At 51.5% G+C, this 69,549-nt stretch overlaps 2 protein-coding genes across 5 annotated transcripts; one reads left to right on the forward strand and one right to left on the reverse strand.

Moving 5' to 3' along the window:
• The first annotated feature begins 328 nt into the window (after positions 1 to 328).
• LOC101392576 (cytokine receptor common subunit beta) lies at positions 329 to 30,237 on the forward strand. 3 transcript variants are annotated; one of them, XM_087448952.1, is made up of 14 exons: positions 329 to 390; positions 8,832 to 9,036; positions 9,996 to 10,119; positions 12,006 to 12,196; positions 15,446 to 15,597; positions 15,683 to 15,851; positions 16,398 to 16,533; positions 16,694 to 16,851; positions 20,992 to 21,131; positions 22,042 to 22,204; positions 23,495 to 23,585; positions 23,814 to 23,871; positions 24,743 to 24,840; positions 25,527 to 30,237. In XM_087448952.1, the coding sequence occupies exons 2-14, from the start codon at positions 8,961 to 8,963 to the stop codon at positions 26,539 to 26,541; spliced, it is 2,571 nt and encodes an 856-aa protein (XP_087305078.1). In that variant the 5' UTR covers positions 329 to 390; positions 8,832 to 8,960; the 3' UTR covers positions 26,542 to 30,237. The 3 variants fall into 3 exon arrangements, with proteins under 3 accessions (XP_087305078.1, XP_087305080.1, XP_087305079.1); XM_087448954.1 differs by lacking the exons at positions 329 to 390; positions 8,832 to 9,036 and adding an exon at positions 10,357 to 10,464 and having other exon boundaries at positions 10,049 to 10,119; XM_087448953.1 differs by lacking the exons at positions 329 to 390; positions 8,832 to 9,036; positions 9,996 to 10,119 and adding an exon at positions 10,140 to 10,464.
• Positions 30,238 to 30,496: 259 nt separating this feature from the next.
• On the reverse strand, positions 30,497 to 55,086 carry LOC106800473 (cytokine receptor common subunit beta-like). 2 transcript variants are annotated; one of them, XM_087448955.1, is made up of 14 exons: positions 54,985 to 55,086; positions 47,627 to 47,874; positions 46,540 to 46,663; positions 43,895 to 44,085; positions 40,490 to 40,641; positions 40,236 to 40,404; positions 39,553 to 39,688; positions 39,236 to 39,393; positions 37,950 to 38,089; positions 36,830 to 36,992; positions 35,651 to 35,741; positions 35,364 to 35,421; positions 34,388 to 34,491; positions 30,497 to 33,700 (listed from the first exon to the last, which is right to left on the reverse strand). In XM_087448955.1, the coding sequence occupies exons 2-14, from the start codon at positions 47,700 to 47,702 to the stop codon at positions 32,560 to 32,562; spliced, it is 2,703 nt and encodes a 900-aa protein (XP_087305081.1). In that variant the 5' UTR covers positions 47,703 to 47,874; positions 54,985 to 55,086; the 3' UTR covers positions 30,497 to 32,559. The 2 variants fall into 2 exon arrangements, with proteins under 2 accessions (XP_087305081.1, XP_087305082.1); XM_087448956.1 differs by lacking the exon at positions 54,985 to 55,086 and adding an exon at positions 48,210 to 48,848.
• Between the last annotated feature and the right edge of the window lie 14,463 nt (positions 55,087 to 69,549).

Raw genomic sequence — 69,549 nt, forward strand, 5'->3', positions numbered from 1 at the left:
GGCTCTCACCTGCTCTGGTTAGTGCAGCCCCCTCCCCCTGCAGCCTCCTGGGGGCGTCAGGGAAGGGTGCATGGAGGAACTTTGCATTGAGCTGGCAGTTAGATGATGCGTAGGAGTTTACAGGGAGATAGTGTAGGTAGAAGTACTTCTGGCAGCAGGAACATTTGCAAAGTTAGTAAGGCTTAGAAAAAAGTCAATATCTTGGTCTATGATTCTAAGAAGCCAGGAAATCTTGTGAAGAGTCGCTTGTGCAGAAACAGGCCTGGACCAGCATTGCTTCCTCTTTCTGCCTCTCCGTTTCCTAACGACGTCAGCATAAATAGGAAGCGTGAGAGGTTCTCTGCCGCCTGGAGACTCCAGCAGAAGGCTGGGCTGTCTCACCACAGAGAGGTATGGCCAGGCTCTCGGGGGCAGGCTGAAGGGTGGGGTGGGGAGCAGGGGATGCGTGGGGAGCCTGGGATGGAAAGGACAGGGAGAGCCTGGGGGTGTTGGGTGAGCAGGTGTGCTCTGGGGATGGGGGAGGTTAGGGCTTGGCCACTCAGTCGGGCACTGGAATGAAGGGTTGGAGGAGAGAGCTCTGGAGTCAGATATCTATTCTGTCCCTTGCTTTGCCACTAAGGTGTTGGTGGCAGTGAGAACATTCCCTCTGTCTCCCCATCTTTAGAATAGGGGTATTGGAGCCGACAATCCCTGAGATCTCTTCCAGCTCTGACATATAGATTTAAAAGTGTTCGTGTGTGTGGAGGTGTGTGAGTACACACGAGGGGTGTGGAGGCAGAGGAAGAGGGATACAGAGGGTGGAACCTGGAGGTCTGCTCTATTCAGGCTCGAAGCTCAGTGTGGCTTGGCGAGCTCAATTTAGGAGCTGAGAAGGGTCGTCCTTTGCCCAGAGTTGCATAAGGACATTGACTGTCCTTGAGCACCAATCATTCCTTTCCCCCAGATGCTGTGTATTGACCTTGTACTCTGTAACTTTGCTAAATTCACTTGGTTCTAATAGGCTTTTTTGGTACTTTCCTTAAGATTATCTGTGGACGAGTATCATCTGTGAATAAAGACAGCTTTATTTCTTCCTCACCGATATGTATGCATTTTACTTCTTTTTCTTGACTGATTGCATTGGCTAAGACCTCCAGCAAAACGTTGAATAGCAGTGGTGAGAGTGGACATTCTTGTCTTGTTACTGATCTGGGGGGGTGGGAAGCAGTTGCAGCTTTTTCATAGATGCCCTTCATCAGGCTGAAGAAACGTCTTCATGTTCCCACTTGACTGGCAGGTGTTTCGTTTTTCTTATTGTATCATAGATGGGTGTTGAATTTTCTCAAATGCTGTTTCTGTGTGTATTGAGATAATCGTTTGATTTTTCTCCTTTAGTCTGTTAATGTGCGAAATCACATTGACTGATTTTCAAGTGTCAAACCAACTTTGCATATGTAGTATAAACCCCACATTATCAAAGTGTGTTATCTTCCTTATATATTGTTGGATTCAACTTGATAATATTTTGTTAAGGATTTTTCTGTCTATGTTCATGAGAAATATTGGTCTATAATTTTTTTATCTTGTAGTGTCTTTGCTATAAGGGTATTAATGACTTTATAAAATGAGTTGGGAATTATTCTCTCCCCCAAGTTTGTATAGAATTGATGTTATTCATTAGAACTCATCAGTGAAGCCATCTGGCCCTGGCATTTTCTTTGTGAGGAGGTTTTTAATTATAAATTTGACATTTTAATAGATACAGGCTTATCCAAAATTTCTAGTACTTCTTGAGTTAGTTTTGACAATTTGTGTCTTTTAGGATTTTTTTCCATTTTATCTAAGTTGACAAAAATATTAGCATAAAGTTGCTCATAATATTTTCTTATTATCTTTTTAATGTCTGTAGAATGTGTAGTGATGCCTGTTTCTTTCCTGATACTGGTAATTTGTGTCTTCTCTCTCTCTATCTTTTTTTTTTTGATTAGCCTGGCCAGAGGTTGATAAATTGTATTGATTGAAAAAAGAAAACAGTATTTGAGTTTTCTTTAATTATTCTTGTTTTCTATTTCATTGATTTTTACTCTTATTTTAACTATTTCCTCCTTTTACTTGTTTGTGTTTAATTTATTCTTTTTTTTCTTTCTTCTTAAGTTAGAAGTTTAGATCATTGATTTTATACTTTTCTTCTCCTCTGAGATAATCATTTAAAGCATAAAATTATCCTCTAAATACTGTTTCAGCCGCATCCCACATATTTTGATATATTGCCTTTTCACTTTTTTCAGTTCAAAATATTTCTGATGTTTCTTGTGATTCTTTCTTTGATCCAAGGGTTATTTAGAAAAATCTATTTTCCAAATATTTGACAATTTTCCAGGTATTTATCTGTAGTTATTATTGACTTCTAATTTGATCAGAAGACACTATATATGATTTCAACTCTTTTAAATCTATTTAGTCTTGTTTCATGGCATAGAATATAATATAGCTTTGTGAATGACCACGTACACTTGAGAAGAATGTTTATTCTGTTGTTGTTGGGTGGAGTATTCCATAAATGTCGATTAGATCCAGTTGGTCGATAGTATTGTTTTAGTCTTCTATATTCTTACTAACTGTTTTATCAATTACTGAGGGAGGACTGTTGAAATCTCCAACTATAATTCTAGATTTGTCTATTTCTCATTTCAGTTTTGTCAATTTTTTTTATTGATGTTTTAATGGTTTCTAACATTGTGAAATTTTGGGTTGTACATTTTTGTTTGTCCATCACCATATATATGACTCCCTTCACCCCTTGTGCCCACCCCCCACCCCCACTGCCCCTGGTAACCACAGTCCAGTTTTCTCTGTCCATGTGTTGGTTTATATTCCACATATGAGTGAGATCATACAGTGTTTGTCTTTCTCTTTCTGGCTTATTTCACTTAACATAATACGCTCCAGACCCATCCATGTTGTTGCAAATGGGACGATTTTGTCTTTTTTTATGGCTGAGTAGTATTCCATTGTATATATATACCACATTTTCTTAATCCAATCGTCAGTCGAGGGACACTTAGGTTGCTTCCACTTCTTGGCTATGGTGAATAATGCTGCAATGAACATAGGGGTGCATAAGCCTCTTTGGATTGTTGATTTCAAGTGCATTGGATAGATTCCCAGTAATGGGATGGCTGGATCATAGGGCATCTCTATTTTTAATTCTTTGAGGAATCTCCATACCGTTTTCCATAGAGGCTGCACCAATTTGCGTTCCCACCAGCTGTGTATGAGGGTTCCTGTTTCTCCACATCCTCTCCAACATTTGTTGTTTTTTGTCTTGGTGATTATAGCCATTCTAACAGGCGTGAGGTGGTATCTTAGTGTTGTTTTGATTTGCATTTCCCTGATGATTAGTGATGTTGAGCATCTTTTCATGTGCCTATTGGCCATCTGTATATCTTCCTTGGAGAAGTGTCTGTTCATTTCCTCTGCCCATTTTTTGATCGGGTTGTTTGTTTTTTTGTTGTGCAATTGTGTGAGTTCTTTATATATTATGGAGATCAACCCCTTGTCAGATGTATGTTTTGCAAATATTCTCTCCCAGCTGGTTGGTTGTCTGTTCATCTTGATTCTGGTTTCATTTGTCTTATAAAAGCTCTTTAATCTGATAAAGTCCCACTTGTTTATTTTTTCTTTAGTTTCCCTAGTCTGGGTAGGCATGTCATCTGAAAAGATTCCTTTAAAACCAATGTCAAATAGTGTGTTGCCAATATTTTCTTCTATGAGTTTTATAGTTTCAGGTCTCACCTTCAGGTCTCTGATCCATTTTGAGTTAATTTTTGTGAATGGCGATAGCACATGGTCCACTTTCATTCTTTTGCATGTGGCTGTCCAGTTTTCCCAACACCATTTATTGAAGAGACTTTCCTTTCTCCATTGCATGTTCTTAGCACCTTTGTCGAAAATTAGCTGTCCGTGTATGTGTGGTTTTATTTCTGGGCTTTCAATTCTGTTCCATTGATCTGTGTGTCTGTTTTTGTACCAGTACCATGCTGTTTTGATTACTATTGCTTTGTAGTATGTTTTGAAGTCAGGGATTGTGATGCCTCCTGCTTTGTTCTTTTTCTTTAGGATTTCTTTAGCTATTCGGGGTCTTTTGTTGCCCCATATAAATTTTAGTATTCTTTTTTCTATTTCTGTGAAGAATGTCATTGGGATTCTGATTGGGATTGCATTGAATCTGTAGATTGCTTTAGGTAATATAGACATTTTAACTATGTTTATTCTTCCAATCCACGTGCATGGGATATCTTTCCATTTCTTTATGTCATCATTGATTTCTTTCAATAATGTCTTGTAGTTCTCATTGTATAGGTCCTTCACCTCCTTGGTAAGATTTATTCCTAGGTATTTTATTCTTTTGGATGCAATTGTAAATGGTATTATCTTTTTGAGCTCTCTTTCTGTTAGTTCATTATTAGCATAGAGAAATGCATCAGTTTTGTCAATTTTTGCTTCATGTGTTTGAAGCTCTCTAGTGAACTGCACACTTATTTTAGTTTGTTATGTTTTCTTGATGAATTGACCCCTTTTGCATTATGAAATGTCCTTCTCTATCCCTGTAATAATCTTTGTTCTGGTCTACCTTGATAGTGATATAGCCACTCCAGCTCCCTTCTAATCAGTATTTGCATAGTATCTTGATATCTCTTTTCCTATCACTTTACTTTCAACCTTTCTGTGACTTTGAAGTGGTTTCTTACAGACATCGTTTTGTCAGGTCTTGTTTTTTAGATCTATATATCCAGTCTCATAATCTCTGCCTTTTAGTTGTAGTGTTTACACTGCTTACACTTATAATCACTCTAGCTATGGTTGCTTTTAAGTCTATCATCTTGCTATTTTTCTCCTACTTGTCCCATGTGTTTTTTATTCTTTTCTTCCTCTTTTCTCACATTCTTTTGCTTTAATTGAGCATTTTTTTAGGATTACATTTTATCTCCTTTATTGACTTGCTTTATTTAAAAGAAAATTTTTTAGCGGCTGGCCCCATGGCTGAATCTATAAACATGTAAACCCCGCTGTACATGTTCAATGGGTATCTTTAATTTATCACAGTTTAGCTTCAAATTATATTTTACCATTTCACATATAATGTAAGAACTTTATATCAGTATATTTCCATTTTCCACTTTTGCCTTTGAGCTATTGCAGTCATGTTTTTACTTCCATATATATTATAAACCCCGTGATGCATTGTTATTGTTTTTATTTTAAATAAAGTTCCATAGGCTCCACTTCAGTGGCCCAGGTTTGCGGGTTCAGATCCTGGGTGTGGACCTACTCCACTCATCAGCCATGCTGTGGAGGAGTCCCACATATGAAAAATAGAGGAAGATCGGCACAGATGTTAGCTCAGGGTGAATCTTCCTCACACACACAAAATTTTTTTTTAGTGGCTACTCTAAAATATTATCTCTCAACTGGGGTGATTTTGCCCCTCAAGGGACATTTAGTGATGTCTGGACACAACTGGCAGGAGAAGGGAATGCTACTGGCATCCAATGGATAGAGGTCAGGGATGCTACTAAGCATCCTGCAATGCACAGGACAGCCCTCCATGATAAAGAATTATCCAGCAGAAAATACAACATTGTCAAGGCTGAGAAACCCTGCTTTACATGTTCAATGGGCATTTTTAATTTATCGCAGTTTAGCTTCATATTATATTTTACCATTACATGTGTAATGCAAGAACTTTACATCAGTATATTTTCATTTCCTCCTTTTGCCTTTGAGCTATTGTTATCATATTTTTACTTCCATATATATTATAAACTCCATGACGCATTGGTATCATTTTTGCTTTAAATAATCAATTATCTTTTAAATTAAAAAGGAGAAAAAATAGTTTATATTTACCCATGTTTATCACTTTGACACTCTATTCCTTCAGATTTGCATCTAGAATCATTTTGCTTCATCCTAAAGAGCTTCCTCTAACATTTCTCATAGTGCAGTTCTGCTGGCAGTGATTCCCTCGGCTTTGGTTTGTTTGAAATGTCTTCATTTCACCTTTGTTGTCGAAAGACATTTTACCTTTGTCGTCAAAAGACATTTTCACTGGATATAGAATTCTAAATTGGCAGGGTTATTTTTCATTAGATCCTTTAATATTCCTTCCATTATCTCCTGGCTTTCATAGTTTTTGATAAGTCCGCTATCAGCCTTATTTTTGCTACTAAGTATGTAATGTCTTTTTTCTCTGGCTTCTTTGCAGATTTTCCTTTTATCACTGATTTTCAACAGTTTACTTACTATTGTTAGTTAGCAAGTTCTTTCATTTTTTTTTCTAATTTTTTTAAGTTATACATCTTATTTTGTACATACAGAAGAGTACAAAAACTTACAGGTGCAGTTTAAGAAAAATAATAAAATGAACACCTGGCTACTCATCACTCATATTAAGAAATTTATTCATCCCACAAATATGTATTGAGCATTATTCTAGGTACTTGAGATGCATCAGTGAAAAGAGAAGACAAAAACATTGCCCTTACAGAACCTGTGGGGAGAGAAAGACGATGGAAAGAAATGGAGCTAGTGGGGAGGGAGAAATAAAAAACACAAAAAGATAAGTACATTGTATAGTGTGTTAGAAAATAATATGTGTTCTACAGGGTAAGGGACATCAGGGATGGGAGGATGGAGGAAGTGGTTCAAGACGTGCCTTTTTGAGCAGAGACTTGAAAGAGATGAGGCAATTAGGCATGTGGATGTTGAAGGGAAGAATGTTCCAGTCAGAGGGAACAGCCAGTGCAAAGGCTCCAAGGGAAGAGCATGCCTGGAGTGTTTGAGGAACACCCAGGAGATCGGTGGGACTGGAGCACAGTGACCTAGGAGGGGAGCAGGAGGAAAGGAGACATAGAAGCAGCAAGGGGGCAGATTCTGTAAGCCACTGGAAGGACTCTGCTTGTATGCTCACTATAATGGGATAATCATGGGCTAGATTTTATCACAAGGTTGACATCTGCTTGTGGCTTCCATATTGTGAATAGATGATGAGGGGAGGTGAGGATGGAAACAGGAAAGTCTGTTAGGATGCTTTCCCACAACTCCAGATGAGATATGAGGATGACTTGGGCCACCATGCTGGCAGTGGGGTGGTAGGAAGTGGTTGCTCACATGCACAAGATCCTGATTAGAGCAAAGACAGATGGGGGAAGAGGGATTGGGGATGCTGAATGCAGACAACTCTGAGGGAGTTTACTGCAAAGAAGAGAAGAGAAATAAGGTGTAAGATAGTGGGGGAAAGCAGGACCAAGAAAAAGTGTTTTTGTAAGGATGGAAGAAATTACAGCATTGGTGTAAGCTGATGGGGGTAATCCAGTAGAGAGGCCCAAACTGATGCTATAGGAGAGAGAAGGAGAGGAAATTTCTGGAGCCATGTCCTGGAGCAGGCAAGTGTGGATGGGTCCTGCGCACTGGTTGGGCGGTTGGCTTTGGACAGGAGCACGGAGAGTCCATTGGTGGCAATAGGCATGGGCACAGAGTGTGTGGGGGAAGAGATGACTGCAGATGTTGTGATGAGACCTGTGGGGGAGAGGGTTCTATTAGATCAATTTTCCCAGGGACGGAAAAAGCAGGTGGAGGCTGAGTATGGGAATGGGTGCAGTGGAACTGGAGGTGTAAGGGAAGTAGAGAAGGTGTGAAATAACCTCCTAGGAGACAGGAAGAGCAAATGGACTGGGGCAGCATCATATGGCGGTCTGGCAGCACTTCTGGATCATAGTTAAGAATTTAAAGTGAGACCAGCTGGTGTGGTTTATTTCCGCTGCACAGAGGCAGCTAGGTGAGGAGTTAGAGTCAGCCAAGACTGTGGTTTGCCGGGACGTAGAGGAAGAGGGGGAAAGAGTTGAGGCTGGATGCTGATGGTGTATAAAACACAATCATTTTCTGTACCTAGAAACACCACTGCCTCCTTGCAAACTCCATCTCAATCATGTCCTCCTACCTGCCCCCTTCCTCAGGTAGGAGATAAATTTTACACTGAATTCTATGTTAACCTTTCCTGGTTTTTCCTTAAAGAGTTGCCATGTATTGCTAAACAAGGTATTATTAATCTAATTCTGGAAAACTGGAAAGCAATCACAAACCTGGCTGGTGGGGGAAGGGCAGTACTGCCATGTTGGACAGACACTCCCAGGAGAAGGAGGCGAGACAGAGTCTCTTGGGCAAGGGACCAGCTCCAGCTTCCCCAGAGTCTGTAAGAGCCCTCCTGGGGCAGTTGGTTCCTATGTGGTCATCTGAGCGCCTGTGTGCAGATGTGTGTTTTGTAGCTTTCAGAAATTTTGAGGAAGAAGAGAAGCCAAGACACCTGACTCTCCTTGTAACAGATCAGGGAAGGCGAACGGCTCAGCATCCTGCAGAGGAAAGGGAGCAGCCAGGAACCACGTGGGAAGGGGAGGAAGCACACTCTAGAACGTGGTCCAGAGTGTGTCTGTTCATCCTCAAGACCTAGGAGATGAAAGGCTCCATGTGTAGGAGGTGGATCCCTGAAACTTATCCACCAAAAATACGTAAAGAGCTTTACACAAACACACACGTGTCAACCCCATAGCAGACGCACCGAATACACGGAATCCCCACTAACACTGTGGTGACTGGTGGAAAGCTGCAGGTGAGCGGACCACCCAGGTCCAGAGGAGAGGGGCCTGATCCAGCGTCCCAGGAGGGGCAGCAACAGGGACTGGAGCCCAGGCCTGCTGCCCCTCCCATCACGCCCTTGCCCCCTCATCCCTGGTCATATTCATGCGGGCAGAGGGAAGGTGGGCGGCCTGACCCTGCCCCATGTCTCTTTCTAGGCCCTGGGGGAGGAACAGCAGGAGCTGGTGAGGCAGGCCTGGCCTCCCGGGCAGTGAGGACCGTCAAACCGACCCACAGCCAGAACCCACCAGTGCCGGACCCCTGCTCATCCAGAGTTGACCGCGAAGATGACGCTGACCCGGGGGCTGCTCCCCATCGCTCTCCTGGCTCTGTGCTGGGGGCTCAGCGTGGCAGGGGCCCAAGGTGAGCCGGATTGCTCCCTCCCCTTCCCTGTCCCCCTCCTCACAGCTGGTCCCATCCTGAGGAAGCCCCAGACCCTAGCAGCTCCAGCCTCCCTTCCCTCTCTTTTCTCTTTTCTTCTCTCTCCCTGATCTTCCCTGGCGCCTCCCTCTTCTTCCTCCCACACTCCTGCTCCTTCCTCCCTGGCCTCCTGTAAAGTCCCTCTCCACTTGTGGTCTTGCTCCGCCCACGTTTCTCAGTGTGGCGTTCGAGGCCTCTAACCTCCAGGCCCGTCATTCCAGCCTTGTCTCTGCCTCTCCTTCCCCACCAGACACTCTGCTCCTCTGACGGCCTCAACTGGCTCCCACCTCCCCACCTTCGCTCCTGGGGGGCCCTCAGCCTGGGGGTCTCTCCCTGCTTCAGCCCCAGCATCTTCCTCGTGCTTGGAGGCCCGACTGGGATGTTCCTCAGGCTCCTGAGGCCCATGAACCCCCCTCCCAAGGGCTCCCATGGGAACCGCAGTCTCTTTTCCCACCATCAGGCCTGGCCACTGACCAGGAGACCAAGGTGGGGAGGTCCAGGGTAGGGCTTTGCTTCTTAGGGTGTGTTTGTGCCTCTCCTCCCAGGCTGCCCCGCAGGGTCCGGGGGCAGGGCCTGTGCCTGATGGGCGTCCCCATCCTGGCGTGGGAGGGAGACCCTGGCCCAGGAGCAGGACACAGCAGGGGCTCAGGAGATGTGCTGTGAATCAGCTAGAATATTCTGTTTCTATCCAGACAGGAGGGTCTACCACCAGGACGCTCACACCCACAGAGCCCCCAGCCCCACGTAGGGCCCCTAGGGACCTCTGCCTGGTAGCCAGGAGCCTCTACAAGACTCCAAGAGACCCCTCTTCAGTGCCACGTGCCCCAGAGGGGCTGGGAGGGGCGGTGAGAAGGGACCCCTGGGGGGAGAGGTGTGACCCCTTCCTGCCTCTCCCCGGTCAGGGACCATCCCGCTGCAGACCCTGAGCTGCCATAACGACTACACCAGCCGCATCGTCTGCAGCTGGGTGGACACCCGGGACGCCCAGCGGCTCATCAACGTGACTCTCCACCGCAGGCTGAACGAGTGAGTGACGCGGGGCCCGGGGGCCGGAGGGCAGGGAGGGTGCTGCTGTGAGGGGCTGTGCCACGTGGGGGTGGACGGAGGACAGAGAGGGAGGCCCCTGCCCCGGAGCCCCTGCTCCGTCGGGCGGCCTGCCAGGCCCGGGCGCTGGTGTCTGATGTCAGTGTTTCTGAGAAGGGCCGTCTATGTAATATTGTGCTTGATGATGGTCCTGATGATAATTTTCTTATTTTACCACAGTTTAACAAAATCACCCCACAGAGTGGGTCTCAATCCATCCTCACTGTGAGGCAGGCCAGGAGGGGACGTGTTGCCCAGTTCACAGATGAGGAGACTGAGGCCGTGGAGGTGAGGTCCCTCCTCCGGCCACATGGTGGGTGAGCGGCCGAGTGGGACCAGCGTCCTGTGTCCAGCCTGTGGGGTGGGCTCCGTGTCTCCCCGAGGCCCGGCCTCCTCCAGAGTGTGGGGCTGCTCCTTTCTCCCCACGTGGTCTCCTGGGCACACGCCACGTGGGAGGATTCCTCACACCATGCTAGGGTGTTGGTGAGAGTAACTCACCATAACAGACATAATTAAACAGCCGGCCTCACCGGGTCTGGGGAGAGCCCCTGGAGGCCGCCCCGTGGAGGAGCCGGCCCTTCACACGCCACAGCATGGCCCTCTCTCCCGCTCTCCCTGGAGCCTCCATCCTCCTCTCTCCACTCTCCTCGACTCCCCCTCCACCTCGCCCCTCTGCTGTGACCCCTCCTCCTGCACTGAGACCACAGACGCCCCCAGAGGAGACGCTCCTCAGCCCCCTTCCTGCTCACACTGCCCGCCCTGCCTCTGCCTGCCTCCGTGGATCCCCCTGCAGTGATTTCCTGTCCCAGTCCCCTCTGAGGCCGCAGCTGGGGGTCCCATCTGCTCTTGCTGCTCAGGGACATTGCTGCCACCACGGTCCCCACTCTCCCTGTGCCGTGCATGGGCCCTCTCCCGGGATCTTCCCCAATCACTGAGCCAATGTGCCCCAACCCCCACTTACAGATGCCACCCAGGGCTGCAGCTCCAGGCACCTCCAGACGTGGCCCATTCTCTGCTTCCCTTTGCATCAACACTCCACTACCTTCTCCCACGTACCTCCCTTGAGCGCACTCTGATTAAGGATTTCACCCCCACCACGGCAGCCAATTTCTCTGTCAAGGTCACCTGTGACCTCGTGTAGCTGAGCCTAAAGGTCTATTCTCAGTCTCTTTTTTTTTTTTGCTGAGGAAGATTCACTCTGGGCTAACATCTGTTGCCAATATTCCTCTATTTTATATGTGGGTCGCCACCCCATCGTGGCCACGAGTGGTGTAGGTCTGTGCCCGGGAACTGAACCCAGGCGGCCAAAAGAGACCATGCCAAATTTACCCACTAGGCTACCGGTGCTGGCCCCGCAGTCTTCTTTATGTGATGCATCAGCATCACGTGGCACAGATGACCCCAGTGTTCTCCACTCGACCTCCAGGACAGTCCTGTCCCAGGTGTGCCTCATGCCACTCTGGCCTCCGGATCTCTTTTGCTGGCTCACCCTTGTACCCCACACTCTGCGTGGCGGGATGCTCCAGGGCTAATGTCACCTGTTCACACCGCCTTCCCTGACCACCCATTTCAAGTTCACCTTCCTCCCCCTCCCTGCTGTACCATCTATGTCAGGTTTTCTCCATTTGACACATGACAAATTTACTGAGTTGTGTCCCGTGTGTCTCCTCCACCAGGATGTGGCTCCGTGGGCAGCGATTTCTGTGTGTTTGGTTCACTGCCAGATCCCCTGGCCCTGGACAAAGCCCCGCATGTGGTAACCACACAGCTATGTTTGTGAATGAGTGATTCTTCTTCACTCTCAGCTAACCTGTGTCCTCTCCTGGCAGGCACCCCCCGCAGCCAGTGGCTTGCCATCTCAGTGATGACACATCCTGGTCAGATGGCACTTGTCCTGGCTGTGTGCCCAGAATATGCATCATCCCCTGCAAGCTTTTCCTCCTTCATGACAGAGACTACTTCTCATTCCGACCAGACAGGCCTCTGGGCGCCGAGCTCACCGTCACTCTGACCCAGCACGGTGAGGCCTGGGGGCCCTGGCCGGGGGTGCTCCCTATGTGGACAGTGGGCCCTATGGGTGGCCAGACTGCAGGAGAAGGGCCAGGGAGTGAGACCCTTGAAGGGTGGAGACCCTGCTTGGGGTGGGTTTGGTCTCCTGAGGGAGGAGGATGTGGTCTCCTCACGATGGGGCCTTGGAGCAGGTGCAGCGTGATGAGCCCTGGCCAAAGGCGCCTCCCCTGCACCTGGCGGCTTCCCCTCCTGCCAGGACACTGCCACCCGGCACTAGAGGCGTCCCTTCTAGAAGAACTGTTCTTAGGATTCACATAAAAGCTTATCTGTTTAGAAAACTCTATCATCTTTGTGGTCTCATGCGATGTCTGCAACCACCCACGTATAGATGAGGCTCTTGTGACCCCGAGAGATGACGTAATGTTTCCAAGGTGCCCCCACAGAGCAGTCATGACAGTGACGGGTCAGACATGCCGAGTGCTCCCTGCACGCTAGAGGGGAGGTCACCCCGATGGCCCTCGCTGAGTCGCCCCAATGTGTGCACTCTGTGCCAATGGCAGCCCAAGAAAGTCAGTGGTGCTGGGTGGGGGCCGATGATCATTTTGTATAAATAGTTAGGCTTTATTGGACTGTATATTAGACAGAAATATAACCAACTTTTCAAACTCTGCATTCAAGGCAATTGTTTCTTAGAATGAGGCTAAATTAAGAAGAGGAGTCATACTATAAGAGTTTACGTAGACATGGCAAAAACCACATATGTCCTGGGCTTCCAGGAGACACTGCCGATTATTTAACCCTCAAAACAACACCAGATTAGCAGTAACACTATTGTTATTGCTGTTTGACTGGTGAGGAAACAGGCGGAGGGAGCTGGATGCTCACAGCCTCTCAGCGGCTGGTGGCGGAGCTGAGATTCAAACCCAGGAAGGTCTGACTTCAGCATCCTGGGTCTCCAACCCTGGGCCACCCTGCTGTCCCTGCAGGTGTCAGATGGGGAGGGGGCTCCGGCCTTTGCTTCCTGCCTCTTTTCATCCCAGGCAGCACAAAGCTGTGGCCTGGGAGAGGGGGTGGGTTAGTTCGTGGTGAATTCATTTCAAACAATGTCTCAGAACACGTGTTTGGTGGACGAGAGAGAGTCTGTCCCGGGGGGAGCTCAGAGTACCAGCTGGAGAGGCCAGGAGACAGCAAGTGTGTCCGGTGTGAACACTCACTGAAGGCAAGTGTGTGCCACGTGCCAAGGGCAGGGGACAAGGAGCCCATGGGAGGTCAGCCAGGCTTCCCAGAAGAAGAGCTTTGCAGAGAGATCTGAAGGGTGGGGGGAGGAGAGTGCGGCAAGAGCATTCCTGGCAGAGGAAACAGAGTGTGCAGAGCCTGGGAGACCCGGGAGGGAGAGGCAGGTTGGGAAAAGCGCTAAAATTGTGTCCTGGGAGCACCAGCTTCAAGGCGGCTGGACAGCGGGAGGAAGGAGAGGGGCAGCGCAGGCAGGGCCTGACTGGGGGGCTTCTGTGCCCTGCAAAGGAGGTTACAGGTCAACGTCTAGGCGATGGGGAGCCATTGAAGGGGCATGACATGACCAGATGTGGGTGTGAGGATGTCGGAGGTGGGTGATGTACAGGCTAGATGTCAGTGATGGGAGGGGGCAGGAGGCTGGAGCCCAGAAAGTGACCGAAGGCGCTCACCCCGGGGAGAAATGATGAGGACTCAGCTGGAGTGTGGCCAGGGGATGGGAACGCGGGGGCATGCGAATCAAAGTTAGAATATACACGCAGTTCATTCATCAACCTGTTCGCTCGTGGAGCACCAGCATGACCAGGAGAGCCCCGAACACACCAAGCAGTCTCCCTGCCCTGTGAAGCTATGGCGTGGAGCAGGGAAGGGTCATGCTGGAGACGGGGACAGCTCAGAAATGGGAGGGCAGTGTGACATCTGCCTCCTGGAGCATATGCTGAGTAGGGAGGTCAGTTCCAGCCCAAACCATTTTGGCAACGAATCAGGGAAGTCGCGGGGTGCTGGGGAGGGGACAGGCGTGCATCTCATCTGCTCTGAGGATATTTCGCTTCCTCTATCAGTTTCTCCAGCTGTGAAAGGAGCTGGTGGACTAACCTCCCTCAGGTTGGATGAATGGGTTTTGTTGGGCACCCAGGGTTCAGTTGGCAGCAGCTTCCCAGAGCTCTGGGCTGAGAAGGGCCCCCTCCATGCCAGGCTCATGGGCTAGCTGTGCAATGACTGACTGGTGATGCCCGCATGGCTGTGGGTGGGAAGCGGTGCCGAGTATCTGCCATGCTGGGCTGAAGATTTTCTGAAGGCTCCAGCTCTGCCAGGCTCTCACACGCTACGTTCACGTCCAGCACAGAACTTTTACATCTTGTTGGGGCTCTTATCGAGGTCTTTGTTTGAAAGTCATCTCTCAGCGTTTAGACACAGGAGCTTCAGGAAGGCAGGAGCCGTGCCATTCACTACTGCATCTGCTCGCCCAACCCTGTAGCTCCCAGCAGATGTTTGCTTCTGTTGGTCGATGGAATGATTTCATGAAAAGCCTCTGAAGGTTGCCTACATGTATTTATTCATTTACTTACTCAATCATTCATTCACTTTGTCCCCAAACTCCCAGAACCACGACATCTCACGCGCTGGGGGTAGGGAAGGGGTCAAGACCCAACCTCTGCCACCCACAAGCTCCTGGACTCCCTGGGGACGCAGACCCGGAAACACACAAATCCACCAGGGTTGTAAGGACCACACAACCGTCTATGGGGGGACAAGAAAAAGAGCGATTCTGCCTGGGGGATGGGGACCAAGAAGGCTCTGGAGGAGATGTTTCTGCTGGGCACTGAGAGGTGCGGGACACTGGACAGGGGGACAGGGGAAGGAGGGTGGACAGCAGGAGAGGGCGCAAGGTGAGCCACAGCAGCCTTTGCTGGAAGGAGGCCACATAGGCCACATTCTGGGCAGTGGGGTCCCAGGGGCAGAAGGAGGCTCCACTTAGAGTTTCATCGCCAGCACCGTCGACGGAGCTCATGTTGTATGTGCACGGCAACCTGCACAGCTCTCACTCAAGATCACACTGAATCCCACGATTCTGCAGATGAAGGGCCTGAGGCCCACAGAGGGGAGGGGTCTTGTCCAAGGTCCTCCAGCTGGTGGGGGGGCAGTGCTCCACCTGGAATCCAGGTCTCTCCACACAAAGGCCAGCAGGCCCTTGACCGCCGCACAGGCGTCCAACCCCTCATGGGCCCTTTACTTCCTCTCCCTCCAGTGCAGCCCCCCGCCCCTGAAGACCTCCAGGTCACTGCTGCCGGGAACCATTTCCTGCTGACCTGGAGAGTGGCCCTTGTGGCGTCCCAGAGCCACTGGCTGTCCAACCTGGAGTTCGAGGTGGTCTACAGGCAGCTTCAGGACTCCTGGGAGGTAGGGACCACGGCCAGCTCTGCCCCCAGCCAACAGGGATGCGGCCCAGCCAGCACCCGCTCCAGCAGCCCCTCTCTCCCAACAGGACGCCCCCACCCTCCTCTCCAACTCCTCCCAGGCTGTCCTGGGGCCAGAGCACCTCCTGCCCAGCAGCACCTATGTGGCCCGAGTGCGCACCCGGTTGGCCCCGGGCTCGGGGCTCTCGGGACGGCCCAGCCAGTGGAGCCCGGAGGTGCGCTGGGACTCCCAGCCAGGTAACGCAGTGGGGTTGGGGCGATGCCCTCTGCGGGGAGGGGGCTCATTACAGCTCCGGGACAGAAGGAGTCCAGGAGGCCACACTGCGGGATTCCACGGATCTTCTGTGCCCCGTGTTTGGAGTCTCTCCCCTGGGCCCACCCCACCCCCTCTGTGACCCTGCAGAGGCAGCAGCTGCATCTTGCTCACGTCTTGGCCCCAGTTTGCTGCACAGTTTCTGACTGGGGACAATTACAATGAGAGTCACGATGGCACCGTGAGCGGCTCTGTGGTCCTGAGAGCTCTGCCGTGTGCAGACACACCAGCGTCATTGTGTACACCCCAGCACTGAGACGTGCATGCTCTCCCCGCTTACACAGGGGTGAGAAGGTGCACAGACTCGCTCTGCTCTGTGCTCACACAGCCGGCGGGTTCAGGCTGACGTTTAACCCCTGGTCTTTCTGGCCCCAAGGCCCATGATCTCTCTGCGATGAGTCTCATGGTGGCCCCTCAGGGCTATGGGATGACTGAAGGAGGGAATTACTGAGGGACTGTCTCCCTCCCAGGGGATGAGGCTCAGCCCCGGAACCTCCAGTGCTCCTTCGACGGGGCCACTGTGCTCAGCTGCTCCTGGGAGGTGAGGTCCGAGGTGACCAGCTCAGTCTCCTTCACCCTCTTCTACAAGTCCAGCCCCAGTGCAGGGTGAGTGTCCCCTTCCTCTGTCCCCTCCCCTCCTCTGGGCCTTGCCCTCTCCAGGCCTCCTCCTGTCTCTGGGCCCCTGCAGCAGCCACAGCTCCTCCCTGATGTCTCATCCCCTCCGTGGTTCCTGCCTCCCCTGCCCTCACCTCCACGTCATCCCCAGGGAGGAAGAGTGCTCCCCGGTGCTGCAGGAGAAGTGCGGCGGCCCCTACATCCTGCACCGCTGCCGGATCCCCGTGCCCGACCCCAGCAACCACAGCCAGTACATCGTCTCTGTGCGGCCAAGGGAGGAAGAGAAATTTATAAAGAGCTCAGAGAACAGTGAGTGTGCCCCCAGCCTTCTGTGTGGGGGTCTTGGGACAGCACTGTTTAGTTGTGTAAGCCGTAGAAACTCAGGGTTCCTCAGGGCCCGGTCTTCCCGTGTGTCCCTTTCAACGCAAGGCAGTCCAGTGAGCAAAATCAACAAAACTAATTCTAATCTTTAATTGTAGTTCTCAAAAATATGTTAGTGATGCAGTTGATAACATGCCAGAGTCATTCTGAAAATACTCCCCCCATTCTTTCTGCTCTGTGTTCACATCTCAATCTGCTGTGTCCAGACCTCCGAGCTCCAGCACTCGGGCCCAGTTCCCCTCTCCACACCACCACTCAGACGGCCCTGGTCATTCCACACCTCACGTGCTCCAAGGTGAATGCTCACTTGTCCCTCTTACTCTGCTTTTCCGCTTTCCCTGCCATCTCTCTAAATGACACGTCTGTTTTTCAGTTGTCCAAGCAAGAAACTTTGGGATTATCCTTGTCACAGCTTTCTTTCAAATGCCACATCCAGGCCACCAGCAAATTCTGCCACCTCTATCTTTGAAATATGCCTAGAATCGGGCCATCTGTCTACCGCCTTGCCTTGGTGCACGCCACCACGTCTCTCTGGATCCCGGATCCTCACCACTGTCTCCTCCCAGTCTCCCTCCTCCATCCTAGCTGTCCCTCAGTGTCTTCCCAATCCAGCAGCCTGTGGGATTCCCTTAACACATAACTGAATCATGCCCTTCCTCTACCAAAACCACCCAAGAGCTTCCATCCTGCACAGAGTAACAGCCGAAGTATCCACGACAGCCCACAAGGCCCATGGCCTCTCTGACCTTCTCTCCAGTCCTGGTCTCAGGGCCTCCTCCGTGTTGGTGACCCTCTCTGGGCACACTCTTGTCTCAGAGCCTCCTCCGTGTTGGTGACCCTCTCTGGGCACAGACTTGTCTCAGAACCTCCTCCGTGTTGGTGACACTCTCGGGGCACACTCCCGTCTCAAGGCCTCCTCCGTGTTGGTGACACTCTCTGGGCACACTCCCACCTCAGGGCCTCCTCTGTGTTGGTGACACTCTTGGGGCACACTCTTGTCTCAGAGCCTCCTCCGTGTTGGTGACACTCTCGGGGCACACTCTTGTCTCAGGGCCTCCTCCGTGTTGGTGACACTCTCGGGGCACACTCTTGTCTCAGGGTCTCCTCTGTGTTGGTGACACTCTCGGGGCACAGTCCCGTCTCAGGGCCTCCTCTGTGTTGGTGACACTCTCAGGGCACATTCTTGTCTCAGGGCCTCCTCTGTGTTGGTGACACTCTCTGGTCACACTCCTGCCTCAGGGCCTTTGCAACACTTGTTTCCTCTTCTGGGAACATTTGTTCTCTCAAGTCACTGGGACTTCCTTCCTCATTTCCTTCAGACCTTCGTTCAATGTCATGACCTCTGTGAAGCCTTCTCTGAAAATCTTATTTACAATAGCTCCCCAACCCAGAAATCATGATGCTACCCCTCGTCCCACTTCATTTTCCGACACTACCTTCCACCACCTGACATGTAATATATTTATCCATCATGTCAGCTTCCTGAGGGTGGGGACTTGCTTTGCTTACTGCTCTGTTCCTGTGCCCAGAGCAGCACCTGGCACACAGTAGGCCCTTGAAATGTGTTGACTCAGTGTCCGAACATTCTGACGGTACAGGCCTCTCCCCCATCTCCTGTCTGCTCTCTGTCCTCCATCCCCCTCTTCCTCTAGGGTCCTCCCTCCCTCATATGCCCCCCATGGATTTTCCTGGGATGGGGATGGGGAGGAGAGGAGGTGAGGCTGGTGTGGAAGAGGGGGATAGAAGGCAGGAGTTTCTTCTTCTTGAGGCTTTGAAGCAAAATAGGAATAAAAAATAACAATGTAGGTAAATACGATATTATTATTATCGTTATTATTGTCCTTGCTATCCCTTGAAGACCCCAAAGAGAAGACAGCTCTTACATCTGCCTAGCACTTTAATCTTCCAGAGTGTTCCTTGCTGTGTCCTCTTAATTGTGAGGGACTCGGCCTTTAGGGTACGAGGTAAGGGCAGCGGGGTTGCCAGACAGACCCAGGCTGGAGTCTCTGGCTTCCCCGCAGATTGGCGGCCCCGCTAACGCCTAGTCTATCCCTGTAGAGAGAGGCCCCAGTCCCACAATAGAAAGATCAGCAGTTCCAGCCCAGGTCTGACTCTGGAGGCTGCCTTCTTCTCCATTCTGAGACCCTGCCTCGCCACCCCTTCCGCTTCCAGAAAAATCCAGGAGCACTTCCTGCTGCAAATGCCAGGAGGTCCTTCCGTCTCTGCGCAGCCTGCAGCTGGAGAGAGCTCAGACCTGGGGTAAATCAGGCCAGCCCTGAGAGGGAAGAAAGCTCTGTCCTGTCGGAGCCAGCGACAAGCTCCTTCCCCGTCTGAGGCCATCAGGCCCAGTTACAGGCCTGGTCAGTGGGGAGAAGGCTCAGACTCACCACCCTCTCCCGTGACCCTCAGGCCTGTCCTGAGGGGTGGGAGAGCCGTGACCCTGACCCGTGACCCCACAGATGAGAAAGCTGAGGATCAGAGAGGGGAGGTGACTGGATAAAGTCACACAGCAAGTGCAGAGCCCTGGCCAGAATCTTCCGCTTCTGTGTTAGTTTCCTGTTGTTGCTGCAACGAATGACCACGAATGTAGTGGCTTAGAACAACACACAATTTCTCTGACAGTTCTGGAGGCCAGGAGACCGGTATCGGTCTCCCTGGGCTAAAGTCGAGGTGTCGGCAGGGCTGCACTCCCTCAGGAGGCTCTAGGAGAGAATCCGTTTCCTGGCCTTTCCCAGCTTCTAGAGCGGCATTAGCCAGCCCTGGTGGTCGAGTGGTTAAGATCCAGCGCTGTCACAGATCCCGGCTGCGGCCCAGGTTCAATTCCGGTCAGGGAACCCCACTGCCCGTCTGTCAGTTGTCATACCGTGGCAGCTGCGTGTCGCTGTGATGCTGAAAGCTATGCCACCGGTGTCTCAAATGCCAGCAGGGTCACCCATGGTGGGCAGGTTTCAGCGGGGCTTCCAGACTAGGACAGACTAGGGAGAAGGACCTGGTTGCCCACTTCCGAAAAAATTGGCCGTGAAAACCCTATGAATAGCAGCGGAGCATTGTCTGATACAGCACTGGAGGTGAGAGGACGGAGCAAAAAGACCGGGCAGGGCTCCCCTCTGCTGTCCACAGGCTCCCTAGGAGTCGGAATCCACTCGGCAGCACTAACAGCAGGGTGACATCTTCAAATCTCTTTCTGCTTCTGCCGCGCTGCCTTCTCTTTGTAGTCACGTCTCCCTCCTGCCTTCCTCTTACAGGAACCCCTGTGATTACATTTAGGGCCCACATGGATAATCGAGGATAATGTCCCCGTCACGAGGTCCTTAAGTTAACCCACAAAGTCCATTTTGCCACGTAAGGTGACAAGTTCGATGGCTAGGACCTGGATATCCTTGAGGGCTGTGGTTCAGCCCTCCACAGCCTCTCTCTGGTCTTTGTATGACAGCAGCTCCGAATCCTGTCCTGAGGCTCAACCTGGGGGAGGGGTGGACACAGGGCCACTGGAAAAGCTTGGCCTGTGTCAGGGCTAACAGGGGGACAGTGAGTGCCTCTGAGTTCCCTCCTGAGAGTCTGCGCCTGTGTTCCGTCTCTGGGGGACAGGTGCCTGTCCCCACGCCCAACAAACCCACGTGGGCAGCAGCAAAGACAGTCTGGAGCCGCGGGAGAGAGAGGTCCTTTCCCAGGGCATGGAACTCTGGCCACCTCTCTTTCCAAGGCAGCATGAAGGCAAGTGTCTGGGAGAGATGGTCTCAAAGTGAGGACTCCAACTCCGCCCAGGTTAACTTAGCGTAAAAGGCACAGCATTGCCAAACTTGCCGACTTCAACTACCACGAGTAACCAGTAACGCAGCCACCTCACTACTAGTCAACAGCCAGCAGCTCATCTCAGCACCTTCCGGGAGGGGCTGCCCCGGCCGGGATAGATGCTGACATTCCCCTGGGGGCGCAGAGACCCCGAGATGGCCGGGACCTGGGTCCTGGGCCAGTGGAGATGGTACCTGTGACAAGCATGGAACACAAGGAATGTTCCGTGGGAGGGATATTAGGAACAAAGTTCCCTAAAAGTTTCCTTCCCTCCAGTCCAGATGGCTCCCCCGACACTCAACGTGACCAAGACTGGGGACGCCTACGTCCTGCACTGGCGAGCAGCAGAAATGCATGAAAAACACATAGGTCACACCTTCCAGGTCCACTACAAGAAAGATGCGGCCTCGTGGGAGGTGAGGGCCTGTGCCCGGTGAGGGGCCTGTGTGGGGGAGGGGGGAGACAGCGCCCAGGAAGGCACCACCTACCAGGTGCTGGGACTCGGTGACCACGACCCCGTGTGGTCAGCAGGTCACCGTCCCATCCCTTGGTGAAGGCACTGAGGCTCACGGAGGTGACGTGACTTGGCCAGAATTAACACAGCCGCCCCTGAATTGCAAAGGGGGCCTAGACGTCAGGGTGGGGAGGGCTGAGTGACAGCTGGATGAAGGGTTTTCCAAAGTCATAAAGGGGACGTTTCTTCAGAGGAATCTCGTCTGGAACACAAATGTGCAGCCACTAAGAGCAGAGCAGCTTTTGTGGAATCAGGCAGGGCCCCATCCCAGGGCTCAGTCTCTTGCCCCCTCCTCCAGGCAGCCCTCAGGGCCTGTGTCCAGAACCTGAGGTTCTGCAGAGCCCAGATCAGAAACCTTGGAGCCAGCCTCAAAGATGTGGAAACTGAGGCCAGGAGGGTGTGGTCAGGGGTGGAGCTGGGAGTGGGTCCCTGACTCCGGAGCCCCTGTCTCAGAGTGCAGACACTGCACTGCATTCCTGGGAAGGCTATCTCTGGGGTCCAGGCTGCCCCCAGAGGAGCTGGGAGGTTGAGGGGTCTCAAAGTGAGGGTGGGACACGGTGGAACCTGGAGGTTCCTGCACCTCAGTGTTGTCACCTGTAATATGGGTGGGTGGCATGTGGTGGCATCGTAGGTATGACCCTGAGAGGTAGTGCTCAGTGGGCCCTGGGGAGCTGTCTCCTGTCGGGGGAAGACGATGCTGCAGCTGTTGAGGGGACATAGCCAGAGCCCCCGGGGCGTGGGGGGCCCAGTGGTGCTGGACTCCGGGGACTGACCCCCTCCTCCTCCTGCCCCCCTCCCCTCCCCATCCACAGGAGGCCAAGAAGGAGACTGTGTCACACACACACAGCCTGTCGCTCTCCAGGCTGGAGGCTTCCACCAGGTACCAGGCACGGGTGAGGGTCAAGCCTGCCCCTGGCAGCTACAAGGGGATCTGGAGTGAGTGGAGTGAGGAGCGCTCCTGGGTCACTGAGTGGGGTATGTCTCCCCAGCCTCCACCCACCCTCCTGCTGCAGCCCAGCTGGGCAGAGCACAGGCGTGATGCGGACATGGAGATCTGACGCCCAGGCCCTTTTCTACTTGGGCCTCCCTTCCTGGGCCTCTGCTAACTTTTACTAGTGGGAATTAAGAAAATGCATCTTCTTGGAGAAATACAGACCCATGGGCACAGACGTTGCATATGAGTCTCAGGCTGGATTTCGGCCACTTGCACTTTCACTGGTGTCCTTGTGCAGTGAACAACCTGCACAGCTGTATATGGGGACCCTGCTTTATTCTCTCTACATACCTTAACTTATTAACAACCTTTGGGAAGTGACAGCTGGTGTGCAAAACAGACCCCACATGGCCTGAAAGCAGAGCAGAGTAGAGCAGGTTCCTCTCTTTCATCTCCATCAGTTTAGAGCAAAGGCCTCTACTAACGTGGTCCAAGGTTTCATTAGCCGTTATGGCAGACACCAACCCAGAGACCACTTGGCCTGCTTTCCTGTTACCATGGCAACAAACATCGGGAGCTGCAGACTGAGGCCTGGGACCGGAGGTCTGGGTCTGATTTCTCAATCTCCCCCACTTCCCTGCTCTGGCTGCTTTCATTTCTCCCTCACCTTTCCCCACAGGGGCCACAGGAGACAAGTGCAAGACTAGGTCCAGGAGGTGGTTGCAGAGAGGAGGGAGGAGTGGGGAGCAAGCGCCCCAGACCCAGGCGGCCTTAACAGGGAGGAGACCCAGGGAGAGGGCTACAGTCAAGCAGAGAGGGGGGCTGGACACCAGGCCCAGGGAAGGACAGCAAGGGGGTCCTGGAGGGCCCAGCCTGTGAGGAGCTCCAGGCTGCCTGGCAGGAAGTATCGGGGGCTCCTGATGGGCCTCTGCACCTGCTGGTGCCTCCACCAGCGCAGCTTTCCCGTTCTCTGCCTCTCCAATCTTCCATGTTCCTCGAGGCCCAGTTTATATGCTGCCTCCTTCAGGAAGCCCCTCGTGATTGCCATGGGCTGCAGGCACTGTCCCCTCCACAGCACCTCCTGCTACTGGAAAGGATCTCCCCTCTCTGTCCTCCCCAGTACTTGAACGCTGTGGGGGGTACAGACCAATGCCCTCTGCTTAGCCTGTATCTGGCCTCCTCTCTTGTTTTGCAACCCTCAAGGCTGTGAGCTCTGGAGTTCTGCGCCTGCACAGAGCAGGGTTGGGGGCACTGACCTGCCCACGTCCTGAGCCCCCAGCCTTCCCTCCCCCAGATGCTAAGGCTCCTTTTCCTTCCTTCCTGCCCGGAAGTGCTGCCCATGTGGGTCCTGGCGCTCATCCTGGTCTTCGCCACCCTAATCTTGCTCCTAGCCCTGCGCTGCTGTGGCATCTACGGGTACAGGTAAGAGGACTCCATGACGGGGGGGTGGGGTCCCCACGAACTTGGGGGTGCCAGGCACCTCACAGCCAGCTCCCTCCAGTCCCTGCTCTGCCACCTACTCCCTGAGGGCCTTGGAAAAATCCCCCCCTCTCCCTGGGCCTCAGTTTCCCCTCTGAGCTTGGAGAACATGAGCAGGGGGCAGCTGCCCTGAGGGCTCTGGCGGCTGTCACCTCCCTGCTGTCTTTCCAGGCTGAACCGGAAGTGGGAGGAGAAAATCCCCAACCCCAGCAAGAGCCACCTGTTCCAGGTAGGATCTGCCTGTGAGGGCGGCTGAGGTGGGAGGGGCTCTCCTGCTCCTGTGCCCTGGCCCTGTGCCCCCGTCCTCCTCCCCTTCCTGTGGCTTTGAGTGGTAGGGCGTCCGTGGCCAGGGAAGGGGCTGGGAAGCTCTAAGAGCCAGGCCAGCTCCTGCCAGTTCAGCCCTGCCAACGCCAGGGCCCCGCAGATGCCCAGGGTGCCACGGCTGCGGGGGCCCCCGTGGACCCGGAGAGAGGTGAGTACGGGGGTGACAGGATCCAGGGTGGGCTCATGGAGGGGGTTAGTGCTACTGGGGGTAGGTGGGCCGGTGGGAGGCAGAATGGCTTCCTCGGGACAGGACGTTGGAGCTGAGTTTTGAGGGGTCCGGGGCGGTGCCAGGTGGGAAAGGCCGCTGCAGGCAGAAGGCACGTGGAGGGTGGAGACAGGAGCCCTTCATGAAGGGAACTGGGAGGTGGGCAGTGAGGCTGGGGGCACACCACGGGAGGCTGCGATGACCCCTGGGTGGGAGCCAGCGCCAGGGTGGAGGGAGCCTTTTGGTCAGGGAGGGACGGCCAGCTCTGCCCGCGGAGGGCGCTCATGGCCAGAGTGGGGGAGACCGGGGTGTGAGCGTGGAGGCAGCGACAGCCCAGATCAGCAGACTCGAGGGAACAGGGTCCCCATCCTCGGATGCTGGAGGACCCCCGGGAAGTCCCAGCCCCTCTCAGGCCTCCCCTTCCTGGTGTCAGAAAGCGTGGCTTGTCCTAACGGTGCTGAGATGTCCCCGTGTCTGGGCTCACTGAATCCCCGGTCACCCCACAGCCCTCCCCACCCTCAGTTTCTCAATGGCCCCCACACCACAGGCACACATGTCCTCTCTCTTCCAGAACGGGAGCGCCGGGCTGCGGCTCCCAGACGGCGTGTGCACCAGCGGGAGCCCCCCATACCAGGGGCCGTGGGGCAGCCACTTCCCTGAGCTGGAGGAGTGAGTGTCTGGGCACGGGATCCCCAGGAGGTGGGAGGGTGGCCCATCATGCACCTCGGGGGCTCAGATGAGGTGGCCTGTGGCCTGAGGCCACTGGGAAGAGATCCGTGGAGGCTGGTATGCGCTACAGCAAGAGGCATCCCAGTTGGACATCAGGAAGAACTAGATTCCCAGGTTAGGGAGGGCCGTGTCTCTGACTTAACCCGAGATGGGAGGCTGCAGCAGATGACTTCTCCCTGCCCTGCTGCCCAGGGAGACCCCACACTGCCTTGACCTCAGGGGGTGGCCGAGGGGCTGCAGACCTCGTGGCATCAGCACGCTGCCCCCAGCTCACCACTCACCCTCAGGAGAAGGGACTACACGCGGGGATGAAGGAGGGGGATGACTGAGCACGCGCGGCTGGGCGCTGACCTGGGCCTGATGCTGGGGCTGTCAGGGAGCAGAGGGTGGGGGCCGTCCTGGTGGAGGAAGACCCTGGATGAGAGCCCAGAGGCTGGTGGGCGAGATCCCTGGGGAGACGAATGAAAGTCCAGTGTCCCCCTCCAGGCCTGCCCCCTCTCTTCGCCCTGCTCTCTGCTCCCTGTGAGCCCCAGTGCGCCAGGCTTTCCCCCAACCCTGAGCCTGCGCTGGGGCTAAAGTGTCTGCCTAGGGTGGTCCCAACATCTCTGCACCTGTTCTCCCCACAGGGTGTTCCCTGTAGACTGCGGGCACAGCGAGGTGTCACCTCTCACCACAAAGGACCCTAAAGATGCCCGGGACTCACCATCTGAGCCTGACACGACTCCAGCCCCCTCGGACCTGCCCACCGAGCGGGCCCCCAACCCCCAGCCGGGCCTCTCGGCCCCCTCTGGCTGGCCTGAGGGCCTGGTCTCTGGCTTCGACTTCAATGGCCCCTACCTGGGGCCGCCCCACAGCCGCTCCTTGCCTGACGTGGTGGGCCCGCTGGCGCCCCCGCAGATGGGCACGAGCCAGAAGCTGCCACCTCTGGGGTCCCTGGAGTACCTGTGTCTGCCCCCGGGGGGACAGGTGCAGCTGGTCCCGCTGTCCCAGGCGATGGCACAGGGCCAGGCCAGGGATTTGGAGAAGAAGCCCAGCCCAGGGGCTGAGGAGAGTCCCTCCCTGGAGACAGGGGCAGGCCCTGCCCCTCCTGCACCAGGGCTGGTGGTGGGCGCTCAGGACTCAAAGGGCAGCCCCACAGCTCTGCCCGCTGGCTCTGGGGGCCCTGAGGACAGCGGCGTGGCCTCTGGTTATGTCACCACTGCAGGGCTGGCCCTCGTCCCGCCCACAGGGGCCCCCTCTGTCTCCCAGGCTCCGCCTCTGGTGCTCCCCTCAGACCAGGACCACAGCCTCTGTCCTGGACTGGCCGGTGGGCCCCCTGGGGCCCCGGCCCCCATGAAGCTAGAGTTTGAGGGCAATGTGGAGCTCCCTCCCACCACAGGCCAGTCCTCCAAGTCCCCACTGGTCAGTCCTGCTCCTCCTGCAGCCTGCAGCCCCATCCTGAGCCCAGGGGAGCCTCGGGCAGATGCGGCCCCGGCCTCCCCACACCCTGAGGGGCTCCTGGTCCTGCAGCAGGTCGGTGACTATTGCCTCCCCTCCAGCTTTGGAGCACGCCAGCTCTCTCTCCAGGGCAAGCCCTCCACTCTGAAAGAAGGCGCTCGGACTAAGATCCGCTGGCCCCATACCCTCGCCCAGTCTTTGTGAAGGGCCGGGTATAACTCCGCTCTAAAGCAATCAAGCCACTGCAGGATCCAGCACTATCGGGGAGTGATGACAGGCCTGGGGAAGTTTGGCCATACTCTGCCTCTGCTGGGTGCCTGGATCCTGCCTTCTCTCCTTGTTCCATCCTCTGGCTCCCTCCCTGGAATTTTCTGTGTATCCAGAGGAGGCCAGTGCAGTGAAGAGTGGTGGTTCTCAAACTTTTTCAAGCACCAGCATTGATGGCAGAGCTTGTGAAACACACAGGTTTTGATTCAGTGGGTCCTGGGTGAGACCTGTGAGTCTGTGTTCCTGTGATCACAGGGACGCTGATGGTGCTAGTCTGGGGACCGCACTTTGAGGACCCCAGGTGTAGCAGAAAGCGCTAATACAGCGCTTTCCCTCTGCCCCTCACTCACGCTGGGTCTTTGTGTCTCTTGGATGATTTGCATGTGATTGTCATCCATTTCTCACATCTGCATTGTCTAATTGTTGCATAATGGGCAGGGACTGCTTATAATTAAGATTAATTATGAGCGATGAATCAAGATTTTTTTCTTCTTTGTTACCTTGTTATTACTGATTTCTAGCTTTATTGTATTGTAGCAGAAAATGTAGCCTGGAAAATTCCTACTCTTTGGAATTTCTTTAAAGTTTTTCTTGCGGCTAAGTAAATCAACTTTTATGTATATATTCCCAAGGAATAAGAGAAGAAAACAAGAAAAGATCATCTCTATTTATATATTATATACATGTTATATTATATATTAGACACTTACACATATACATATTCACCCATATAAGCTCACTTGTGAATTATTGTTTTATGTAATTATTGTTTTATGACTGTGGACAGAAGAGGGTAACAGCTGCAATTCTATAGCTAGACTGTCTGGGTTCAAACCCCGGCTCAGCCACTTGCTACCTTTAGGCAAATTCCCAACCATCTCTGCGCCTCTGCTTCCCCATCTGTAAAATGGGATGATAATTGTCAGCTCTTATATAATTTTATTCATTCACAAATATTTATTGAATGTCTACTGTGTGCCTTGTACTGGGCCAGCTCCCCAGTTGCTCGTAAATATTTATTTTACCTATGTGATCTGCCAAATATGAGACAAGTGCGTTGAATTTGCCAACTGAGATTTTAGCTTTATCAACTTCTCTTAAATCTATAAGGATTTCCATTACGGATTGCCCTGCGCTGTTCAGTTTCAAAAGATTTGTGATCATTATATCTTCAAGTTTTGCTATTTTTAGTTGTTGTTGTAAATATCCTTCTTTATCCTATTTAATACTCTTGGCCCTAAATGTTGTTTAATCTGATATTAACACTACCACCTGCATTTTGTTGTTGTTATTGTTGTTAGCATTTGCCTAAATATATCTTTTCCATCATGTTATTTTCAACTTTCAAGTCCTTTGTTTGGGGAGGGGGGTGTCTTGAAAACAGGCTAGAGCTGCTTGAAAAGCATCCAGTCCAATCAGGGAATCCTTGTGTGAGTGGCTTTGCTTGCTTTTATTGTGATAACAAATAGATATTTGCTTTTGTTTCATTTCTCCTTTTTCACTTACCTTGCTTTTAATACTTTAATATACTTTTTAAAATATTGGTTTTAATTTACACAAGTAACACGTGAACATAAAAAATTCAGTTTGAAAGTATGTAGAATAAAAATGCCCCAATTCCGTCTCCTCACCAGAGGAATTCCCTGTTGTGGGTTGCTGTGTGTTCTCAAAAAGTTTCCCTGTTGCGTTTACAAACTTGAGCTTAGATTGACTACCTCCCTCCAGCCCCCTACAAAATGGGATGCTACTCAACAGATTGTTCTGGGCCTTGCTTTTTTCGGTTAATGTGTCTTGGAGATCTTTCCGTAATAGTCTCTCTTTTCAGTGGCTACATAGTATTCCATGAGGTGGATGTGCCGAGTCTCTTCCTATCCCAGGCAGTAGCAAAGGCATATTGTTGCCCTTTGCATGGTTCCTGTTTCTAGAAGGCAAACAATGTGGCAATAAACGTCTATGTACCTGTATTTTGGGGCTTATTTCCCAAATCATTTTAGAAACAAAATTGCAGCTTCAAAAGTTATGCATTTTTCACTTTGCTCCATATTGTCTGAAAAACTACTTCCCACCAAAATAGTCTAAGAGTACCTGGTCAAGAGAATGAGAAGACAAGCCACAGGACTGGGAGGAAACATTTGAAAAAGACACATCTGATGAAGGACTCTTTTCCAAAATATTCAAAGTCTTAAAACTCAACAACAAGAAAATGAACAACTCGATCTAAAAATGGGCAAAAGATCTGAACGGACACCTCACAAAAGAAGATGCACAGATGGCAAATAAGCCTATGAAAAGATGCTCCACATCATATGTCATTAGGGAATTACAAACAAAAACAACAATGAGACCCCACTCCACGCGTATTAGAGTGGCCCAAATCCGGAACACTGACAACACCAAATGCTGGCGAGGATGTGGAGCGACAGGAATGCTCATTCATTGCTGGAGGAATGCAAAATGGTACAGCCACTTTGGAAGAAAGTTTGCCAGTTTCTTACAAACTAAACATACTCTTCCCATAGGATCCAGCAATCGTGCTCCTTGGTATTTACCCAAAAGAGTTGAAAACTTATATCCACATAAAAACTTGCACACAAATGTTTATAGCAGCTTTATTCTTAATTGCTCAAACTTGGAAGCCACCAAGACATCCTTTAGTAGGTGAACGGATGTGAAAGACTCAGACACCACTCAGCTCCCCACTCAGGAAAGGACCAGCCACCCAGCTGCTGACAGCCTCCAACTTTGGCTCCTTCCTTCTTCTCAGGGGGCCCCAGCCAATGACTGACACCACGAGGGCCCCAGGGCCTGGCCGTTTCTGCCCAGCATGGAGCCCTTCTAACTGGAAGATTTGCTCTGATCTCCCCACAGCCTGGCAGATGTTTCACCAGGTCTGGAGGGTCTGATGGCTGACCCAGCTTTGCTTCCTCCTCTTTCCTTTCATCCCCAATAAGTCCTTTGCATGTCCCTCCTTCTCAGGGACAGCTTCCTGGAGGCCTCAAGCTGTGACAATTCCTTAATCATCACCTGCTATGTGCCTGGCTCTGGGCTGGTTCCCAGGGGCAGACAGGTGAGGAAGCCGTGGTCCTACATGCAAGGTCTCTCGGGACTTCAATGAATGGGAACGTGCATCCTTATTTAGCTCCCAGAGAAATACAAACATTCTTCATGGTCACCTCTGGCTCCATCTCCCCCCGCCAGCGGAGCAGCTCGATTTGTGGATTTTTCCATCTTTCCAAGCAATGTGGATCACCTCGCATCCATGTGTGGATCTCTAGGTGAGAGACCTTGCTTTCGAGGGCAGGCTCTGAACCACAGGGCCAGGGCTTGAACCCTGGTTCTGCCACTCACCAGCTGGTTGACCTGGGGCAAGTTATGTAACCTCTCTGTGCCTTGGTTTCCTCGCTTACAAAAAGGTAATAAAGATCGTGCCTGCCTCAGAGGATTGTGAAGATTAAACGAGTTGATCCCACTAAGTCAACTGAGCAGGGCCTGCCAGGAATAAGCTCTCAATAATCCTCCGCTATTTTTATGGGGAACTCAGTCTCTTACGTAGTTCTCCACTCTCATTAGAGATCAAATACAGGACGTCCAGTGAAATTTGAATTCCCAATAATAAAAAATAATTTTTTTAGAGTGAGTATGTCCTTTATACTCCCCCTATCCCATCTTTCTCCTCCCCCCATTCCCTCCTGTCTTGTCCCAGGAACCACCTGCTCTCACTCTGTTGGGCTCAGTTTTCCTGTTCTCATCTGGACTGTCCCTAAACTCACTGTCATGTCTCAAAGACCAAAGGTCATTTTGCTTAAAAGAATTCATTCTCCTTAATGCAAGCAAGCATGGTTTCAGATAGCACCTGCCCCATCTTCCCCAACACGTACACACAAGTTTAGGGTTTGGTTTTGTTTTACAACAAAAATATTTTATTGCCATTTTTTGCAGTTACCAATGTCTGAACATTTTGGGATTAATATCTTGGACTGCTTTCTAACATGTAGGTCCACTTCATTCATTTTTAACACAGGATTCTTCTTTAGAATGTACTAAAATATTGTTGCTGATTTCACTATTGGTGGATATTCAAGTTGCTTGTAATTTTCTTCGACCACAAACACTCCTGTAAGGAACAGAGATTTAGGAAGAAAAGTAACAGGAACATTTGCTCTGCCACTTATTAAAACATAAAGCTAGAACCATCAAAGAGATGGGGTGCCATTTAGAGAACAATGTAATAAAATTGGAAGCCTAGAAACTGACTCAGTATATCCAGGGTCTTTCTATGTCACAAAAGTGGCATTTCAGATACACGAACGAAGAGTGAATGATTCCACAGATGCTGCAGACACCGGGGCTACTCATTCGACGAAAACATAGAGTTAGCTCTCCATCTCACAGGCATACATTTCAAAATCGTTACAACCGTACATGAAAAGCTTGAAATACAAAAAAAAACTAGAAAAAATATAAATTAGGATGAACGCAGTTTTGAAGAGGTTCAGAAAGCCTTGTAAACTTGACACCAAACGTGGAGTTAGGAAGGAGTTCACCAGCAGATCTATTTGACAGCACAGAAAACTCGACATGGTGGACACCCAAAGCCTCATATACAAAATTAAAAGACAAACCACAAACTACGAAAAACATTTGCACCATCTAAGAAAGGCCGTATGTAAACGGTTTCAAAAATTCAATCAGAAAAGGATGAACATCCGACAGAACAAAAGACATTAATGGGCTTAGCCCAGTAAAAAAATATCAATCCCCAAGGAACATGAATATATGTGCCAACATGGTAATTATCAAATAATGCAAATTAAAACGATTTAATGCCACTTGTTTTGCACATCAAAAAGGCAAAGATTTCAAAGAACCATAATCCCCAGTGTAGGCCTAGACATAGTCCAGAAGCCCACCGTATGTGGCTGGTGGGAGTGGGAGCTGTGGGGTCTTTCTGGAGAGAGGGGCAGCAGGGAGATTTGGACTATAAGACCGAAAGCATACATGCCCTTTGATGACTTTCCTTTGTTGAGCAGTTTTTCCCAACTTTTGTATAGTAGACCTGGGTCCTGGCCTCCCCTCCCCTCCCGAATTTCCCCAGGCCCACCAGCCTGGGTGTAGAAAGATCATTTCAGCACTGCAGGCTGCTCCGCTCAGTGGCCTCTACACGATGCAGGGCCCATGGTCCCCTGAGGCTCCCCAGTCCCCTCGTTGAGACAGCAAGCCTTCCGGTGAGCTCAGAACACTTCTTCCCTTACCACGCCCATTTCTTGGAGTGACAATTGAGGCAGGCGCTATGCCGCCATGTCTGGGGCTGCAGTGCCTGGCATAAGCGTGCCCAGTCCTGGGTTGCTCTTCCCAGCCTTGAACCCCCATGGCCCCTGTCCCAGTGCCTCCTGCCTCCTGCACCTGGGCTGGAATCTAATCACGTGCATTCATGCTGCCGGGGACAGGCCACGGACACAGGTCCTCCAGCACAACCAGCCAGGGCAGCATCAGACTAGCTGAGTGAGACACGACATCTCAGAATAGGCTCAGCTTGGACCTCAAACTCACACTAATAATAAATCAGTGAAAAGAGAAAGAAGAAAATAGCAAAAGCAAGAAAACCTGGTAAAAAAGAAAGTGAGGGCAAATGGAATGAGTATGTATGGAATGTTCTATTAATTCAGAACCTAAAATTAAGGTAACTCAAAAGAAAAGTGTGTGTGTGTGTGTGTGTGTGTGTGTGTGTGTCTGTGAGACAGAGAGAGAGAGAGGAGAGAAGTGATTTGCTGAGGGTCGAGAGAGAAGGCGGTGGTGGACTCTTTTTCCCAGTCTCCATCTGCTCCAACATGGAAGCCTCTCCTTGGCTTTGCAGAGATGACTGTGGAAGGGACCAGGGGCTGGGGGGAGAGAAGGGCAGAGCGGAGGGAAAGCAGACCCTCTCCTTCCACTCGCACCCCCCGGGGTCTAAGGGTCTCAGCACACCTCCCCAGGCCTGGTGACATCCCAAGTGGGCAGCGACAGGTAGTCCTGCTGCTTCAGGGCTTTGAAGAGCTGAATAGCTGGCACCTGGGGAATGGCCTGGGACCGGGGCTTCTGGGACGGGGGCTTCTTGGGCAGGAGCGCCTGGTTGAGGTCCCCAATCTCAGGACAGGGTCCTGGGGAAGAGGGCTTACTCTGGGGTGAGACAGGGCCAGACCCCACGCCAGGGAGGAAGCAATAGTCACCGACCTGCTGCAGGACCAGGAGCCCCTCGGGGTGGGGGGAGGCCGGGGCCGCATCTGCCCGAGGCTCCCCTGGGCTCAGGATGGGGCTGCAGGCTGCAGGAGGAGCAGGACTGACCAGTGGGGACTTGGGGGAATGACCTGTGGTGGGAGGGAGCTCCACATAGCCCTCAAACTCTAGCTTCATGGGGGCCGGGGCCCCAGGGGGCCCACCGGCCAGTCCAGGACAGAGGCTGTGGTCCTGGTCTGAGGGGAGCACCAGAGGCGGAGCCTGGGAGACAGAGGCGGCCCCTGTGGGCGGGACGAGGGCCAGCTCTGCAGTGGTGACATAACCAGAGGCCACGCCGCTGTCCTCAGGGCCCCCAGAGCCTGCAGGCAGAGCTGTGGGGCTGCCCTTTGAGTCCTGAGCGCCCACCACCAGCCCTGGTGCAGGAGGGGCAGGGCCTTCCCCTGTCTCCAGGGAGGGGCTCTCCTCAGCCCCTGGGCTGGGCTTCTTCTCCAAATCCCTGGCCTGGCCCTGTGCCATCGCCTGGGACAGCGGGACCAGCTGCACCTGTCCCCCCGGGGGCAGACACAGGTACTCCAGGGACCCCGGAGGTGGTGGTTTCTGGCTCATGCCCATCTGCGGGGGCGCCAGCGGGCCCACCACGTCAGGCAGGGAGCGGCTGTGGGGCGGCCCCAGGTAGGGGCCATTGAAGTCGAAGCCAGAGACCAGGCTCTCAGGACAGACTGAGGGGGCCGAGAGGCCCGGCTGAGGGTTGGGGGGCCGCTCGGTGGGCAGGTCCGAGGAGGCCGGAGTCGTGTCAGGTTCAGATGGTGAGTCCCGGGCATCTTTAGGGTCCTTTGTGGTGAGAGGTGACACCTCGCTGTGCCCGCAGTCTACAGGGAACACCCTGTGGGGAGAACAGGTGCAGAGATGTTGGGACCACCCAAGGCAGACACCTTAGCCCCAGCGCAGGCTCAGGGTTGGGGGAAAGCCTGGCGCACTGGGGCTCACAGGGAGCAGAGAGCAGGGCGAGGAGAGGGGGCAGGCCTGGAGGGGGACATTGGACTTTCATTCGTCTCCCCACAGATCTCGCCCACCAGCCTCTGGGCTCTCATCCAGGGTCTTCCTCGCCCAGGGATGGCCCCCACCCTCGGCTCCCCGACAGCCCCAGCGTCAGGCTCAGGTCAGTGCCCCGCCACGCAGGCTCAGTCATCCCCCTCCTTCATCCCTGCGTGTAGTCCCCTCTCCTGAGGGTGAGTGGTAAGCTGGGGGCAGCGTGCTGAGGCCACGAGGTCTGCAGCCCCTCGGCCACCCCCTGAGGTCAGGGCAGTGTGGGGTCTCCCTGGGCAGCAGGGCAGGGAGAAGTCATCTGCTGCAGTCTCCCATCTCGGGTCAAGTCAGAGACACGGCCCTCCCTAACCTGGGAATCAAGTTCTTCCCGATGTCCAACTGGGATGCCGCCTGCTATAGTGCACACCAGCCTCCACGGATCTCTTCTCAGTGCCCTCAGGCCAGAGACCACCTCATCTGAGCCCCTGAGGTGCACGATGGGCTGTCCTCCCACCTCCTGGCGATCCCGTGCCCAGACACTCACCCCTCCAGCTCAGGGAAGTGGCTGCCCCACGGCCCCTGGTATGGGGGGCTCCTGCTGGTGAGGGCCCAAACGCTGTCTGGGAGCCGCAGCCCGGCGCTCCCGTTCTGGAAGAGAGAGGACATGTGTGCCTGTGGTGTGGGGGCCATTGAGAAACTGAGGGTGGGGAGGGCCATGGGGTGACCGGGGATTCAGTGAGCCCAGACACGGGGACATCTCAGCACCGTTAGGACAAGCCACGCTTTCTGACACCAGGAAGGGGAGGCCTGAGAGGGGCTGGGACTTCCCGGGGGTCCTCCAGCATCCGAGGATGGGGACCCTGTTCCCTCGAGTCTGCTGATCTGGGCTGTCGCTGCCTCCACGCTCACACCCCGGTCTCCCCCACTCTGGCCATGAGCGCCCTCCGCGGGCAGAGCTGGCCGTCCCTCCCTGACCAAAAGGCTCCCTCCACCCTGGCGCTGGCTCCCACCCAGGGGTCATCGCAGCCTCCCGTGGTGTGCCCCCAGCCTCACTGCCCACCTCCCAGTTCCCTTCATGAAGGGCTCCTGTCTCCACCCTCCACGTGCCTTCTGCCTGCAGCGGCCTTTCCCACCTGGCACCGCCCCGGACCCCTCAAAACTCAGCTCCAACGTCCTGTCCCCGAGGAAGCCATTCTGCCTCCCACCGGCCCACCTACCCCCAGTAGCACTAACCCCCTCCATGAGCCCACCCTGGATCCTGACACCCCCGTACTCAGCTCTCTCCGGGTCCACGGGGGCCCCCGCAGCCGGGGCACCTTGTGCATCTGCGGGACCCAGGGGTTGGCAGGGCTGAACTGGCAGGAGCTGGCCTGGCTCTTAGAGCTTCCCAGCCCCTTCCCTGGCCACGGACGCCCTACCACTCAAAGCCACAGGAAGGGGAGGAGGACGGGGGCACGGGGCCAGGGCACAGGAGCAGGAGAGCCCCTCCCACCTCAGCCGCCCTCACAGGCAGATCCTACCTGGAACAGGTGGCTCTTGCTGGGGTTGGGGATTTTCTCCTCCCACTTCCGGTTCAGCCTGGAAAGACAGCAGGGAGGTGACAGCCGCCAGAGCCCTCAGGGCAGCTGCCCCCTGCTCATGTTCTCCAAGCTCAGAGGGGAAACTGAGGCCCAGGGAGAGGGGGGGAGTTTTCCAAGACCCTCAGGGAGTAGGTGGCAGAGCAGGGACTGGAGGGAGCTGGCTGTGAGGTGCCTGGCACCCCCCAAGTTCGTGGGGACCCCACCCCCCCGTCATGGAGTCCTCTTACCTGTACCCGTAGATGCCACAGCAGCGCAGGGCTAGGAGCAAGATTAGGGTGGCGAAGACCAGGATGAGCGCCAGGACCCACATGGGCAGCACTTCCGGGCAGGAAGGAAGGAAAAGGAGCCTTAGCATCTGGGGGAGGGAAGGCTGGGGGCTCAGGACGTGGGCAGGTCAGTGCCCCCAACCCTGCTCTGTGCAGGCGCAGAGCTCCAGAGCTCACAGCCTTGAGGGTTGCAAAACAAGAGAGGAGGCCAGATACAGGCTAAGCAGAGGGCATTGGTCTGTACCCCCCACAGCGTTCAAGTACTGGGGAGGACAGAGAGGGGAGATCCTTTCCAGTAGCAGGAGGTGCTGTGGAGGGGACAGTGCCTGCAGCCCATGGCAATCACGAGGGGCTTCCTGAAGGAGGCAGCATATAAACTGGGCCTCGAGGAACATGGAAGATTGGAGAGGCAGAGAATGGGAAAGCTGCGCTGGTGGAGGCACCAGCAGGTGCAGAGGCCCATCAGGAGCCCCCGACACTTCCTGCCAGGCAGCCTGGAGCCCCTCAGAGGCTGGGCCCTCCGGGACTCCCCTGGTGTCCTTCCCTGGGCCTGGTGTCCAGCCCCCCTCTCTGCTTGACTGTGGCCCTCTCCCCGGGGCTCCTCCCCTGTTAAGGCCGCCTGGGTCTGGGGCGCTTGCTCCCCACTCCTCCCTCCTCTCTGCAACCACCTCCTGGACCTAGTCTTGCACTTGTCTCCTGTGGCCCCTGTGGGGAAAGGTGAGGGAGAAATGAAAGCAGCCAGAGCAGGGAAGTGGGGGAGATTGAGAAATCAGACCCAGACCTCCGGTCCCAGGCCTCAGTCTGCAGCTCCCGATGTTTGTTGCCATGGTAACAGGAAACCAGGCTGAGTGGTCCCTGGGTTGGTGTCTGCCATAATGGCTAATGAAACCATGGCCCATATTAATAGAGGGCTAAGGTCTGGTCTGAGCGAGGACTGATGGGGAAACCTGCTCTTCTCTGTTCTCTCAAGACCTCACCTGCAGCCTGTGTCACACCAGGTGTCACTTTCCAATGACTAGTGACTCATGGGATGGAAGGCTGCTTGGGCGGGGCGGGGTCACATCTCCATGTCCGCATCACCCCTGTGCTCTGCCTAGCTGGGCTGCAGCAGGAGGGTGGGTGGAGGCCGGGGAGACATACCCCACTCGGTGACCCAGGAGCGCTCCTCACTCCACTCGCTCCAGATCCCGTTGTAGCCACCGGGGGCGGGCTTGACCCTCACCCTCGCCTGGTACCCGGTGGAGGCCTCCAGTTGTGGCAGGGACATGCTGTGGGCGTTCTGGAGGGACGCTGTCTTGCTCTCCTGTGGGTGCAGGTGTGTGAGCAGTGGTGCTGAGGTTGTGGCAACCTGTCTGGGGCACGTGTGCGCAGCAGCAAACCCCTCCCACCTCTGCACCCCAGCTTTTCTGCTAGCCCTCAGTCCCCAGCTGTGCCCGCATCTCCAGGTCTCATGCGGCATCACTCCCATCGTGGAGGACTCAGCCCAGTGCCCACGGAGGGAGAGCACTCTGGATAGGACCGGGGGCCGCACCTTTTGTAATTCACCCCTGTGACATATTACAGCACCGAGGCCCAGAGACCCTGAGGAGTCATCGGGTCCCCCAGCCTTGAAACCCTTCCACCTCCCAGCTCCTCTGGGGGCAACCTGGACCCCAATGATGGCCTCCCCAGGAACACAGTGCAGGATGACTGGACTCTGGACTCTGAGACAGGGGCTCAGGAGCCTGGGGCACACTCCCAGCTCCACGCCTGACCCACGCCCTCCTGGCCTCAGTTTCCCATTTTCAGTCTAAATGTCTGGGGCTGGCTCCGAGGTTTCTGATCTGGGCTCTGCAGAGCCTCGGGTTCTGGACACAGGCCCCGAGGGCTGCCTGAGGGAGGGGGCAGGAGACTGAGCCCAGCGCTGGGCCCTGCCTGATTCCATATAAACAGCTCTGCTCTTAGCGGCAGCACATTTGCGCTCCGGACAAGATTCTTCTGAAGAAATGTGCACGTTACGACTTTGGAAAACCGTTTATCCAGCTGTCTCTCAACCCTCCCCACCCTAGGCTCCCTTTGCAATTCAGGATTGGCTGTGTTAATTTTGGCCAAGTCATGTCACCTCTGTGAGCCTCAGTGCCTTCACCAAAGGACGAGATGGTGACCTGCTGACCACACGGGGTCGTGATCACCGAGTCCCAGCACCTGACACATCGTGCCCTCCTGGGTGCTATCTCACCCCCTCCTCCACACAGGTCCCTCCCCAGGTAGAGGCCCTCACCTCCCATGAGGCTGCATCTTTCTTGTACTGGACTTGGAAGGTGTGACCTATGTGTTTGTAGATCATTTCCTCTGCTCTCCAGTGCAGGATGTAGCCGTCTCTGCTCTTGGTCACATTGAGTGTCGGGGGAGCCATCTGGACTGGAGGGAGGGAAACTTTTAGGGAGCATCATTCCTAACAATCCTCCCATGGAACATTCCTTGTGTTCCATGCTGGTCACAGGTGCTGTCTCCCCTGGCCCAGGCCCCAGGCCCCACCCATCTTGGGGTCTCTGTGCCCCCACTTCATCACATCATCTGTTTTGACCTGAGCAGCCCTTCTCTGGGGAGATTCTGAGATACACTCATTTGTAGTGAGCCGACCCAAGGCATGGGGTGCTCCTAGCATTTAAGTAAAAACAAAATCACTCTTAATTGGATCTATCCTGGAGTATTGACTACGTTCTAGGCACTGTAATGATGTTCAATCTGCATGAATTATTTCACTCAATTCTCACAACAACCCTATGTTGTAGGTACTATCAACCTGTCACACTTTACAGATGGAGAAACTGAGCCCCAGAAGGATTAAGTAACTTGTCAAGGACAGGCAGCTAACGAGCGGAAGAGATGGCAACCCTGCAGCTCCCCAGAGAGTAAGCAGTGGATTCAAACCCAGGTGACAAGAGAAACTGGCTGCTGCCTCTGGCACACAGTAAAGACTGTGCAGAAGAGCTTGGTCATCACGAAGCAATGTAGGAGTGTCCTTTGCATGGGGTCCTTGCTACATAACAGGAATCAGAGATGTTGACATGAAGGAATTACAGTTTATTTGCACACACCCTAGCCCGCAATTGAAGAAGTAAATCATAGAGCAAGACTAAAGATATCAGTCAATGGGGGACTTTGGAAACCTAAAAGAGAAAGATATAAAGAGGAAATGAAGGGGAAAGTTTGGTGGGATGACCAGCAGGGCGTGGTTGACAGTAAGAGCTTCAGGGCAGCTGCCGAATTGGAGAGAAAAGCAGAACTGTAGGAATGGAAGAAAAATATTTTAACGATGTGTTCCTGGGGATTATCAGTTGAATTTTCCTTCATGTTATTTGCCATTCACTGTTGTACTATTGCTGCTTGAGAACTTCAAGAAGAGATTAGAGTTACTTTTGTTGACTTTGCTCACTGGACCGTGTTGCGTTGAAAGGGACACACGGGAAGACCGGGCCCTGAGGAACCCTGAGTTTCTACGGCTTACACAACTAAACAGTGCTGTCCCAAGACCCCCACACAGAAGGCTGGGGGCACACTCACTGTTCTCTGAGCTCTTTATAAATTTCTCTTCCTCCCTTGGCCGCACAGAGACGATGTACTGGCTGTGGTTGCTGGGGTCGGGCACGGGGATCCGGCAGCGGTGCAGGATGTAGGGGCCGCCGCACTTCTCCTGCAGCACCGGGGAGCACTCTTCCTCCCTGGGGATGACGTGGAGGTGAGGGCAGGGGGGCAGGAACCACGGAGGGGATGAGACATCAGGGAGGAGCTGTGGCTGCTGCTGGGGCCCAGAGACAGGAGGAGGCCTGGAGAGGGCAAGGCCCAGAGGAGGGGAGGGGACAGAGGAAGGGGACACTCACCCTGCACTGGGGCTGGACTTGTAGAAGAGGGTGAAGGAGACTGAGCTGGTCACCTCGGACCTCACCTCCCAGGAGCAGCTGAGCACAGTGGCACCGTCGAAGGAGCACTGGAGGTTCCGGGGCTGAGCCTCATCCCCTGGGAGGGAGACAGTCCCTCAGTAATTCCCTCCTTCAGTCATCCCATAGCCCTCAGGGGGCCACCATGAGACTCATCGCAGAGAGATCATGGGCCTTGGGGCCAGAAAGACCAGGGGTTAAACGTCAGCCTGAACCCGCCGGCTGTGTGAGCACAGAGCAGAGCGAGTCTGTGCACCTTCACACCCCTGTGTAAGCGGGGAGAGCATGCACGTCTCAGTGCTGGGGTGTACACAATGACGCTGGTGTGTCTGCACGCGGCAGAGCTCTCAGGACCACAGAGCCGCTCACGGTGCCATCGTGACTCTCATTGTAATTGTCCCCAGTCAGAACCTGTGCAGCAAACTGGGGCCGAGACGTGAGCAAGATGCAGCCGCTGCCTCTGCAGGGTCACAGAGGGGGTGGGGTGGGCCCAGGGGAGAGACTCCAAACACGGGGCACAGAAGGTCCGTGGAATCCCGCAGTGTGGCCTCCTGGACTCCTTCTGTCCCGGAGCTGTAATGAGCCCCCTCCCCGCAGAGGGCATCACCCCGACCCCACTGCGTTACCTGGCTGGGAGTCCCAGCGAACCTCCGGGCTCCACTGGCTGGGCCGTCCCGAGAGCCCCGAGCCTGGAGCCAGCCGGGTGCGCACTCGGGCCACATAGGTGCTGCTGGGCAGGAGGTGCTCTGGCCCCAGGACAGCCTGGGAGGAGTTGGAGAGGAGGGTGGGGGCGTCCTGTTGGGAGAGAAGGGCTGCTGGAGCGGGTGCTGGCTGGGCCGCATCCCTGTTGGCTGGGGGCAGAGCTGGCCGTGGTCCCTACCTCCCAGGAGTCCTGAAGTTGCCTGTAGACCACCTCGAACTCCAGGTTGGACAGCCAGTGGCTCTGGGACGCCACAAGGGCCACTCTCCAGGTCAGCAGGAAATGGTCCCCAGCAGCAGTGACCTGGAGGTCCTCGGGGGCGGGGGGCTGCACTGGAGTGAGAGGAAGTAAAGGGCCCATGAGGGGTTGGACGCCTGTGCGGCGGTCAAGGGCCTGCTGGCCTTTGTGTGGAGAGACCTGGATTCCAGGTGGAGCACTGCCCCCCCCACCAGCTGGGGGAACTTGGACAAGACCCCTCCCCTCTGTGGGCCTCAGGCCCTTCATCTGCAGATTCGTGGGATTCAGTGTGATCTTGAGTGAGAGCTGTGCAGGTTGCCGTGCACATACAACATGAGCTCCGTCGACGGTGCTGGCGATGAAACTCTAAGTGGAGCCTCCTTCTGTCCCTGGGACCCCACTGCCCAGAATGTGGCCTATGTGGCCTCCTTCCAGCAAAGGCTGCTGTGGCTCACCTTGCGCCCTCTCCTGCTGTCCACCCTCCTTCCCCTGTCCCCCTGTCCAGTGTCCCGCACCTCTCAGTGCCCAGCAGAAACATCTCCTCCAGAACCTTCTTGGTCCCCATCCCCCAGGCAGAATCGCTCTTTTTCTTGTCCCCCCATAGACGGTTGTGTGGTCCTTACAACCCTGGTGGATTTGTGTGTTTCCGGGTCTGCGTCCCCAGGGAGTCCAGTAGCATGTGGGTGGCAGAAGTTGGGTCTTGACCCCTTCCCGACCCCCAGGGCGTGAGATGTCGTGGTTCTGGGAGTTTGGGGACAAAGCGAGTGAATGATTGAGTAAGTAAATGAATAAATACATGTAGGCAACCTTCAGAGGCTTTTCATGAAATCATTCCATCGACCAACAGAAGCAAACATCTGCTGGGAGCTACAGTGTTGGGCGAGCAGATGCAGTAGTGAATGGCACGGCTCCTGCTCTCCTGAAGCTCCTGTGTCTAAACGCTGAGAGATGACTTTCAAACAAAGACCTCGATAAGAGCCCCAACAAGATGTAAAAGTTCTGTGCTGGACGTGAACGTGGCGTGTGAGAGCCTGGCAGAGCTGGAGCCTTCAGAAAATCTTCAGCCCAGCATGGCAGATACTCGGCACCGCTTCCCACCCACAGCCATGCGGGCATCACCAGTCAGTCATTGCACAGCTAGCCCATGAGCCTGGCATGGAGGGGGCCCTTCTCAGCCCGGAGCTCTGGGAAGCTGCTGCCAACTGAACCCTGGGTGCCCAACAAAACCCATTCATCCAACCTGAGGGAGGTTAGTCCACCAGCTCCTTTCACAGCTGGAGAAACTGAATGAGGAAGCGAAATATCCTCAGAGCAGATGAGATGCACGCCTGTCCCCTCCCCAGCACCCCGCGACTTCCTGATTCGTTGCCAAAATGGTTTGGGCTGGAACTGACCTCCCTACTCAGCATATGCTCCAGGAGGCAGATGTCACACTGCCCTCCCATTTCTGAGCTGTCCCCGTCTCCAGCATGACCCTTCCCTGCTCCACGCCATAGCTTCACAGGGCAGGGAGACTGCCTGGTGTGTTCGGGGCTCTCCTGGTCATGCTGGTGCTCCACGAGCGAACAGGTTGATGAATGAACTGCGTGTATATTCTAACTTTGATTCGCATGCCCCCTCGTTCCCATCCCCTGGCCACACTCCAGCTGAGTCCTCATCATTTCTCCCCGGGGTGAGCGCCTTCGGTCACTTTCTGGGCTCCAGCCTCCTGCCCCCTCCAATCCCTGACATCTAGCCTGTACATCACCCACCTCCGACATCCTCACACCCACATCTGGTCATGTCATGCCCCTTCAATGGCTCCCCATCGCCTAGATGTTGACCTGTAACCTCCTTTGCAGGGCACAGAAGCCCCCCAGTCAGGCCCTGCCTGCGCTGCCCCTCTCCTTCCTCCCGCTGTCCAGCCCTCTTGAAGCTGGTGCTCCCAGGACACAATTTTAGCGCTTTTCCCAATCTGCCTTGCCCTTCTGGGTCTCCCAGGCTCTGCACACTCTGTTTCCTCTGCCAGGAATGCTCCTACCGTGCTCTCCTCCCCCCACCCTTCAGATCTTCCTGCAAAGCTCTTCCTCTGGGAAGCCTGTCTGACCTCCCACGGGCTCCTTGTCCCCTGCCCTTGGCACGTGGCACACACTTGCCTTCAGTGGGTGTTCACCCCGGACACACCTGGTGTCTCCTGGCCTCTCCGGCCGGTACTCTTAGCTCCCCCCGGGAGGGACTCTCTCTCGTCCACCAAACACGTGTTCTGAGACATTGTTTGAAATGAATTCACCACGAACTAACCCACCCCCTCTCCCAGGCCACAGCTTTGTGCTGCTGGAATGGAAAGAGGCAGGAAGCAAAGGCTGGAGCCCCCTCCCCATCTGACACCTGCAGGGACAGCAGCGTGGCCCAGGGTTAGGGACCCAGGACGCTAAAGTCAGACCTTCCTGGGTTTGAATCTCAGCTCTGCCACCAGCCGCTGAGAGGCTGTGAGCATCCAGCTCCCTCCGCCTGTTTCCTCACCAGTCAAACAGCAATAACAATAGTGTTACTGCTAATCTGGTGTTGTTTAGAGGGTTAAATAAGAATCGGTAGTGTCTCCTGGAAGCCCGGGACATATGTGGTTTTTGCCATGTCTACGTAAACTCTTATGATATGACTCTTCTTCTTAATTTAGCCTCATTCTAAGAAACAGTTACCTTGAATGCAGAGTTTGAAAAGTTGGTTATATTTCTGTCTAATATACAGTCCAATAAAGCCTAACTATTTATATAAAATGATCACTGACTCCCACCCATGACGACTGACTTTCTTGGGCCACCGTGGACACATGGTACACACTTTGGGGTGACTCATCGAAGCCCGTCAGGGGTGACCTCCCCTCTAGCGTGCACGGAGCACTCGGCATGTCTGACCCGTCACTGTCATGACTGCTCTGTGGGGGCACCTTGGAAACATTACGTCATCTCTTGGGGTCTCAAGAGCCTTGTCTATACGTGGGTGGTTGCAGACATCACATGAGACCACAAAGATGATAGAGTTTTCTAAACAGATAAGCTTTTATGTGAATCCTAAGAACGGTTCTTCTACAAGAGTTGCCTCCAGTGCCAGGAGGCAATGTCCTGGCAGGCGGGGGAGCCGCCAGGTGCAGGGGAGGCACCTTTGACCAGGGCTCATCACACTGCACCTGTTCCAAGGCCCCATAGTGAGGAGACCACATCCTCCTCCCTCAGGAGACCAAACCCACCCCAAGCAGGGTCTCCACCCCTTGAAGGCTCTCACTCCCTGGCCCTTCTCCTGCAGTCTGGCCACCCGTAGGGCCCACTGTCCACAGAGGGAGCACCCCTGGCCAGGGCCCCCAGGCCTCACCGTGCTGGGTCAGAGTGACGGTGAGCTCGGCGCGCAGAGGCCTGTCTGGTTGGAATGAGAAGTAGTCTCTGTCAGCAAGGACGAAAAGCTTGTAGGGAATGACGCATCTTCTGGGCACACAGCCGGGACAAATGCGGTCTGTCCAAGGCATGTCATCACTGAGATGGCAGGCCACTTTTTGCAGGGGGTCCCTGGCAGGAGAGGACACAGGTTAGCCCAGAGTGAAGAAGAATCAGTCATTCACAAACATTATTGAGTGGTTACCAATAAAGGTGGATGAGGAGGCCAGAAAGGCCGGGGTGGTGGACGTACTTTGAATTGGGGAGACAGCGAAGGCCTCTTGGAAAAGGTGACTTTTGAGCAGAAACTTGAAGGAGATCAGGGAGGGAGCAAATTCTGGGGAAAGGGGATTTCAAGTAAAGGGAAGCAAGTCCAAAGACCCTGGAGCAGGTACAAGTTTGGAGTGTTGCATGACTAGGCAGTTAACCAGTGTGCAGAGAGTGGAGTATGTGAGGGAGGGTGGTCTAGGAGACTAGCTGAGCGAGGGAACAGGACGCCAGCGCTTAAAAGGAATTTACGGAATTTGGATTTCACTGTAAGTGGGGAAAATTTAGAGAGTTCTGATCAAAGGAGTGACATATTTTGGTGTATGCTTTGAAAGGATTCCTCTGGCTGCTGGGTTGTGGATAGATTGGGTTGAGGGGGGATGGCAATACGGGATGCAGAAAGCCCAGTTAGGAGGCTTCTAGAATATCCAAGCTAGAGGAAGTGGTATGAACCAGGGCGATGGTCTTAGCAGATTCACGTTCTATCTGAAGACAATGTTGACAGCATTTGCTGCTGGATCGAATGCTGTGGTGGGGAGGCAAGGTGGTGAAAGAGATTAAAAAACAACAACAAAAAACCTCTCAGTTGTTTGGCTGGAGCCCCCAGGAGCCCCCATTTAGTGAAGCGAGATGGGGAGACTAAGCGAGGGCAGTCTTTGGGAGCAGAGCAGGAATTTGGCTCAGGACGTTGGGGTTGAAGATGCCTGTTATCTGAGGGGCGAAGGGGAGAGGCAAGCGCACCTACGGCCTGGAGCTTCGGGGAGGTGCGGGCTGGACAGGGTGTGAGAGTGTCAGCCGTGGCCTGGGGCTGGATCTCTGCCCACTGGATCAGGATCTGAGATTGGAGGCCCAAGGACTCCCCATCTCATCCTTCAAGTTGGAGACAAAAGAAAGGAGCAGACAAGGAGACAGAAGAGGGCAGGCCAGGGAGACATGAGGAGGAGGGTGAGGGTGGGGGCCGGAGTCAGGAGAAGGGGCGCTTCCCGAGGACGCTGTGGGCAGTCCGGGTCAGGCGCTGCCCACGGGCCCAGCAGGGAGGAGGCTGAGACTGGCCCTCAGATTCAGCACCAAGGAGGGCTTTGCCGCCTGTGGCAGGAGCGGTTTGGGCGGCCTGGGGGAGTGGGTCGGGGGCAGCAGAACCCTGGGGGAGCGGGTTCAGGAGAGAAAAACTGGAAAGGCACTGGGGACAGTGGTGTAGACACCTCTTTAGAGGAGTGTCACCTCACAGGAAGCAGAGGATGGTCCTGGCCCGCAGAGATGGGGTCAGGAGGTGCCTGGAGCTGCAGCCCTGGGTGGCATCTGTAAGTGGGGGTTGGGGCACATTGGCTCAGTGATTGGGGAAGATCCCGGGAGAGGGCCCATGCACGGCACAGGGAGAGTGGGGACCGTGGTGGCAGCAATGTCCCTGAGCAGCAAGAGCAGATGGGACCCCCAGCTGCGGCCTCAGAGGGGACTGGGACAGGAAATCACTGCAGGGGGATCCACGGAGGCAGGCAGAGGCAGGGCGGGCAGTGTGAGCAGGAAGGGGGCTGAGGAGCGTCTCCTCTGGGGGCGTCTGTGGTCTCAGTGCAGGAGGAGGGGTCACAGCAGAGGGGCGAGGTGGAGGGGGAGTCGAGGAGAGTGGAGAGAGGAGGATGGAGGCTCCAGGGAGAGCAGGAGAGAGGGCGATGCCGTGGCGTGTGAAGGGCCGGCTCCTCCACGGGGCGGCCTCCAGGGGCTCTCCCCGGACCCGGTGAGGCCGGCTGTTTAATTATGTCTGTTATGGTGAGTTACTCTCACCAACACCCTAGCATGGTGTGAGGAATCCTCCCACGTGGCGTGTGCCCAGGAGACCACGTGGGGAGAAAGGAGCAGCCCCACACTCTGGAGGAGGCCAGGCCTCGGGGAGACATGGAGCCCACCCCACAGGCTGGACACAGGACGCTGGTCCCACTCGGCCGCTCACCCACCATGTGGCCGGAGGAGGGACCTCACCTCCACAGCCTCAGTCTCCTCATCTGTGAACTGGGCAACACGTCCCCGCCTGGCCTGCCTCACAGTGAGGATGGATTGAGACCCACTCTGTGGGGTGATTTTGTTAAACTGTGATAAAATAAGAAAATTATCACCAGGACCATCATCAAGCACAATATTACATAGACGGCCCTTCTCAGAAACACTGACATCAGACACCAGCGCCCGGGCCTGGCAGGCCACCCGACGGAGCAGGGGCTCCGGGGCAGGGGCCTCCCTCTCTGTCCTCCGTCCACCCCCATGTGGCACAGCCCCTCGCAGCAGCGCCCTCCCTGCCCTCCGGCCCCCGGGCCCCGCGTCACTCACTCGTTCAGCCTGCGGTGGAGAGTCACGTTGATGAGCCGCTGGGCGTCCCGGGTGTCCGCCCAGCTGCAGACGATGCGGCTGGTGTAGTCGTTATGGCAGCTCAGGGTCTGCAGCGGGATGGTCCCTGACCGGGGAGAGGCAGGAAGGGGTCACACCTCTCCCCCCAGGGGTCCCTTCTCACCGCCCCTCCCAGCCCCTCTGGGGCACGTGGCACTGAAGAGGGGTCTCTTGGAGTCTTGTAGAGGCTCCTGGCTACCAGGCAGAGGTCCCTAGGGGCCCTACGTGGGGCCGGGGGCTCTGTGGGTGTGAGCGTCCTGGTGGTAGACCCTCCTGTCTGGATAGAAACAATATTCTAGCTGATTCACAGCACATCTCCTGAGCCCCTGCTGTGTCCTGCTCCTGGGCCAGGGTCTCCCTCCCACGCCAGGATGGGGACCCCCATCAGGCACAGGCCCTGCTCCTGGACACCTCGGGGCAGCCTGGAAGGAGAGGCACAAACACACCCTAAGAGGCAAAGCCCTACCCTGGACCTCCCCACCTTGGTCTCCTGGTCAGCGGCCAGGCCTGATGGTGGGAAAAGAGACTGCGGTTCCCACGGGACCCCTTGGGAGGGGGGTTCATGGGCCTCAGGAGTCTGAGGAACATCCCAGTCGGGCCTCCAAGCACGAGGAAGATGCTGGGGCTGAAGCAGGGAGAGACCCCCAGGCTGAGGGCCCCCCAGGAGCGAAGGTGGGGAGGTGGGAGCCAGTTGAGGCCGTCAGAGGAGCAGAGTGTCTGGTGGGGAAGGAGAGGCAGAGACAAGGCTGGAATGACGGGCCTGGAGGTTAGAGGCCTCGAACGCCACACTGAGAAACGTGGGCGGAGCAGGGCCACAAGTGGGGAGGGACTTTACAGGAGGCCAGGGAGGAAGGAGCAGGAGTGTGGGAGGAGGAAGAGAGAGGCTCCGGAAGATCAGGGAGAGAGAAGAAAAGAGAGAAGGGAGGGAGGAAGGGAGGGGAGGCTGGAGCTGCTGGGGTCTGGGGCTTCCTCAGGATGGGACCAGCTGTGAGGAGGGGGACAGGGAAGGGGAGGGAGCAATCGGGCTCACCTTGGGCCCCTGCCACACTGAGCCCCCAGCACAGAACCAGCAGAGCGATGGGGAGCAGCCTCTGGGTCAGCGTCATCTTTGGGGTCAACTCTGGATGAGCAGGGCGCCGGCACAGGTGGGTCCAGGTCTGGGTAGGGTCCGGGGTCCTCACTGCCCTGGAATCTTGTGTCCCTCCCTGGCTGGGAGCCAGGCCAGACCCATGTTATCGGCTCTTGTGGTTCCTCCTTCCAGGACTCTGCTCCTTAGGCCTGGGGAAGGAGGTGTTAGCAGAGAGCTGCCCGCTCCCGTCCTGTAGCCACGGAGACTCGGCCTGTGCTGTGGGGTGACGCCAGGAGCGGCCCTGATGCAGGGGCTCCAGCCCCCACCTGACTCAGCCTGACACCCGGGACAGCCCTTTCCCCTTACTCAGGGCCTGGGGCATGATATGGGGGGAGATGCACCCATGACCTCTGAGAAGTCGGTCCCCACCGGGTCCTGCATCAGGTACCCCTGGGCAATGCCCTGGTGAGGGGAAACCCGAGAGGCAGGCCTGGTGTTTGGTTTCTCCTGAGCTCCCAGCTCCCCGTGGGCTGCTGACCCACACCTGCTTTGGGGTCGCTGGGTGTTGGGGGCCCCCGCGTCCTCCCCTAGGTGTGATCTCGCGCACGCATGCCCGCTCACACGCTCACTGCCACCCTCCGGGCCTGGTGCTGTCCCCGCCCTCTCCATTTACTGTCATTCCTCCCACACCACCCTCTGAACGCCAGTTCCCTTTTCTCCGCAGGAGGCTGGGGATTTCCTCTTTTCATCTTGTCTGGGCCTGGGAAGTACCCAGGAGAGCAAAACAGAGGGCCGTGGCTACTTTTCTCCCCGTAAGATTGTCTGAAATTCACTCAAGACGCACACACACAGGCGCACACGTGCTCACAGATATGCACACATGCTTACACACGTGTGTTCATGCACACACACACATACACACAGAGCAGCAGCTGGCTTGTTGGGAAAAGCACAGCTCCGGGCTCAGCCAACCCGACCTTCCACACAGGCTCTGGCCCTCCCATGCCCGTGACCTGGGCTAACGCACCAATGCTCCCTGCACCTCGCTCTGGGCATCTGTGAAATGGGTACAAGCTCATATCTCACATGGTGGTCCTGAGGAGAACCAAACGCGATGATGTTTACAGAGTGGTTAGCCTGATAAATGCTCAGGAAAGAAGAGCAGGCTTGTTTGGGGCTGGGGGAGCGTATTTGTCCACTTTAGCGCCTGCGGGGGGCGGCAATGCCACGGGGTAGGCAGGTGAGGGTCTGCGTGGGCTGGTGCAGCTTGGTCTGCCTACCTGGGACTAACCTGAAAATTCAGAGCTTCTGTTTGGATCTTATCATAAGTAGAAATACTACATGTGTAAAGAGAGCAATTCATCCCCAAATAAGTGCTGGTTGGACACAATTCCAGTCAAAATCTAACAAGATATTTTTGCAAGAACTCAGAGGGAAAAAATGTATATGAGGACAGTTAATGAGATTTTTAAAGATAAGGAGGCTCTACCAATAGCAAAATTTATTACAAAGATCTGATAAGTAAAGCAGTGTGTTGTCTCACACACACGCGCGCACACACACACACACACGTGATAGATCAATGGACATACTGACCAGACAAACTCTGTTTTTACCCAAAATGTACTATATGGTGAAGGAGAAATCATGAATAAATGTGAAGTGATGGAATAATAAAAAGTGCTAAGATAATTGAATAACAACACAAACATATCAGCCCAAGTCCCTATTTCACACCATTCCCCAAATATCAGGTAAATTAAAAATCTAAATGTAAGAAGTCAAATCATATTAAACTTGCAAACCATAGAAGTGAATACCTTTGAACTATTTAAGCTTAAATGCAGTAGAAGAAATCAGAGAGACAAAGGCAGATAGATAGCACATTAAAGCAAAATCTTCTATACTTTATAAAAATAACCGAATCAAGAAGCAAAGGACAAAGTGAAAAAAAAAAGTTTACACCAAAATTGTGGAGAACAGATCACTATCTTTACACTGTAAACAGTTAAAACAAATTAATGTCACCGAAGGACACAAGCATGAAATTTACATGCACAGAGAGAATTCATATCAGTGGCTGACAGTTATTAAACACTTACCCTGAGCCAGGCAGTGTTCAAAGGGCTTTACAGATATTAATACATCAATGTGCAGGTTACTATTAGAATCCCCGCTTTGCAGATGAGGAAACAGGAATAGGGACGTTAAGTAACTGGTCCATGATCCTCAGCTGGTAAGGGACAGGCTGGGATTGAAGCCCGCAGCAGGCTGGCTGTGGTGTCACTACACCAACAGTGACTGTGTTTCCCCATCATCAGTACCGTACGTGTCTGTTCTGACATATACTGACCCAACGGACGCTTCTAAGGACATGCACAGATCCAGCAAACACAAAACTTTAAAACATCTAAGTTAGCATCCTCAGGGAGATTTGAGATCAGAGCCATTTGAAAGAACAGACTGCTATGCAAAGAAATAAACAGAGTTCTTGGAATTTGAAGGTATGAGATCCATAATCAAAAAGCAAATCTCAGTAAAGGGTCAAATCACAGAATGAACACTACAAATGATCATGTTACCGAGGTAGATGTTGGAGACAGAGCAAATGGGCAAGGAGATGGAAAGTCTTAGAGAAAAGTTGAGACCTGGGAAAGGGAGCCAGGAGTTTCAACATCCACAGGCAGAGGGCAGAGAGAATTGAGGGCAGGAAAGGCAGACAGTGTCACCTACGTAGCTGTCCCTTCCTCTTTGGTGACAGAAGCTCAAGCTTTAGCTGGGCTTATTGCTGTACAGAATAAGAGATTATCTTTCCTACACTCTCCCGTTGCCAGGTGTGGTCATGTGACTATTATGTTGTACAAGGAGATATGAGTAGAAGCACTCGGTGTGCCTTCCAAAAAAGGCTGCTTAAAGAGAGTTGTCTCAGGTGGGAAGGGTCAGTTTTTGCCCTCCTGCCTTTCCTCTTTTTTCCAGCCTGAAACTTGGAAGTGATAAATGGAGCTCCAGCAGCCATTTTGGATCATAAGTTTACCTTGATGATGGAAGCCATATGCAAGGCTGATACAACAGAACGAGAGGAACTTGGATCCCTCTTGTCACTGTGGAATTACTGTATCAGCCTGAAACTGTCTATTTCTGGCCATCTTTTATGTGAGGGAAAAATAAACATGTATTGTTAAGCCACTGTTATTTGGGGATTTTCCATGTGCAACCAAACAAATGTAACTGGAACTGGAAGAAACTGCACAGAGCTTTAAAGCAGACAGTCTACTAAGTGAAGAGCACGATTCATTTTTAATAGTGCCCTACCCAGGCACATGCTGGTGAACTTTCAGTCATCAGAGAATAAAAGGGTAATTCTAGAAGCTTCCAGAAGGAAACAAACAAACAGGTTATTTTGGGACAAGGGTCAGGTTGGCAAGATTTTCTCACAAGTGACCCCGAATTCTAAATAGATAGTGATGTCTTGAAAATACTGAGGGAAAACATGTTTAAACCTAGAATCATAAAAAAGTCAAGCTTACTTGGAAGTTCAAGGACAAAAAAACACAACATTTTGGAAATGTAAGGATACAGAAAGTTTTTCAGATCTTTTCTGAAAAAAATTACTCTCGGATGTACTTCAGAAAAAAAAAAATCCAAGAAAGAGAGACAGCATATGATACTGAAATCAGTGGTGAGAAAAGAAACTGATAAGACTTAAGGTTAAGTAAAGGGAAATTGTTACTGTATAAAGTGAAAATAAATAAATACATGATAACAATATTGAAGTAAAACTCCGATGATCTTACTGTAGGAGTTGGCCGTAAGGTTGTGGGTGGAACGCAGACGAGAACTGAAAGCTCGCTAAGGATCTTGTCTTGTTTTGGAGGAGCATTTATAGGTTAAGCCCAAATGCTGTTGGAAAATATAAGTTAAATACGTGTTTTAAAAATATAAGGGTTAAAAGTCACTAAGAGTGAGGGGCATAGAGCAAGAGGATGACAGGGAAAGGGAAAGGAAAGAGAGAGAGAGGGAAAAAAGAGGATAGAAAAACCTGACAACTTCTCATTCAAAATAAACACGCACACCCAGATTCTCAAACTCATGAAGAAATTTAATGGTAGGAATAAAAACTGGAAATGAAAAAAAAATGCAAAACACAAATTCATTCCGGACAAAAACAATTTCATAGGACAATCTGACAAAGAATTTTAAAAGAAGAATGCATCATGGTCACATAGAGATTATTCCAGAAATGGACGGAGAGCCATTAAGAAATCTGTTTATGATGAAAAGAAACAGATTAACAGGTTAAAATGAAAAAAAAAGATACGTTTATCTTAACAGGTGATCCTAAATATTTGATAATACAAAAGTCATTCCTGATTAAACAAACTTCAGCAAATGAGGAGTTGAGGGAAACGATGGCATTTCTGGGTATTTACTAGAAACTCGTGGCAACATCAGAGTCTAAGGGAAATGTTAGCACCTTCCTCATCAAAGGCACAGACAGGAGGAGGCTGCCCACCATTGTCATCTCCTGTGGTCAATCCTCCCCCAAATAATCTTTACATTCAATGCAACCTAAGTCAAAATTCCAAAAGAATTTTTAACAGGCTTGACAAACTGATTCTAGATTATAACAAAGCAAACATGAGAGACTCACTCTATTAGCTAGAAAAATAATAAGGCATATAACAGTGGACAGATGGAACAGAAAACAGTAAGGAAAATAACCAAGTAGGAATTTGGAAAATAATAATGGCATCTCAAGTCACCGAGGAAAGGATGGGCTCCATACTCATAATTAATGATATTGCAACAATTAGCTGATAATTTTTTTAAAACTTAGCTTATCACTTTACACATTACCCCACCCTTCCAAATTCTAGACGGATTAAAGACCTAAAAGTCAAAAATAAAATGATAAAAGCCTTAAAAATGTTTCTTTAATCTTTGGGGTTGAACAAGACACCAAATCCAGAAAGCATACAGTAAAAAAAAAAAAAAAAAAAAATGACAGATTTGATTTAAAAACCATTAACACATTTTTATACATGCAAGATATCTTAAACATGGTAAAAAAAAAAGACAAGTGATAATCTGGAAGAAATTATTTTCAACATAGGTAAATAAATGGTTAATACACATAATAAATGAATCATTCAAAGTTAATAGGTAAAAGACCAAGAACCTGTCAAAAAAAGGACAAAGGACTTTCTGTGCATGTCATAAAAGGAATAATAATAATAATCAGAGAAAGGAAAAATCTAAGTAAGAACCAGATAATTTTCATCCATGACATCGGACACAATTAAAAGATTGATCATTTCCCTAAAGAGAAACTTGTGTTTCTATGCATAACTATGAGGTTGTGTGTTAATTCAGTTACTTTGAGGATGGTTTGACAATATCTATTAAAATTTTAAATGTACCATCTCTTGCCCAGAAATTTTGCTTCTAGGAATCTGGGCTGCAGAAACACTTTCATACGTGTGGAAAAATTTGAAACAACCTAAGTGTCCATCAACACAGGATTGAATAAACTGTGGTGTGCCCAAACCAATAAATGCCATGTATTTCTTAGGGTTGATCAATGAGTTAAATCAGTATGTATTATTGTGAAAATTGTCCAAAACATAAGAGTAAGTGAAAAAATAAGTCATAGAACAATATATATGTTGTACTCCCATCTATGTACAAAGAAAAATTATATACTATGCTTAGAAAATGTTCTAGAGGAATCTGTATGGTAAAGGGAGTGGGATGTGGGACTAGTATATCAGGATAATTGAGACTTTATCTTTTGTGCTACCTAATTCTGGGCCATTCTAATCTTTAATAAAGCAGATATCCATGTATTTACTTGTTTAATATTAAATAACTCAGGGCCGACCCAGTGGCATAGCGGTTAAGTTCACGCATTCCGCTTCAGTGGCCCGGGGTTCGCCAGTTCAGATCTTGGGTGTGGACGTATGCCCTGCTCCTCAAGCCATGCTGAGGCGGTGTCCCACATAGAAGAGCTACAACTCTACAACTATGATACGCAGCTATGTACTGGGGCTTTGGGGAGAAAAAAAAAAAGAGGGGAAGATTGGCAACAGATGTTAGCGCAGTGCCAATCTTCCTCAAAAAAAAAAAAAATTAAATAACTCACGAACTATCCCGTAGTATTGGTGGATACAGCAGAACATAAGTAAAACTGATGAATGGAGAAAAGAGTGACCAAAAGCTAATAGGACAGGTTTTACTCATGAAACTATTAGAAAGAAGGAAAGACGGTAAGTAGAGAAAATTAGAATCCGGTTATGCAAAAAGATAACAGCAGGGCCTTTGAAGACTAAAAATTGCACATATGAACTTGCCACCGGAGCCTTGCACCCCAAGTCAGACCCATAGAAACACTTGGCCTCCCATCCACAGGGCAAATGCATGCACCTGCACACACCTGAACACACATGCACACACCGTGATGCAGACACCCCCAGACGCCCACCCACCCAGCAAACACACTTGGGCACAGAACATACGCATCTGGGCCCAAACCCAACTAAGCAACAGTGGTTCAGGGCGGAATGTGACAGTGAAAAGCATTCTGTGAGGGGGAAAAATATGTCCTGGGCAAGGGACTGGGCCCACTTCTGATCTTCCAAAGTGAGCTTCCCAAGAAGCACCGAGCTCTGGGCCAGAGCACAGCAAGATTCCAGGCTTCACCTTCTGCCTCCCAGTCTCTCTGCATCCCCATGGATACCCACGCATGCGTGTACACACACACACACACACACACACACACACACACTCTCTCTCTCTCTCGCTCGCTCTCTCGCGCTCTCTCTCTCTCTCTCTCTCTCTTTCTAAACCAGGAGCTCTTGGTTGTCAGAGCTCTTCCCTTTCCAGAGACGAGGAGACAGAAGCCCAGGGCAGGGAGGAGATGTTCTCCCTGCCATCAAGGCCTTAATGACAACTTAGTGACAAAGCAAAGATGGATGGCACACAGATGTCTGACTCCCAGTCCTGAGCTGTCCTCCACCTCAGCTGACCTCCCTGTGGCCAGGATAGCCAGATCCTGCCAGTGAAACCCAGCCCTCCCAAGCCCCCCCAGACACCCAAGCGGGTCTGCACCCCTGGCTGTCTCCTCGCCCACTGGCTGCCCGAGGAGTCTGGGCTCAGGTCTTCCCAAGAGGCAGAACCCCAACCTCCCCAGTCCCCAGAGCTCACCTGCCCACCCAACAAAGGACAGGCTCTCCCTGTCCTTTCATTCCCAGGCTCCCCACACGTCCCCTGCTCCCAACCCCACTCCACCCTTCAGCCGACCCCCGAGAGCCCGGCCCTACCTCTCCGTGGTGAGACAGCCCAGCCTTCTGCTGGAGTCTCCAGGCGGCAGAGAGCCTCTCACGCTTCCTATTTATGCTGACGTCGTTAGGAAACGGAGAGGCAGAAAGAGGAAGCGATGCTGGCCCAGGCCTGTTTCTGCACAAGCAACTCTTCACAAGATTTCCCGGCTTCTTAGAACTGTGGACATCAAGATAGCAATTTTTCTCTAAGCCTTACTAACTTTGCAAATGTTCCTGCTGCCGGAAGTTTCTACCTACTCTGTCTCCCTGTAAACTCCTATGCATCCTCTAACTGCCAGCTCAATGCAAAGTTCCTCCATGCAACCTACCTGACACCCCCAGGGGGTTGCAGGGGGAGGGGGCTGCACTAACCAGAGCAGGTGAGAGCCCAGAGCCAGAGGGACCTGGACTAAACTCCCACCTCCACCACTGCGCAGAGTGTGACCTTGTGCAAATTACCTGCATGTAACTTCGCCAGGTCTCAGGAACCCCATCTGTTACTTACTTACAAGCATCTACAAACACGGAAGGGCTGTTGAGGAAACCAAAGGAGATGCTAATGGCAAGACCTCAGCTCAGAGCCTGGCGCACAATAACCCCCAAATGCTAGCCGGGATTATTTTGATTCCCCTGATGGCCTTTTGCCCTGTACCTCCCCACACTGTCCCATAGCCCTCAGTGTTCGTGGCTGTCTTTCCCCAACCCTGCCTTGTGTGGGGCTCACATTTCTCTCCCCAGCACCCAGCACATGCCCTGGCACAGAGGAGGCCCTGGGTGACTGAATGTGGAATGAATGAATGAATGAGTAACTCCCTGAGCACAGCAGCGCTGTGGTTAAGGCAAAGCAAGTGAGGCATCCCCCTGGGCACAAAATTTAAGGGGGCACCAATACATTCAGTAATCGAGATAAACAATATTTCAGTGAAACATTGTAAAAAATCAGAATTAATGCAAAAAACTCCAGAACGAACAAAATATGAAATTTTAAATACAGACAGGCCCAGTATCAGTGCCATGCCAAGCCACGTTGGAGTCGGAGGCAGGAGGAAAAAGCAGTGCTGTTTCTGCTGAGCAGAGATGAGGAGAGAGGGGCGTGGGAGGTGAGGATGAGGGCTGGGAACCTGTAACAAAGCCCCTGGACTCCTGGCCTGATTGTTCTTTGCTTTCCTCCTGCCAGGAAGGGCACGCCTGGCCAGGAATAGCTGGAAATGCCCCGCCTGGGCGGAGAGAGTACAAGCTGGAGGGCGGAGTGGTGGCTGCCGGACCCGAGTTCTCTCGGGCACACCTGCTGGTGTGCAGTTCCTTCTGGAGTGGAGAGGTGGTGCAGGGGTCTGCCCAGGGCTGGAGAGGAGGGAACTGAAGTGATGTGCAGGGGTCTTCCTTTTCTCCTAGGGGCTCCCGTCCAGCCTGTCCTCTCTGAGCTCCTCTGTTCTGCTGGCCAGGCTAAGGGCTGGGGTCCCCAGCAGGGGCCACACCCAGGCCTGGTCACCAGGAGGCCAGTCTGTGGGAGAGAGGCCCTCCTGGAGGTCAAGGTGGGCAGTGTTCTCCTGCCGTCTGCTAGGCCAATCACTGGACCAGAACACTGGGACCCGAGAAGGCTAACACAGGTGCTGGGTTGCTGGGGATTTCTCCAGGTCGCTGGGGATTTCTGCTGTCCCGAAGCTTCCAAAGCTCCATCTTGTTGCCTCGAGGGAAGGCCTAACCCCCCATTGCCCACCAAGAGAGGACAGGAGGCCTATGCTGGTGAGGAGTCCGGCTTCTGGTTAAAAACTTGTGTGATTTTCAGGCCCAAGTATTGGCAATTGCAAAGCTTTCCGTGGCAGGCCTCGAGGGGGAAGCTGCCCTCCCACACCAGGCTGGGGCAGCCACTGTGCACGGCAGTCTCTGAGGGAGTTCCGGCCAAGGACTCAGGCCCCTGGCCGGTCATGCTGTTTCACGCATTTGCATTCCCAGGCCTCTAACCTGAGGCCTTGGGCAGAGGTCGTCTTCAGGTGCTTCCGCAGAAGCCTTCTCATGGGGGGAGGAGGCAACACCTGGAAGGCACCTTTCCCCACTCTGATTCAGCACCCTGTGCTTCCCCACGCCTAGCCACCCCCCTCCATCCTCGCCCCACCCCGGCTCCTGTAACAGCGAGAGGACCCCACGTCTGTGCTGAGGGTCCATCTAACCCTCAACAGGTACTCCGTTCTACGGGGGACAGTGGATGAGGGGGTGTCAGTGCTTTCTCCAGGTTTTACACTCTGGCTTATACCACCACAGAGGGTGATTAAGGCTTATCTCCCAGGTTTTGGCTTGTCGCTATAATTGGCTACTCCGACACCTGGCAGCTCAGCTCCCTCTCCCAGCTCAGCCGAGCTCTTGACAACGGTAGTCCCCCTTCCTCAGGTGGGCAAAGGTGCACCTCAGTCTCGGGGCTCCCTGTGTGACCAGGACTTAGCAGTGAGGTGGCCTGAAAATGGACTATTAGAACCTGACAATGTTCAACTTAAAAATAAAGTTGCCACTCACATAAAAACAAACATGCAAGCCACAACAACAAGTCAAGCAAAATAAAACAAGAAAAGCTTACTTACGTTCCTGAGGGGTGCCTCTGATGTGGGCGCGAGATCCCACAGGGGAGAAGGCGGGTGGCTCCCCACCGTGGTTCTGACGAGAGGGTGGAGGAGGCGTGGACCTGTCTGGTTGGAGAGAAGCTTGCTTTCTCAGCTCTGTGACTCTCGGACAACTGTCCTGGATGTCATGGAGCCTCGGTCCTCTCTGCCTGGGACTTACAAAGTTTTGCTCATATAATCTAAAAAAAATTCTCTATTGTATTTGCATTTCCACACTTTAAAGTACACAAATCTTAAGTATACAGTGCAGTGAATATGTGAATATTTACACATCGATGCACCCGTATAAGCACCACTAGATCAAATATAGAACATTCCCAGACCCCAGAAGGCTCCTTTGTGCCCCGTCCCCCTCACTATCTCTCAAAGGTAACCATTACTCTGATTTCTCTCACTATAAATTAGTTACGCCTGTTTTTTTAACTGTGGTAAAATATTCATGACATAAAATTTGCCATTTTTACCACTTTTCAGTGTACAGTTCAGTGGCATTAAATACATTTACATTGTTGTGCAGCCGTCTCCACCGTCCATCTCCAGAAGATTTTCATCATCCCGAACTGAACCTCTGTCTCCATTAACAAGAACTCTCCATTCTCACCTCCACCCAGCCCCTGGCAACCATCCCCTCTCCTTTCTGCCTCTATGAATTTGAGCATTCTAAATACCTCATATAAGCGGAATCATACACTACTTGTCATTTTGGGACTGGTTTATTTCACTTACTGTAATGTCTTCATGGTTCACCTACATTATAGCATGGGTCAGAATTTCCTTCTTTTTAAGGCTGAATAATATTCTATTGAATGGATATACTACATTTTGTTTATCCATTCACCTGTTGATGGACATCTGGGTTGTTTCCACCTTTCACCACTGTGAATAATGCTGCTGTGAACGCTGGTGCACGATTATCTGTTCATGTCCCTGTTTTCACTTCTTTTGAGAACATATCCAGAAGTGGAATTGATGATCATGTTTAAACTTCTGTTTAAATTTTTGAGGAACGGACATACTAGATTGTGCCTGTTTTTGAACTTGTGGAGTCGCTTAATACTTGGTTGCATCTTAAGGGCTTCAATTAAACAAAGTGATAGGCAAAGGCTTTCTGACTCCAGAATTTCCACAAGCCTGTCCTGTCCTGCTCATCCATTCTAACTTGATCACATCACTGGTGACCCAGTATCTGACTCTGAAATTCTGGCCCAAAGACGATCTGTAACTTGGGAGGTGCTGTTAAAAATGCAGATTTTCGTCTTCCAGATTAAATGCAAAATCGTAGACGATCTCTCCCGAGCGCTAATCCAAATGAACAAAAAATTAGTTACGAAAATTGGGCAAAAAATGTACCAGTAACAACCAAAGTAGCCAGTCGAGGACACGGAAGTGACCTTCTGCTCTCGATTTCACGGCACGGAAGGGAGGGAAGTCACAGAGGAAGCCGGCGGGCACGCGCAGGGAGCTCCTCTGCCCCTTTAATCAGAAGTGATACTGAGACAGAGGGTGAGTCAACCATCTTGGCAGAATTACCCTTCAGCGCAGAGGAGCTGGTTGAGGGGCAAAGCAGGTGCTCTGTAGAACCCTGGGGAAAGGCCCTTAAGGTCCCTGCAAGCCACCTGCATGGGATAAAAAATGTTAGGTCAGCCTCCGCTGCCCCACGGTGACTTGCCAGTGAGTCAAGTGCCCAGAGACAGTGCAACATCTATTACTTCAGTTGGCGCAATGACCCAGATACTCCGAGCATCCCCTTTACTACAAAACCCCTAGATCCTAGATAAACTTGAAATGCATTGCTGGACTCTCAAGAGGCAAGGGAATTCTCAAAGGCACCCACTCTTTTCCAACAAAAGCCAAAAGCAAGAAATAAAATCAACAAAAATAGTCAACTGAAAACAGGAAATGTGGCGTCCAATTTGCTCTCGGTGCAAATGCCTGTTAGCAGTCCTGACCATCTGAAATGGAAGCCGTGGGCTCCCAACAGCACGAGCAGCTGAACTTGAGATTCTCACCTTAAACTCAGGGCCCTGAATGGGACTGAAATTGATTCCAGGGTACCCGTGCTGCTGCCTCCCGGCAGAAACTAGTGCAAATCTCTCTGGAGGAAAGTGTTCTCAATTTCCCATATATAAGCTCACACTCATCCACCACCAAACACACAAGGAAACAAGCCACTGTGGAGAGAGTAAACAGAAACAACAAACAATAGATATAGACCCCCCAAGAAACAAAGTTGTTGGAATAATCAGATACTGGATATTAAATAAATGTGTAAGAAAGACAGAGATAAAATTTATAGTCACTCTCCTTCTCCTAACCTCCTTCCCTCTCCCTTTTCTTTCTTCCTTCGTTTTCCTCATATAACAAGTCTGAATATATGCAGAATGGTGGGTGGCCGTGGCTGGGAAGAAAATTCTAGTGATAATAGTGGAATGTGAGTAGCATTCACATAAGTGATGCTGCCTTGTGGATGCCCTCAATGGCACAGAGGATGCTGTTGGGTGGAAAAGCAAAGACACTGAGATTCTGAATCAAACAATTTAGGAGCACCAGGGTCCAAATGTGAGGAGTCGTAAGCACCCTTCAACCAATTCATTTTGCTTATAATTTCCTTTTTATGTAATCAATAGAGTGACATAGGATTAAAAAAATCTACATTTAAATAAGTCTAAAAGAGCTCTCCAATAATTATTAAAAATTCTAAGTGAGAATAATCACTTTGTCAATTTAATTGGGAATATTTTCATTTTCCCAGTGGCATGTAAAACAATAATGTCTTACAATTAATGACAACTTAGATTGTATGGAATACAGTAAAATATTGATAAAACACAAAAGTAGTAACGACCACGGATTGAGCATTTACACTATGATCAGACACCAAACCCCGAGCTTCACTCACATGATCTCTTCTATTCTTTACAATATCCTTTAAGTAGCTGTTTTTATTTTCATGTTACTGCTGAAGAAACTGAGGCATAAAATGTGAAATAACTTGTCAAAAGTAACATAGCCAGTATATGGTAACACTGCATTTTTTTCTTTTTACTTTTATTCTGAAATAATTTCAAAAAACAGAAAAGATTAAGGGCGGTCCAAAGAACCCCAATATAGCCTTTACGTGTAAACCATCCAGCTTTCACTAATTGTCTCAGTGATGTCTTTTATAACAAAGGAGCCAATTCTGGACACGTATTGCATTTAGTTTTCACATCTCTCCAGTCTCCTTCAATCTGGAAGAGTTGCCTCAGTTCTCAATGACATCTTTGCAGCCTGCAGGCTGGGCATTTTGCAGAATGTCTCTCGATTTGGGTTTATCTGAGGCTCCCTCTTGATTATACCTTGGCTGTGCATTTTTGGCCAGAATAATTTAGAAGTGATGCTGGATTCTTCTCAGTACCTCCCATCAAGGGTCAATTTCAACTTGTCTCGTTACTGGTGGTGTTCACTCTGAGCACTTGATGAAGACGGCGTCAGCCAAGTGTCTCCATTGTAAAGTTACTCCCCCCTCTTTTGTAATGAATAAGTATTTTCTGGAGAGATACATTAAGACTATAAAATCCCATCCATCATCCCACTTCCACCCACTGGTTTAGTGTGCAATGACGTTCCTAAACCAAATTCAATATTATCATGATGGTTGTCAAATGGTGACTTTTTAATTCCATCATTCATTCTACATTTATTAGTTGGCATTCTACGGTAAGGAAGAGCTTTTGTTTCCTCCTTGCATTTTATTCACTTATTTAATCAATGTAGACCTCCCGGATTCCTATTTTATTAAATGGATCACAGTCAATTACCATATTATTTGTTTGGATGTTTTAGCCATCCTAGGTTTGGCTAAGGAGAGCTCCTTCAAATTGGCTCCTGTGTCCTTCTGTCATATTCCCTTCATTCTTTAAGACCTTCCTGATTTTCAGGCACCATACGATGCCGTCTTATCTTGGACTTCTCCGACCCCTGCCTTGGACTTGGGCGTTTCTCCAAGGAGCTCTGCTTCCTTGTAGTGGAGAATGGTATTTAGAGCTTGCTGCTGCTGGGGTGTCACTGCCTTCTCAGGGGACAGAGCCAGCAAACGAATGAATGCATGAACGAATGAATGAACACACATATTTACAGCTATATTTATTTCTATATCTATCATTTTGAGAACCATAAGTTCACACAGACACTCCCAATTCCAATGCAACACCACAGCGTTCATTCTTGCTTTCTCCCCGATATATCTACACCTCCCTTCTTGGCTGTGAGAAACCAGACCACTGTCCTCAATATGTTTGCTTCATTGCTCACCCGCCCACATGCAGCCACCTCCCTGCTGGGCTGCTACCCTGCTCTGACACCCACTATTATGGGGTTAAATTATGCCCCTCGAAAAAGACATGTGGGGGGCTGGCCCAGTGGCATAGTGGTCAAGTTCACACACTCTGCTTTGGCGGCCAGGGGTTCACAGGTTTGGATCCTGGGCATGGACCTGCACACCGCTCGTCAAGCCATGCTGTGGCAGCTTCCCACATGCAAAATAGAGGAAGAGTGGCACAGATGTTAGCTCACGGCCAATCTTCCTCAAGCAAAAAGAGGAAGATTGGCAACAGATGTTAGCTCAGGGCCAATGTTCCTCACCAAAAAAATATATAAATAAATAAATAAAAATTGAAAAAAGACACGTTGAAGTCCTAACCCCCCGTACTTCAGAATATGACTTTACTCGGAAATAGGGTCTTTACAGAAGTAATCAAGTAAAAATGAGGTCGTTAGAGTGGGCCCTAATCTGGTATCACTGGTGTCCTTATAAAAGGGAAATTTGAACACAGAGACATGCACAGAGGGAAGAAGATGTATAGACACACAGGGAGCAGACAACCATGTAACTGGACTGGTGCATACAAGCCAAGGAACGCCAAGGACTGTGGGCCATCGCCGGAAGCTAGAAGAGGCAAGGAGGGGGCCAAGGAAGGATTCTCTTTCAGCGCCGTCAGAGAGCGCACGGCCCTGCTGACACCTTGAGTTTGGGCTTGTAGTCTCCAGGACTGTGAGACAATAAATTCCTGTTGTTTTGAGCCACCCAGTTTTTGGTCCTCTGTTACAGCAGCCTGGGAAAGGATTACACCCTCCTTGCATCAGCCCTGGCTGCCTTCTTGCCCTCATCAGTGACTTCGAGAAGGAAGGGAGGGAGGGAGAGAGGGAGGCTGCAATCAGCATTTGAATATAGGTCCATCTGTCTCCAAAGGCTATGTTCTTAATTATTCCTCTCTTTTTATAGAATAATAGGAGAGACTGAAATAAGCCTGTTAGCAAGCAGATCTTAATAAGTTCTATAGCAGGTGTTGGTACCCAATGGCCTGCAGGCCAAATATGGATTACTGCCTGATTTTGTTCAGCTTAGGAGCTAAAAATGGTTTTATTTTGTTTTTTGTTTTTTTTGTTGTTGTTGTTTATTTATTTTCCCCCCAAAGCCCCAGTAGACAGTTGTAGGTCATAGCTGCACATCCTTCTAGTTGCTGAATGTGGGACGTGGCCTCAGCATGGCCGGAGAAGCGGTGCATCGCTGCGCGCCCGGGATCCGAACCCTGGCCGCCAGTAGTGGAGCGCAAGCACCTAACCGCTAAGCCACTGGGCTGGCCCTAAAAATGGTTTTTAATTTTTTAAATGGTTGGAAAAAATCAAAAAAAGAATAATATTTTGTGAGATATGGAAATTATACGAAACTCAAATTTCAGTGTCCATAAATAGCTGTATTGGAACACAGCCATGCTCATTCATTCATATTTTGTCGATGGCTGCACTGCATTTTTGCGCTACAATGGTAAGGGCTAGTTGTTGAAACAGAGACTGTTTTGCTGGCAAAGCCATATTTACTATCTGGTCCTTTATAGAAAAAGTTTGCCAGCCCCTGTTTTAGATATTCAAAGAGCATCCACGAGAGTATGAGGAAAAGAGAGAGGACTTCTACTTAAGGAGGCAAGGGAAGCCTTCTAGGGGCAGTGACATCGGCTCTGGGTGGTGAAGGTGGATGTGAAATTTTGACATTCCTTCATTTATTCATCCATTCGATAAGCATTGAGCACCTGCTATGTGGAACATGAAGATGAGTAAAACCCAGTGCCTGACCACATGCAGTTCGCCGTCTAGGGAGGGGCTGCGCAAACCTCTCCCTCCTATGCACAGTGAGGACCCCCACTCATGGCGGAAGCATGTGCAAGCTGAAGACTCATCTCCTGGGAGGTTGGAGGAGGCTCCACAGAGGAGGCGCCCCCGGAGCTGGATCTCGGAGTTTATGGAGGCTCTCGCCAAGTAGAGGAAAAGGGATATCTGGGCAGCCTTCTTGGGGGTGAGGACTTTTGTCCTCAGACTCACCATCCCTGGGGTCTACTTATTGACCTGGCTACACCAGGCATTCAAGAGGGCCTCCACATAGGGCTGGGCCCATACCCCCACCTCCGGGCTCACAGGCAGTGAGTGACACACCAACGTCATAGTCAGTAGTGGTTGAGTTGAGGCCAATGCCACCTCTCATGACTTTGAGCACACTAAGGGCTCCCAGGAGCAAATGTGAAATCCTTAGCTTTCTGTACCCTCTCCTCCCCTGGCACACGCCAGCTCCTGGGACTTTGGGAAGAAAGATGACCAAGGAAAGCTCAACATTGCATCATCTCCATAGGAAACTCGGAGAGAGAAGGGACCTTAACTCTCCCAACCTTCTGCTTCTGTTCTCCCTCAATCCCCTGCAGACCCTGCATTTTAGCATCGTCCATGTTCTACTGTAGTTGCTTGCATTTCTGTCTCCATGGTTTAGCCTGACAGCCAGTCAGGAGCAGGGACCGTATCATTTATTTCTTATCTCTGATGCTGAGGAGTTGTAGATGCTCAATTAACGTCTGTTGAATGGACTAGGATGTAGTCCAATTGAATGGAGTAGGCAGGATGGGTTTGGATCAAATAGGAATGGTAAGGCACCAAAAGATGATCTCATGGGAGATCATGAGGATCTCCTATGACATAGGACACAGGTGGCCTCCCTACATCGATCTCAAAAGACACAGGCTCTTCCAACAGTCCTTTTTTGGGGTAAATACTGAATTCCCTTTATGGGTCTTGTCTGGGAATTTATCTACAATCATACTTTTTTTTTTTTTTAATTTTATGGTATCTAAGTGGACTTCCTTCTTCTTTCTTGAGCAACTGCAACTACCAAAACCTCAGTTCATTATCTCCCCAGCACAGCCAGCCCCTGTGCTTTCCATAAACAATTTACTTTCCGTACTTCTATCCCTCTTATCTTCCCACCTGCTATAAATCTGAATTTGTGTTAATTCTACTCTGGCCAAGACTCAAGCTTCTATCACTTTCTACTGGTCCCTTCTGCTACCCCCAAGTCAGGCCTTGTTATGTCTCCAAGAGCTTCCTATCAAACAGTCCTGCCTTGCACCCCTCTCAGCACCAGCCCTCCCTCACAGGGCCGCCATGTTGCACAACTCCAGTGGGCACCATTCACATTGTGCTCTGTGGGATTGTAAATGGTGTCTCTGAGTTGTGCAAGATAGTGACCTGGAGTGGTCACCGGAGTGATCTGTCACTCTCTTGCTCAAAAAGACCATCAACTCTGGAATTTCCATTACCCAAGGCACTGCCTCTGAGACTGTCAGAGTTGTTTACGACACTTCATGAACCTACCCTCCCAGCCTTATGTGTCACCACTCACAACTTCCCCAAACCAGACCCTTGTCTCAAGTGTGCTCTGAAACTCATCGTTTCTAAGACTGTGAGTCATTAATTCCCACTTCTCTCTCCTGAGTTTTCATATTGGAGGGTTTCTCTAAGTCATAAACATAATCAGGCTGCCGCCGTGTTTAGAAACAAAATCCTGCATTCTTCTCAATCCTCATCCTTCTCCTCCCTATTCATTCATTCATTCGTTCATTCAACCAATATTTTTGAACACCTACTAGGTGCCAACACTTTGTTCTAGGCACTTAGGGTATATGAGTGAACAAAACAGATGAGGGTCTCTGTCTTCGAGACTCTTACAGTCTCCAAGGGGAGGTACATAATCAACAAGGAACATAATAAATTAGTAAAAGTTAAAAAGCATACAGCATTTTGGAAGGGATAAGTGCTATGGAAAAAAAGAAGTCCAGCTGAGAAAAGGGATTGGGCAGGTGAGGGGGAGCAGGTTGCAGCATTAAATGGGATGGTCAGAGTATGCCTCCTTGGGCAGAGGAGATAGTTGCCATTTCTAGAGTCTTGTCTACATTCACTGCCATCACTTCTCAGCTCCCACTTATTCCTCAGCCCAGGGAAATCTGCTCCGTAAACACTGCTTCCAACAAGGCTGACAAGGACCTCCATATTGGACCTCCATATGAGGATCTCCACATTGCCAAATCCAGGGTCACCCTCCAGCACTGTGGAAGCAGAGTTTGATGCTGTTGAACATTCTGTTCTCAACACATGGTGGTGCCTTGTCCTCCAGGATCCCATACCTTCCTATTTTCTTCTATTTCTCCTTTGTCATCTCTTCTTTTTCTGCCCATCCCTTAAGTGACGGTGTTTCCAAGGACTGTCCATGCTCTCTGCTCATCTAAAGTTGTGTTTCCCCTAGAAAGTTTCATCCACATACATGCTATGAAACCCAACTCTCTGTTTAAGCCCTGACCCTTGGAGAGATTTGCAGGCTACTTTTTGTTCATGAAAGGTAAAGCCCCTACCTTCCTGCCAGAAACCTGCTGTGCATAATTAAGTTTCAGGAATTGGGAAGGTCCCCTGGCAGAGCAGGAAGAAGGCAGTGGAGGGTTTGGGCTAGAGTCTGAGGTCTGAGGTAAGAGGAGGAATAGGAGAAGGCTTGTGGTGGGACACAGAGACCCTGGAAATATGGTCACAAGTGAAGCACAGGAGAGAGACCACCGTTGAGAACTCCTTGGAGTGGGAATGGCTGTTTTTGGTGGAGATGGCCTGTTCTGTGTGGACCCAACCCTGGAGTAATGGTAAAGGCAGGCTGCCTAGATTGCCTTAAACCCCAGCACAGGGTATTAGGAGAGAGCATCCTTCTCTGCCTGCCTTGGGTTCCTGCCTTCCATGGTTTCCCTCCAGGCAGCCATGTTGATAGAGGGAGGAAGTGTAACAGCGTGGACATGGAACCACGTGACTTATTACGAACACCAACTTGACCAGTCACCCAGAGGAGCAATGGGACAGCTGAATCCCAAATATCTGTCAGGTACAAAGCTCTAGTTACCTGGAGAAGACACCATTTTTTTGCCAAACCGTGTTGACTTTCCATGTAGCCCCATCCTCCCATACATAAGCCCATAATTAACAATCACCAAATTCACAAGGAAACAAGCCACCATGGGTGACAGTAAGCAGAAACAACAAACAATAGAAATAGACCTCCAAGAACCAAAGATATTGGAATAATCAGATCTTGGATATAAGATATATTCCTGTCCCCAGTCCCAGGAAGGCAGAACTTGATTAGTCTAAGCTATTCATGGTAATTCTCTTTTTGCTAGCGATTGACTTAGAAAGGAGCTTGTGCATTCAATCTGGCCAATGAGACTTGAAGGGAAACCTTCCCTTGCGAGGAAAGATGTCATTCTTATCTCTGGACGTTGTCCTCTGCCTGTGACATTTGGAGCCACATCAGCCATCATCACACACATTCTGAGCTGTTAGAGCAGAGAGAGGGGAAGCACATGGGTTTATGATGGGATTGAGACCCTGAGTTGACTCACACGGTACTGCCCCACCTCCAGGCTCCGTGTCTTACTGCTCAGGTACTTTCAGTGGTTTTCTGGTTGCTTGCAGCTGACAGAGTCCACACTGCTTCACCCTTTCCCGTGCTTTATATTCTTTCCCCTTCATGACATCCTTCTTTATCTGCTCTACAAACCATCTCAAATCTTCCCCCAAGGGGATGCCAACAAGGCCCTTGCTACTCAGAGTGTGGTGCCTGGGCCGCTAGCAGCTGCCTCACCTAGCATCTTATTAGAAAAGCAGAACATGAGGCCTCACTGCACATGCAGTGAACTAGAACCTGTATTTTAACAAGATCCCCAGGTGATGTGCGAGCACACGAAAGCTTGAGGTGTACTGGGTGATGCCACACATCGCCTCGCCTTGACTACTGGCTCTTTCATCTGTATTTGACTTTTATCTTTATAAATCCATTACCGCGGGACAACGAGGCAGCCAGAGTGGAGCGCGTGCAGTGTAGCCTTGAACAAGTTCCTTGACTCTACCTGGCCAGGCTGGAGCTCTGCTCCGGGGCCCCTCACTCCTGAGAGTAGAAGATATAAGCCTATCCTCCATTATTGCTTGTTTTCTGGCTTTACTTTGTCTTTTTTCCCAACCAAGATCTGACTGCAGAGCAAGGGCCCAATTTAACTTCAACTATGGAACTTAAACTACTTCACTTAAACCGACTTAACTTAAACTACTGAATTGACCTATATAACTCCTTGACGCTTTTCCTTCCTTTCATATTACAGATTGCTCCCTTTGATCAATACCCCATACCTGCCCCCAGTATTTCAATATTTCCTGTCTGGTGCTCAAATGCAACCCCCTCCGTGCAACTCAGACCCCCAGAGGCTCTGCCCCCAACACAGCCTTGGACGAAGGGTGCTGTGGGGCGTTACTGCTGCCTGCTTCCACTCAAGGGACACCTTTTTTTTTTTTTTAACTCCAATGGTTTGAAGTTTTTTCCCTGCAATTCTATTTATTACACTTTTACAATCCTGAAGGGATTCTAGTATCTGAAGTTTTTCATGCATTCAGCTATTTTGCATGATGTCTGAGCTGATCAGTCATAAAGGTTGCAATGAAAGAGAAAATCTAAAGACAAGGGGAATTTTCTGTTCTGTACAGACAGCTAAGAAGTTATCAGGAAGTAACTGTGCATCTGAAAGGAACCGGACATCTTTTCCTTGATCAGTTAGTGTGTCCAACTGAGCACCTGGATAGGACTTCACAAGGTGGAGAAGATTTTAAGCCTTCCATTTACTTGGATATGATCCCAGATACCCACTGAAAGGCTTTTCTCTTCCCCCCAGGACAGAGCACTGGGTTGGCTTTCCCAACCTTGGAAACCAGCATAGCCTTGGCCAGGGCGGTATCATGCAGAGGCATGGACAATAGCCCTGGGTTTCCATGCCTCCAGAGCAGACATGAAACAAACTCTCTCTTCCCTCCAAAAAAACAATGAACGGAGAGGTGGCTAGAGAGGTAGAGAGATAGAAAGATACTAACCAGATGGGTTACGTGAACTTGTCCAAATTTTTATAATCACTAAAAAAAAATACAATAAAACTTAATTTTTAAATTTTATCTTGGGCGAGAGGGAGACTCTTAAGAGATCAGAGTGAGAATTTTCATTGAATATCATTTATATATTTAATTTTTGATTGTATTACCTATTCAAAATATACACAGAAAATATAAATTCTATCCATCTTTCAAACCCATTTCATTTCTGCAGGAAACCTTCTTCTAGGAAATTCTCCAACCTGATTATCTCTCCCCGTCTTGAACCCTCACAGAGATGGATTCTTTGAATAAGATGTCGTCGGTCCCTGATATTTGTCCCCCACTGTGCGCTACCTCAGGGATCTCCGTCTTTGGAAAGTTACAGACCAGTAACATTTCTACCCCACTTTTCCCCAGATTATTGCAGTGACCGACATAGGGTTTCCAACATTTGGGTGGAGGGGTGGTGCTAGGAAAGGACATTTTCAAAAACCACTACAGGCCAGGCAGTTCCCTTCTGGTTCAAGGCTGCTCACTTAACTTGCCATCAATTCCTGAATCTTAAATTGGAGATGTTAATTTTTCCTCCAGTTCCCTTCCTGGAATGTTAGGTTAGTAAAAGGGACAATGGGATGCAAAAGTGAAAACCATCTACCATTGTTGATTTCACCAGAGGAAGAATATTGTGGGTTTTTCCTTTTTTAAA

The sequence above is a fragment of the Ceratotherium simum genome, chromosome 25 (genome assembly GCF_057802395.1).
Source record: "Ceratotherium simum simum isolate JZ-2026a chromosome 25, ASM5780239v1, whole genome shotgun sequence".
Lineage (NCBI taxonomy): Eukaryota > Metazoa > Chordata > Mammalia > Perissodactyla > Rhinocerotidae > Ceratotherium > Ceratotherium simum.

What these genes read in the sequence shown, in the direction of transcription:
- LOC106800473 (XM_087448955.1), bottom strand. Translation starts at nt 47,702, where the DNA reads ATGACGCTGACCCAGAGGCTGCTCCCCATCGCTCTGCTGGTTCTGTGC. An exon ending in CTCCACCGCAGGCTGAACGA is followed by an intron (nt 44,086 to 46,539) that starts GTGAGTGACGCG and finishes CTCTCCTGCCAG; the next exon opens with GGACCCCCTGCAAAAAGTGG. An exon ending in CGTCACTCTGACCCAGCACG is followed by an intron (nt 40,642 to 43,894) that starts GTGAGGCCTGGG and finishes CTCTCACTCCAG; the next exon opens with TGCAGCCCCCCGCCCCCGAG.
- LOC101392576 (XM_087448952.1), top strand. Translation starts at nt 8,961, where the DNA reads ATGACGCTGACCCGGGGGCTGCTCCCCATCGCTCTCCTGGCTCTGTGC. An exon ending in CAGCGTGGCAGGGGCCCAAG is followed by an intron (nt 9,037 to 9,995) that starts GTGAGCCGGATT and finishes CTCCCCGGTCAG; the next exon opens with GGACCATCCCGCTGCAGACC. An exon ending in GCGCTGGGACTCCCAGCCAG is followed by an intron (nt 15,852 to 16,397) that starts GTAACGCAGTGG and finishes TCTCCCTCCCAG; the next exon opens with GGGATGAGGCTCAGCCCCGG.